Source organism: Gadus morhua, chromosome 13, assembly GCF_902167405.1.
Source record: "Gadus morhua chromosome 13, gadMor3.0, whole genome shotgun sequence".
In the NCBI taxonomy this organism is placed as follows: Eukaryota; Metazoa; Chordata; class Actinopteri; order Gadiformes; family Gadidae; genus Gadus; species Gadus morhua.
Window position 1 is genome coordinate 28,186,328 of NC_044060.1, and position 72,089 is coordinate 28,258,416.

The 72,089-nt window shown below is 46.5% G+C and overlaps 1 protein-coding gene and 1 long non-coding RNA gene across 2 annotated transcripts; both read right to left on the bottom strand.

The window, feature by feature from the left end:
• Positions 1–22,752: 22,752 nt before the first annotated feature.
• Positions 22,753–23,694, bottom strand: LOC115556676 (uncharacterized). The gene is made up of 2 exons (XR_003979115.1): positions 23,256–23,694; positions 22,753–23,016 (listed from the first exon to the last, which is right to left on the bottom strand). It is a non-coding gene; the product is annotated as an uncharacterized LOC115556676 (long non-coding RNA).
• Positions 23,695–32,712: 9,018 nt separating this feature from the next.
• Positions 32,713–51,068, bottom strand: LOC115557796 (NLR family CARD domain-containing protein 3-like). Its single transcript, XM_030375896.1, has 6 exons — positions 51,018–51,068; positions 47,300–48,376; positions 46,895–47,026; positions 45,857–45,879; positions 33,846–33,983; positions 32,713–32,805 (listed from the first exon to the last, which is right to left on the bottom strand). Exons 1-6 carry the CDS (start codon positions 51,058–51,060, stop codon positions 32,713–32,715), a joined length of 1,506 nt encoding a protein of 501 aa, XP_030231756.1. The 5' UTR covers positions 51,061–51,068.
• Between the last annotated feature and the right edge of the window lie 21,021 nt (positions 51,069–72,089).

The following is a 72,089-nucleotide window of genomic DNA, read 5'->3' on the forward strand; positions in this document are numbered from 1 at the left end:
ACGGTGAGTCTAGGACAGGACAGAGGAGTACAGAAGATATGAGCTCTAAAACAGAACGACATCGTCTCTAAACATCACAGGACCCACAGCCAACCAAACACAAAGTCCATAATATTAATACTAATTAAAATAGCAATAACTACAGTTATCAATATCATTATCGTTGCTATTGTTACAATTATTCATATTAGTAGGCCTAACACAAATTCTAACAAATACAATAACGATCATTATCATTGCTATTATTACAGGTTGAGCGCGCGCATTGCACGCTCAACCTCGAGTTGTAATTAAACCCATAGCTATAATGTGGAAACCCCAGTCGATAATGTAACACATTTCTGATCACATAATATAATAACACTTTGCCTATAATGTTACAACGTATAACATTTAGGTTCAGCTATAACGTAATGAAGCAAGCATAATCATTTCCTCTCTACGTTATGAAGCAAGCATTTTTTGCCCGCCAACGGAGCTTCACGCCAATTCATTGTCAACCACGGCCGAGATAACCACCGTAGCATGTCTTTACCTGTTGTGGAAGAGGGAGGGACGGCGGAGAACCAGACGCAGTCGATTCATAATATCGTAATGACCACGGAAGAGGCAGTGAATGAAGTATTGATTAGACCGCGATTTATTAGATACCACCGCAGATAAACCGTTGGAAAACACTAGACCGGTAACCCTGGCAACGCCAGTAAACAAACCCCTCGAAGCCCAATCCCGACGCGCTACGGCCGTCCGGAGGCTCACACAGCTTCTGGCCGTAATATTATATATTACATTTATATCATATTATAAACTATTATAGATAGAGCTCCGGGAGTGAAAACGGCAACAATCCCTTCTCCTCCATGCTGCGGTTCACCCGGACGGCACTGCAGGGAACGGTTGGCCGGTTGAAAGCTGATTGGCTGTTACGTTACGTCACTCAGTGGCCACGCTGTAGAACGCTGATTTGCTGTTACGTTACGTCCCTCAGTAGCCACGCTGTTGAAAGCTGTTTGGCTGTTACGTTATGTCACTCAGTAGCCGTTGAATGCTGATTGGCTGTCATCACACGAATGTCGCGGTGAAGTTCAAATATTTCAATATCATCCCACTGCAGACACAAATGGGCGTTCTCGTGTGGTGGGGGTTCCCGTTCACGCAGACTGGAACGCCCCATTCTTATTCTTCGTCGCCTTTCTCGCTGAACTGTATTCAAATGTCAAAGTGTACTACTCCGAAACCATGTAAATACTGTTGTAAATAAACTTCCAAAGTTTTTCAAATCTTATTTGGAAAATAACTTCACATGGTGTGTCTTTTCACAATTTATTCGTTACCAGCATTCGTAGTGTTGATCAGCAGTGAAATAGTCTGCCGCTGGGGTTGACAAGTTACCGGACTACTACCCATGCAAGTGAACGGAGCGTTCCACGGCATTGAGAAGACCCGTGTAATAAAGGCCTATAATATTTCTGTTTATGGCATAGATTTCTCCTCAGATTAGCCCAATAAAGCAATGAGACAAAAATAACACAAACGCTCGATCAAAGGCCCGGCCTTTGATCGAGTCTCTACGTTGAATTTGTATGGAGTCATGTCGCCCCTTCGCGTTTGGTGTGGACGCACCTTCACCTGTGCGACAGGCCTGCTATTCTATAGCAGTAAGATGTTTAAAAACATAACGTCTAACCTGTGCGAGTCGCGGTTTGTGCGTGTGTGGTCTTACCTGGGCGCGTGTGTCGATGACGGAGCCGTTATGTTTGAAAACATAACGTGTTACCTGGGCGAGTGTCGCTGCGGTGTGTGCGCGTGCGTGTGTGTTCTTACCTGCGCGTGTGTCGATGGCGGAGCCGTTACGGTTAAAACATAACCTCTTACCTGGGCGACTGTGTTGCTGCCTTTGTATTGGCTAGTGGTGTGTGTGCGTGCGTGTGTGTGTGATTCCGTGTATGTTTGTGCACAGCTGCGTATGTGTGTGGTGTGTTTGTTCGGTGTGTGTGGATGCGGTGTGTATGTGCGTGCTTGCGGTGTATGTATGCGTTTGCGTGTGCTGTGTGTGTGTGAGAGCTGCAGGCTGCTTGGCACGTGCACACTGACCAACTTGAGTAACTGGCGCGACAGGCCTGCTATTATATAGAAGTAAGACTAGAGTGTCCGTGTGTGCGTTGCCTGCGCTCAACCTCTAGTAATTTTTAAACCCATAGCTATAATATGGAAACCCCGGTCGATATTGTATTTAATTTCTGAGCGCATAATGTAATATAATTAAATATAAAAAAAAATAATTGCCTATAATGTTACAACGTATAATATATTGGTTCACCTATAACGTAACGAAGCAAGCATAATAATTTTCTCCTAACTCCATGAAGCAAGCATAATATTTTTAAGTTTGCCGTATTTGTATATCAGAAGATTCGACCCTGAGGGTTTTTCACACTTGATGCTTTATATGCGGACATCGATGTCGTTCAGACATCAGCAGAATCTAGGGGGGTGGGCTTGCAAAGGGCGGGATTGGACGCATGGTCGAAGTTCGCAAGAGGCGGGATAAGTGCGGCCGCTGACACTGTAGTTTGTTTTTGTTTGACCGCAGACAGCACGGAGGCAGAACGGGCAGAACTCATCGCCATCATCTTAAATGTTACTGCAACGATGCATCATATATTCCCCTCTCCAGGGGAATATAGGGTCACACCGAACTTGCGTTCGGTGTGAAACGAGCACTAGGTATCCTGCTCGCCTATAAAAAAAATGGAAGCTAAGGGGCGCTGATTTGTAATGTGGCCCCATATGGCGTCATAAGGGGCCAAGTTACCTCCCCTTTCTCTGACTGGCCCGCCCAGAAAATTCGGCCTGCCAATCAGACAATGAGCTACGACCATGCGTGCGCCACATGTGTGGTGCTTTGTAGTTTGGATAACTGTTCTGCTTTGATGCTATGGCGCATAAAACGTCGGTTCTTTGACGTCCCTAGTAATTCCACAACCAGACTGTAGTTGGGGTTATCTCCGCCATGGTTGAGAAGGAATTGGGGGAAAGGAACTTTGGCTTTGACTCCCTGAAGTACATGAACCATGACATTGAGGAGAAAGGGATTGATTGTTGTATGCCTCGCCATTGTGATACATCCACTGTAAGCAGAGCGCATGGTACCGTGGCCTCAAGCTGCTCAGGGCCACACCCCCACCCTCCTTCTTGTCCCGCATCTCTCCTCCTCATTTGCATTAAAGCTACTGACACAGAAACGGCACATTTGGGGAAGCTCAATGTGCGACTGCCCGTAGTGGCTGTAATTCTGCACCACGGCTGAATTTCAGGAACATCTTCAAATACTGTGTTTGGGGCCCACCAGGGCTGTAGTGGAGGGTAAACGCACGTAAACGCCGTTTACGCACCTCTGGAATTTAGGAAATAGCGTTTACGCACGTCTAAATAGCGATTACGCACCTCAAAGTTCCCTGTGCCTTGTATTCTTCCGTTGGAATAATCGGAAATAAATTCAGCATAATTTTAAAACACCTAAGACAAGGTTTCATATTGTTGAACAACTAAACGCTGTAATCTGAATCATTTATCTGCGCTGTAGGCCTATGCTATTATGGTCTGTGACCCTCCAATCAGTGCCTTGCGGCTGCGGCAGCGACACCAATCAGGATCCCGGAAAATATGTAAACAGGAAGTATGTAAACACATGGCCCTGCGCGTTGTGGATTATCATGCCTGCCTACCTGTCATTAATTAGCCATGGATATCAGGCGATTTTTGAAGAGAGTGCTCCCACTCCAACAGATGCCCGAAAAAGGCCTCAAGTACAAAGTAAGACTGAAGATGATCAATTCCAGAGGTGGGGGTAAGTCATCCATGTGCAAGTCACAAGCAAGTCTCAAGTCATAACCTTCAAGTCTCAAGCAAGTCCCAAGTCACTGTGGTGAGAATCAAGCAAGTCACAAGTCAAGTCATTGCTCAGGTCAAGCAAGTCACAATTCAAGTCATACAAAAATCTGATGATCTAACCCAGTTTCCACATTTAAAAATCGGTTAAGAGAGTGGTTCATAAGTTGAGTTTTATTTCAACATTAACAATAACAATGTCTTAACAATAACAATAACTCAAACTATTCAAAACATTCCAAAACCATTATGTACATAGTTTGAAAATGTTTTTATGATCATTACCTCCAACCTGTGAACAGAATCAAATAGAACCTCTAGGTAGCTGTATACGAGAACATTTCAAGTCAATCATCAATCTCCCTACATGTTGTAGAATATTATTTGCAACACATTTTAAAAGTAATATCACACATACTGTAGGAAGGGGAAATAGTAATACACAAGCCTGAAAGCTGATAGCAATCTTGCTGCCTCGCAACATACATCGACTTACAATGCATTGCATTTGCAAAAAAAATAATTTGACTACTTTGTCACTGAGTTCTGAATGATGCGGTCACATTATCACCCCACCATGGCTGAACACACGTTCAACAGGTGTTCTTGATGCAGGGACTGCCATAACTCTTACCTCCACCTTGAACAAAAAGACACTTACAACCACTGAGTTAGAAGTAGCCTACTGACATGAAAATTAAACAAGTTAATCATCTGTGGAACGGGCAGGGCTCGAAAAACTCCAGCCAATGATTTTCAGAACCACCGAGTGGCATTGGACAGTACGTCAATCAAACGGTCGTACTGCACTCCCCTACCCCCGCTCCCCGCGCGTGACCTCTTCGTGCACGTGCACGTACTCAAAGCTCGTGACCCAGAGCAAGCTTCTGTTTGTTGTTATCCTGCGGTAGCTACTGGAGCTAGTTTACTAGCTAATCCACATTTGGACCTAGCACTAGAATACAACCCTAAACTCCAACTTAGCTAGCCTGGCTCACTCTCGCGCATCTGCATTCGCGCTCGTGTGTGATTGCGCGTCCATGTACTTGGAATGGGTGGAGTCAGAGTCAGCGTTGAAGGAGAGGGGGGTAGGACCATTTGAGTCGCGTATTTTCATCTGGCGTATCGCAAATCCCATATCCAACCTTTAATCTAACTTTAAAAAAGTCATTTCGAGTCATCTGTGTCAAGTCTAAGTCAAGTCTCAAGCCATGAAGACCAAGTCAAAGTCAAGTCGAGTCTTTTATCAGTGTTAGTCAAGCAAGTCTCAAGTCCTCAAATTTGCGACTCGAGTCTGACTCGAGTCAAGTCATGTGACTCGAGTCCCCCATGTCTGATCAATTCACATGAGTTGTTTTTGTGATTTATAAATCAATTTTACTTGACGAACTATTAAGTGACTACGAGCATTCAGATTGGCCAATGCGTAGTCATGCTATCCGTGTACTGCCCACGTCAAAATTAGTGAACGTCAGTCAGAGTTTTACTGTCCATATTAAACTCCGGTTTCGGCGTATCAACTTCGCTATAGCTTGGTCGCTATGTTAAAGCCTCATTTTGGAGATGCGAGGTTGGCGGTTGCAGCCGTGGACTCCGCGGCTGAACCGTGGATCAGGCGGATGACGCGACAAAAAAATATATTTTAATTAAATTCGGGCGGTTGGCGGTTAACCAATAAAAATAAAAATATTTATAAATATTTGTATTTTATATATTATAAATATTTGTATTTTATTATTTATTTTCTTTAAAGTTATTTTCCCAGCAAACTGGCCTGTTCCCTAGAGGAGCAGTATGGGGAATCCAAGTTGAAACAACTTGCCCAAAGGTTCAGACTTGATGACAGAAAAATTCTTGAAGGCTATAGGGATTTTAAGGATAACTCAAGCATCATTCCAGAAATCCTTGCACCACTCCTGAATATCGACCATCTCATTCCAGTTATTACTGCTGAGTGTGAGAGGGGGTTCAGCTTAATGAACATCATAGTGTGCCCCCTGAGATGCAGTCTGCACTTGGTCACAGTGTCGTCCTTGATGTTTATTCAACTGTGGCCCACCACTCAGCCACCACAAAGTTCAATCCAACACGTATGTGAAGTCCTGGCTTGTGAAGCACAGGGGAGCCATGAACTCCAGAACACGCCCCTGCAAGGCAGGACCTGACGTGGAGGACAAGGAGGCCCTCTGGGCACTACTGTGAAAAGCATGCATACTAATGCACAAACATACACACATGCCATTAGATAGATAGTTCTTAATCTACACATACTTTTCTTTACTGTTGAAATTTGAATAACTTGAATAATCTACAAACACATTCATTGACTGTCATTGATTGATTTAATATGACTTTAATTGATAACATAATGGAATATAGCCAGGCTAGCCTTATAGAGTCGCAACACTTTGCGTTGCGTTGCGTTGTGTCGAGGTCGGTCTGATCAAAAAATTCATAGTTTACCCACCTCTAATTTGACCACTACAGCCCTGGGGCCCACTAATACCTATATTAAAGCATCCATGAAGTAGCATGCCATGGGACCTTTAATTTCCCATAGCACAAACACTGGGACAAATGCAGTTGATTTCCTGTTTAAACAGGGTGAGAAAACAGGGAGTGGAAGGATGCGGCCATATAATGTTCAGCTAACTGTTGGGTTACAGGGGCATTTGTTTAATGGAAAGTGTTGTAGACTATGAATGCAAATCAATCATTCAATAGCTTTTACTGTTATTCAGGGCTCAAAGTGCATTGATACTAAAAAAAAAAGCATGGCAACTACTATTGGTTAGTTGGAAATAATAATAACAAACAGCTGAAAAATTTTCATGTTACAACAGCTAAGGCAGCAACCTACTTAACTATAGTGAACTAAAGCACAGGCTTGTGGGGGAGGGGGAGGGTGAGGGGGGGGGGGGGGTTGTGAAGGCAAGATTACAGATTGGCTACCTGACGTGAGAGATGGGTTTTTTTTGTTAACAGAAGAATGCGTCATTGAGATTAAACATCTCTTCAAGTGATCTAGCCAAGACAAGCAGCAGTAGCCTACAGTCACACATAGCCTACACATAAAACATAAGAAAAATAAAACAACTAAAACAGTCGGAAGGGGGGAGGGGGGAGGGGGGATTTCAATATCTCAAGACATTTCTGGAGGCTCAAGGAGGTGGATAATGTTTAAAGAAAAATAACGTTTTGCAAAAAAGTGTCTTTGATGGACATAAGGCTCAGGTGGGAGAGTGTGTCGACGGCGGGGCTGTTATCTCAATCTTGCCGTTGTCTTGAAACATCTGCATCCGCGTGTGTGCAGTGTGTGTATGCACGTGCATGTGTGTGCGTGTGTGTGTGCATGTGTGTGTGGTGTGTGTGTAGGCGGTGTCCTGCGCTGCCCTTGTCTTGAAACGCCTGCATCAGCACGCCCGTGTGTGCAGTGTGTATGCATGTGCGTGTGTGTTTGTGCACGTGTGTGTGGATTGTTTGTGTGTGTGTATGCAGTGTTTATGGGTGTGCGTGTGGTGTATGTGTGGTAACCCTATTATTATCACTAAATCTAAAAAAAAAAATATTTAACATTATCATTGCTTTTAATACAATCAATTATATGATTACTGTATTGTAATTCTATTCAGGAGGATAGGATTTAGACTCACTGAAGCGCAGGTAGATGAGGAGAATACTCAGCAGTCCGATGCTCACAATGACAGTAATGTGAAACCATAGAGCTGTTCAGGAGTAGGACACACACACACACACACACACGCACACACACACACACACACACACAGACACACACACACACACACACACACACACACACACACACACACACACACACACACACACACACACACACACACACACACACACACACACACACACACGGTCACTTCGGCTAAAAAACCCTTAAATGTATTTGGAGGAAATCATACTTTTTTGGATCATTGTTTTGGACTGGATTATTTCTTTTAAATTCTCTATAAAGGGGCACCTACCAAATCTTCTCTTCCTGGTCTCCTCCCGGTCCAAAGACGTGTCCACAGGTTCCTCAGAGAGTCCAGGCTCCGGTTCAGAGATGGTGACCTTTGTTACTCTCTGACGGCTTCCACGGCGTCTGGATTTAGCCTTCTTCTTTGCTCTACCAGCTGAAAAAAAAACGTCACTTGTTTTCATTCTGACCAATTATCAGCTTGCACTCTGATATCATCAGTGTAAGGAAATGTTTTTCTTCTACTGCCCACAGACTCACGAACGCACTCAAGCACACGCACACGGACACACAGAGTAATGTACACACTGATATATTCATACTGCGTGGCTGTCATTCACAGTCCAGACTCCCTACGGTCTGCAGAATCCCTCCCCGTCTTGAAGAAACACCTGAAGACCTCTACTGAGAACACCTCAGTAAGTGATGACTGGTACTGTGGCTCTCGTGTTTAGAACACACTTAAGCAGAGCAAGTACTGGTCTCTAGCATACATGTTATTATTCCCTCATTATTGACATATACGTGCACATAGTTATACAGTAATGCACACAGAATTACATACGTATACACACAGTAATGGAGGGGGGACAACATGTGGCCTGCGTGTTGCCAGGGTCTTTCACATCGGCCCACGCAGAAAACACAAGGACATGTATTGTGGGATAATTTAAGATATGTTCATATTAATGACAAATTTTATAGAATTATGTTAAATTCATAAGTACACCTGATATCACTTCAGTTAAATGAAAAGCCATTATTAAAACACATAATTCTTGATTAAATTAACCATTGTCACTCTAATGTCACGTGGTACTACCATTAATAATAAGTCTTGAGAAAACTAAACTTGTGTTCTGCTCCCTAAAGTTACTCTGCACTCTGTTCCCCGTATACTTGAGATGCCTATCAATAGTCCGTTACTCATGGGCATAATCACAAGTCAAGTTAGGTTAACGTGGGCTTTTTGTCTCAAACGCACACATCTTTATTTAGAATAAATATATACGGTCACTGGTTCATCAGGTCGGACCCTTTGGCTAAAAACGTTTTCTAAAAGTACATTTTAAATGTATGCAGTTGAAAACACTTTTCTTTTACTGAATTATTTATTTTAAATCCTCTCAAAAGGGCACCTACCAAATCTTCTCTTCCCGGTCTCCTCCCGGTCCAAAGGCATGTCCTCAGGTTCCTCAGAGAGTCCAGGGTCCGGTTCAGAGATGGTTACCAGGGTTCCTCCCTGACAGCTTCCAATATGTCTGCTCTCAGGAGTCAGCTCTGCTATATCAGCTGAAAAAACACATCACATGTTTTAATTCTGACCAATCCTCAAGTGACAGTGTTTTTCTTCTACTTTTATCAGATGCCTTCATTTGACTCACGGACGCATGCAAACACAAACACACACAAACCACAAGATATTTTTTTGAATTTAATATAAAGATAAAACATATAGCAGACAGCTTTTCAACTTTTCTATCACAACTTTGTCATTGAGTGAGTGAGTGTGAGAGAGAGAGACATTGTGTGTATGGTCTAAAAGCAGTACGGGTTGTTCCAGTACTTGATGTTAACTCTGATTCGTATCATTTCTGTGAAGCCTATCTCTTCTGCTCACAGGGAATTAACATCCACGCAAACCATGTGTATGTTGAACTTCACTCATTGACTCCTGTGTGTGTGTGTGTGTGTGTGTGTGTGTGTGTGTGTGTGTGTGTGTGTGTGTGTGTGTGTGTGTGTGTGTGTGTGTGTGTGTGTGTGTGTGTGTGTGTGTGTGTGTGTCTGCGTGTGTGCGTGTGTGTGTGTGGGTAACACTTTAAAACAAGGTACGCAAAAAATTGGGTAGTTACTGTGGAACGAATAAGTAAAGAATGATTCATAACTCCTCAGTAGTTACTGAATAACTGTCACTTAGGGGCCTAGTTAGGGCCCCATTTGTTCATCATTCGTTACTCAGTAACGAATACAGTATCCCCTAGTCTGTTTACCAGTAACTCCTCAGTAGTTACTGAGTAACCGCCACTTAGGGCGCCGTTAGGGCCCCAGTTAGGGCCCTGGTCGTTCCTCATTCGTTCCTCAGTCGTTCCTCATTAACTACCCACGTTTTTACGTACCTTATTGTAAAGTCTTACCAAAACGTTTCTATGTTTGTGACACTGTTAGGATGTATATCATGACTTCATGGTACCAGAGTACCCTAGGCCGAAGATCGATGATCGATTTCGTGATCGTGTCATCTGATCTGAGGCCGCATGTTTTGGACACTCGGGTAAAGAGAGGGGCGGAACTGTCAACCGACCACCATCTGGTTGTGAGTTGGATCAGGGAATGGGGGAAATTTCCGGATAGACCTGGTAAGCCCAAACGAGTAGTGCGGGTGAACTGGGAACGTCTGGAGGAGGCCCCCGTCCTAGGTATCTTCAACTCACACCTCCGGCGGAGCTTTTCTGGCATTCCTGTGGAGGTTGGGGGCATTGAGCCGGAGTGGGCGGTGTTCAAAGCCTCCATTGCTGAAGCTGCGGTGGCTAGCTGTGGCCTCAGGGTCTTAGGCTCCTCAAGGGGCGGTAACCCTCGGACACCGTGGTGGACACCGGTGGTCAGGGAAGCCGTCCGACTGAAGAAGGAGGCCTTCCGGGATATGATATCCTGGAGGACTCCTGACTCGGTTGCAGGGTACCGACAGGCTCGAAGGGCTGCAGCGGCTGCCGTGTCGGAGGCTAAGCAGCGGGTGTGGGAGAAGTTCGGAGAGGCCATGGAGAAGGACTTTCGGTCGGCACCAAAGTGTTTCTGGAAGACTATCCGGCACCTCAGGAGGGGGAAACGGGGAACCATCCAAGCTGTGTACAGTAAGGATGGGACTCTGTTGACCTCAACTGAGGAGGTCGTCGGACGTTGGAAGGAACACTTTGAGGAACTCCTGAATCCGAATAACACGCCCTCTATGTTGGAGGCAGAGCTCGAGGTTGATGGTGTTTCGTCGTCAATTTCCCTGGTGGAGGTCACTGAGGTAGTCAAACATCTCCGCAGTGGCAAAGCCCCAGGGATTGATGAGATCCAGCCAGAAATGCTAAAGGCTCTGGGTGTTGAGGGGCTGTCATGGTTGACACGCCTATTCAACATCGCGTGGGAGTCGGGTACAGTGCCAAAGGAGTGGCAAGCCGGGGTGGTGGTTCCCCTGTTCAAAAAGGGGGACCAGAGAGTGTGTGCCAATTACCGGGGTATCACACTTCTCAGCCTCCCTGGTAAAGTCTACTCCAAGGTGCTGGAAAGGAGGGTTCGGCCGATCGTCGAACCTCAGATTGAAGAGGAACAATGCGGTTTTCGCCCCGGACGTGGAACTACGGACCAGCTCTTCACTCTCGCAAGGATCCTGGAGGGGGCCTGGGAGTATGCCCATCCGGTCTACATGTGTTTTGTGGATCTGGAGAAGGCGTATGACCGGGTCCCCCGGGAGAAACTGTGGGAGGTGCTGCGGGAGTATGGGGTAAGGGGGTCTATCCTCAGAGCCATCCAATCTTTGTACTCCCAAAGCGAGAGCTGTGTTCGTGTTCTCGGCAGCCAGTCAGTTTCGTTCTCAGTGGGTGCTGGTCTCCGCCAGGGCTGCGCCTTGTCACCAATCCTGTTTGTGATATACATGGACAGGATATCGAGGCGTAGTCGTGGTGGGGAGGGGTTGCAGTTCGGTGGTCTGAGGATCTCGTCACTGCTTTTTGCAGATGATGTGGTCCTCATTGGATCATCGGCCTGTGACCTTCAGCACTCACTGGATCGGCTGGCGGCCGAGTGTGAAGCGGCTGGGATGAGGATCAGCACCGCTAAATCTGAGGCCATGACTCTTAGCAGGAAACCGGTGGATTGCTTACTCCGGGTAGGAAATGAGTCCTTAGCCCAGGTGAAGGAGTTCAAGTACCTCGGGGTCTTGTTCGCGAGTGAGGGTACTATGGAGCGTGAGATTGGCCGGAGAATCGGAGCAGCGGGGGCGGTATTGCGTTCGCTTTACCGCACCGTTGTAACGAAAAGAGAGCTGAGCCGCAAGGCAAAGCTCTCGATCTACCGGTCGATCTTCGTTCCTATCCTCACCTATGGTCATGAGGGCTGGGTGATGACCGAAAGGACGAGATCGCGGGTACAAGCGGCCGAGATGAGTTTTCTCAGAAGGGTGGCTGGCGTCTCCCTTAGGGATAGGGTGAGAAGCTCAGCCATCCGTGAGGAACTCGGATTAGAGCCGCTGCTCCTTTACTTAGAAAGGAGTCAGCTGAGGTGGTTCGGGCATCTGGTAAGGATGCCCACTGGGCGCCTTCCTTGGGAGGTGTTTCAGGCACGTCCAGTGGGGAGGAGACCTCGGGGAAGACCCAGGACTAGGTGGAGAGATTATATCTCAACACTGGCCTGGGAACGCCTCGGGATCCCCCCGTCAGAGCTGGTCAATGTGGCCCGGGAAAGGGAAGTCTGGGGCCCCCTGCTTGAGCTGCTCCCCCCGCGACCCGACCCCGGATAAGCGGATGACGATGAGGATGAGGATGAGGATCATGACTTCATCATTAGTCTGAGTAACAGCTGTGTTGTGGTGACGCCCAGAGCAGCAGGAGAGAGCAGACTCCCCTGGACCCAGCTGTGTCTCCATGAAGGGTGACTGGTCTATGGGACTTCCTGAACAGTTTAAAGATGGAAAGTCTATTGAGAAGAAGTGAGGATTTAAACATTGCTCAGAGGTGGTGTGATTGAGAGGAGGGATATGGCTGTTTTAGTGATGCGGTTGACATGGTGTGAATGATTGCAACTGTTGGTTCATCTGAATTCTGCATTCTCCGTTCGCAAACATGAACAATTATTGAATTGTAAGATGACAAATTTTTCCTCGTAAAAGTGATTTTTGTGCCTTGACAAGTAAAAGGTAATTGTACTTATGCGAGGGAAATGGCCTCCTAAAAAACTAAATGTTGACACACACACATGCACACAAACACACACACACACACACACACACACACACACACACACACACACACACACAGACACACACACACACACACACACACACACACACACACACACACACACACACACACACACACACACACACACACACACACACACACACCTTTGCTGTTTTGCAAGCTGTTATGTACACTTGCAGACTTGCAGGCTTCTATGGTAATAGTAATGAAGAAACTTATTTATCTTCAGATCTTCATTTCCTCCTTTGCACCGCTGCATCTCCAGATACGTAGAGCTACAGGACGCTAAACCCTTTGATAACCCCTTGTTATCTGTGGTCTATGTGTGGGTGTGTGGGTGTATCTGTTTGGCTACTTGGTGGGAACTTGAACCTGATTGCACACCAAACCCGTGGGAAACTCGTGTGCGGTGAGGACCTGAGTCCAGGTCCCCAGAGGCACAAGCATTGCAAATGAAAGAAAACACAATTCTAACATGCTTGGCATTGTACCCCTCAAAATCCATATAGGTCCTCGTCGGGTAGGTTCCACCGGATTTAAAGTGTGTGTGTGTGTGTGTGTGTGTATCTATGAGTGTACATATTTCTCGGAGTACACCCCTAGTGGTCAGTTCTAGAAAAACTGTGTGTGAACTGTGTGTTCACCTGACATATCAGGTCGCCACCACACACACTGCGCCCCACCCACGCCCACCCCTAACCCGGCTCAAAAATGAATAACTGTTACTTTGGGCCCCGTTAGGGCTCCAGTTAGGGCCCTGGTCGTTCATCATTCGTTACTCATTCGTCCCTCAGTAACTACCCATGTTTTTGCGTACCTTATTGTAAAGTCTTGCCAAAATATTTCCATGTTGACACTGTTTGGATGTATATCATGACTCCATCATTAGTCTGAGTAACAGCTGTGTTGTGGTGAAGCCCAGAGCAGCAGGAGAGAGCAGACTCCCCTGGACCCAGCTGTGTCTCCATGAAGGGTGACTGGTCTATGGGACTTCCTGAACAGTTTAAAGATGCTAAGTCTATTGAGAAGAAGTGAGGATTTAAACATTGCTCAGAGGTGGTGTGATTGAGAGGAGTGATGTGGTTGACATGGTGTAAAGGATTGCAACTGTTGGTTCTTTTGAATTCCGCATTCTGCGTTCGCGAACAACATGAACTTTTTTTGAATTGTAAGATGACACATTTTTACTCCTAAAAGTGACTTTTGTGCTTTGACAAGTAAAAGGTTAATGTACTTATCCGAGGGAAAAGGCCTCATAAAAAGTTAATGTTGACACACACACGCACACAAACACACACACACACACACACACAAACATCTTTGCTGTTGTGCAAGCTGTGATGGATACTTGCAGGCTTGCAGGCTTATGTGGTAATAGTAATGAAGAAACTTTTTTACCTTGAGATCTTCATTTCCTCCTTTGAACCGTTGCGTCTCGAGATACGTAGAGCCCCAGGACGCTAAACTCTTTGATAACCCCTTGTTATCGGTGGTCTGTGTGTGTGTGTGTGTGTGTGTGTGTGTGTGTGTGTGTGTGTGTGTGTGTGTGTGTGTGTGTGTGTGTGTGTGTGTGTGTGTGTGTGTGTAGTCTTGTGTTTTTTTTCCATGTCGTCAGAATAATTATTGAGTGTATTTCACAATATATTCTCCATGGCAACATGTCTGTATTTGGTGGGATGGCTCTGAGGTGGAAACTCCCCGGCCGTCCGAGCAGCCTTGAAACACCACATCCCCATCAGGTCAAACAGTTTAGAATGCCCTTGACCAGAGATCTGAAGGGCTTCACAGGCCCCTTCTTGACCCTAGCCCCCCAAAGGGCAGGGAACCCCCCCCCAATATCAGGGAAGCTGGAGAAGGAACCCAGAAGAGGGATCCCTCTCCAGGGATGGTAGGAGTGCAATAGGAGCCATAATAATGTGCAGACGTAATGGTAGCATAACAAGTGCTATCTGAGAGATATCCTCTATCCATCACTATCTCTTGTCTTTATACACAGATTACGAACACAGCTCATAGGAAGTATGTGCAAGATGGCGGCACACAGAGACACGCGGCTTGGAGCTCCTCCGGATGGTGCCTTGTCTGGTTTATTTATGTACGGTTTTATGTTTGTCTCAGTTTTAGTTTTAGTACCAGTAGACATTTGCTGTGCACACACAGCCTACAGCAGACACGACTTGCTAGGGATCGGTACACACAGCGAGAGTAACATCTCAGCTGAATACCTAGGTGAACACGGAGTACCCGAAGACATCGCCCGGACACCGGGAGACAGACGGTTCACGGTCCCGGATCTGAAGCGCAAGCGACAGCGAGGGGATCGTAAGCAACGACGGGGGCCGCATGGGAGGACTGTTAGCGAGGATGAAGACATGCCCGGACAAACCGGCTTTGCCAAGTATTTTCCTCTCAAGCGTTAGCTCAATCGCTAACAAGACGGACAAACTGAGACTGTGGGTTGTAACTAACAACATCGTGAAGGCAAGCTTTGTGCTCATTTTCACGGAAACCTGGCTCCTGGCGTCCATTGCCGACTCTGCGTTAGCATTGGATGGACGTGCAGCTCACAGAGCTGATAGAATCAAGGCTAGTGGGAAACAAGGTGGTGGCGGCCTACTCATTTTCACTAAAGACAGCTGGAGCTCCAACACTAGAACTTTGAGTACCCACTGTTCCCCAGAGTTGGAATATATCACAGTTAAATGTCGGCCTACATACCTCCCGAGGGAATTCAATGCCATGCTGATCACAGCTGTTTACAAACCTCCCGACGCTGATGCTAACATAGCACTGGCTCAGCTACATGACGTCATCAGAGCACGGACCCTGAGGCAGTCCGCATCATCGCCGGGGACTTCATTCACGCCAATCTAAAGGTAGTACTTCAGAAATTCTACCAGCACGTTAAATGTGCCACGAGGGGAGTGAAGACACTGGACAAGGTTTATACCAACATTAAACTAGCCAACATAGCTAGACCGCTGGCTCACCTAGGCCAGTCAGACCATGTGTCCATCCTTCTGATTCCAGTGTACAGCCCCATCAGGAAAAGTACTCCCATCACCACTTGGAATGCCAAAACCTGGCCAGCAGACCCCACGCCACTGCAGATCAGTCTCCATGACACCGGATGGGAGGAATACGAGCATGAGGGGCTGGAACGGTTCACATCAATAGTCCTCCAACACGTCAGGAGCTGTGCAGACTCGTTCACCGTGGACAAGCGTGTCAGGGTTTACCCCGACACAAAGCCATGGATGAACAGACACACCCACAAGCAAACCCACACACAGACATGAACACACATACACACACACACACACACACACAGCGGGAAAGTCAGCTTAAAAGCATTTAGAAACCACCACTCGACTCAGAGATGAGGTGACACGTGTCGGGTCCCACTGACCACCCTTAGCGACTGACCCTAACCCTGACCCGGACCCTGACCCTGACCCTAACCCTAACCCTCTTCTGGTCCCCCTCACCACCGTTCTCAGGTCCCCCCCGTTTGGCCTGACCCAGCACCGCTCGTGCGTGTGTGTGTGTGTGTGTGTGTCTGCCTCTCGGTTGTTTCCATTAGTTTCTATTGATTAATCTATTCATTTATCCGTTTATTATTTTTCATTTATCCCCTTATTGTATTGTGTCTATTGTTTTTATTCATCTGCCCCGCTTAATGCATTCGTTTATGTCCTCTTGGTACGTTTGTTTGCATTATTTCATCTGTCCCGTTCACTCTGTTTGTAGTTCCCCATGTATTCCGACTGCTACCTGGTACCGGTTTGTTTGGCGTCCTCTGCTGTCCACTGGGTTTGATTGCAGCCGTTCTGGCTTGTCTTTCTGCTCTGGCGTTTGATTGGCTCCCCCACTTCCGGGCCGCCATTTTAGAATCGTGACGCGTTACACATTCGTATTGTGACGCTTTCGCGTTATTCTATTCTTTTTCTTTGTTTATTTGCCCCTTTGTCCCCTCATTTTAATGCGTTTTATTTTGTTTATTGTTATTTATTCACCTGCCCCGTCCAATGTATTCGTTTATGTCCTGTTGGTACGTTCGTTTACATTTGGTTCGCTTTTTGTGTGTTTCCCCTTGTGTCCCGACTGCCACTAGGTATCGGCTTTTTTGGCGTCCTCTGCTGGCAGGGATCACCCATTGTCACGGCTCAGTGTTGTTTACCCGTCCTGGCTTGTGATTGGTCCCCCCGTCTCCGGGAGACCGTCACTAGCTATGACGCTTGACACATTTTTCAAATTCGAACGGTGTTTACCTGACCTGACACCTGATTGCCCCCCCCCTCATCTGGGAGACGGCCTCTCTATTTTGATACATTCGTGACCTTTGATACAATCTTCGCAAATTTGAAATTGTTTACTCAGCCTTGCACCTGATTGGCCCCTCTGCCTCCCGGGTTGCCTTCGGCGCTTCTGCGCATGTTACACGCAGAGTCCCGCCTCCCCTGCATGACTCTGATTGGCTCAGGGTCGTGCGGAGTCCACGGCTACTCTCCCTCACCCGACACGTTTCTCAGTGGAACGTGTGTGTGTACGCGTCTACTACTGTCACTGTTACCGCGGCTCGTTTTTTGTAATTGTATGGACATTTTTCACGGTTAGCTTTTGCTCTGTTGTACCTGATGAAGTCACTATTGTGACGAAACGTCGTACCTACATAAACGGTAATTAAACCCAAATAAAACCAGACTTTTTACCGGACCACTCGTGTTTTTATTAGTTTTTAACCTTTCGCCATTCGCCTTTCACGCAACCTACGGTTGATGATGCCTGCTCCGAGCCAGCGCGACGACTGGACCCTGGTCCAGCACGGAAGACGCCACCATAGACCCCGGGACCCATCGGATATCCCCCCTCTGGTTAGTCTACCCTTTAGACCCCCGCATACCATGAGACGCACTTACGCGTCATTCGCGGACCCTTACGGGCACGACTGGGTTCCCCGCGACCCCCCTCCACGTGACTGGGAAGCCCGCTCACGACCCGCCCGGGACCCGTCTCCCTTCGAGTCGGCCTCGTATCCCCCAGCTTTCCTGCCTCAGGCCTACCGGTCCGCGTTTTCGCCACGACGAGATGAGCGCAGCTACCACGAAGCTAACGCGTGCCAGAACTTCCGCCCCGACGCCCGTGACCGAGGCCTACCTACCGGCCCTCCACGACCACGCCCCCAGGTGCCCTCCAGACCGGGTCCTAGGCCCCGTGCCCGACCCCGCCCTCCACCACATCCCAGACCTCCGGAGACGTCTGCCGCGCGCTCCAGACCCCTAGCTCCGGACGCCCCGCGTTCCGATGACCCGGACTTCGCGCTGAAGAACCGCCTTATCTTCGCGGCCATCAAGGCGGCCCACCACCTGGACAACGCCTCCGGCCCGGACCCTCTCCCCATCATCGCCAGGCTTAACGCCTCCTTGACGGCCTCCATCCGCCCTGCTGTCCCCAACGCCGCGACCCTTGCCTTTCTTGATGGCAACGCTCGCGACTGGGGACACACCACCACCATCCTCCTGCGGGACCACTACAGGGCTACGGTGGCCCAGAAGGTGAGCGACCTCTCCTGCCTTGCGGACCCTGCCTGGCGCCGCAACTTTGATGTGGCTGCCTCCTGGGCCGCTCGCCAGTACGGCCACCGCCTCCGCCAGGACACGCTGGACGCCCTCCGCTCCGAGCTCAGGCGTGAGCTTGATGCCCCGGACCCCGCGGACGCCCTGCGGGACGGCTCCCTGCCCTCCTCCGACCTGCCGCCTCCCTCCCCGGACCCCGGGGCCCCGGACAGCGATGACCGCAAGGACCGCTCTCCGTCCCAGAACAGCTGCTATTCCCTCTTCTCCTCTCTGTTCCTCCCCACTTCCTCCCCCCCTCTCCCTCTTCTCCCCCCTCTCCCTGCAGTCTTGAGACCCCCTCCGGCCGCGCCCCTGCCGCAGAGAACGACACCTACCTCCGTCCTGCCTTGGCTCCGGACCCTCGCCACGCCCCCTCCGCCAGCTCCTGCGTCTCCCGGTACGACACCTCCCCATGTGTTTGCCCAGACCAGCGCTTCCGCCCTGCCACGGCGCCGGACCCTCGCCACGCCCCTTCAGCCAGCTCCTGCGTCTCCCGGCATGACATCCCCCAGTGGGTCTGCCCAGACCAACGCTCGTCGGGACGCTGTCCCTGTCGGCAGCCCCATTGGCTCCGACCGCGCCCGGCAGACCTTCAACCCTCCGGCTGACAGCGCCATCCTGGACACGCCCATACCGCCAGAAGGTCCCGTGTGACCCTTGACCCGCCCGCGGACGGCGTCACGCCGATGGCACACGCACGCATGTTTTCTAGACGTGCCAGCACCGCCAGGAGGCTTGCCGGGAAGCCTCGTTCGGCTGCTCCACCACTGAGGGGCTCAGATACGGAGGCCTCTCCGTAGCATACCTCCAGGACATCATCTCATAGTGTGGGGTTGGGTTGGAGATAAAGGTTAGTTGTGTGATGATGGCCCGTGCACCCAGCGGCGCCGCATGTGGCGCGCCGACCTTTGCTTTTGAACCTAACCCTAACCCTTTTTTTAGCAACTTTGGAGTTTCTAATTTGGATGTATTTTACTTCTTTTACTTTGTTTTTTTCAACTTACTTTTAAACAAAGTTTGTCTTAACTTAGTTGACCTGCATTTTGGAGCGAATAAACTTTATTCTTTTTTACCACCTGTGGAAATTACCTTATTCCCTTTGGTTTTAATCGAATCTCCTTCAAATGGCCCCCCCTTTTTTGGCTGGTGAGTACAGAGACATCTACGTGTTCATCTTTTTTTAACTTTGGACTGTAACAGTTTTGGGATATTCTACAACCCCATCGGGCGGATCAACGACACCCTGTCTCCTAACCCAAGCACAGCCTACCTCCCAGCTAAAAACCACTCGACTGAACCGATTGGGGGAATCAACGTTATCCTGCTTCCTTGCTAAGCTAACCATGCCTCCTAGCTAAAAGACATTGCACCAGCTGACCGGATCAACAGTCTTCTATTTTGCCGTTATTATTTTACATTCTTTGTTTATCATATGGTTATAACTACATCTATTGTTTTAATCTCCATTTTTTGCAAGCTATGGTTTTAACCTTATTTAGTTTAGTTGATTTTACATCTCTCTATTATCTTTTCCTTATTTTTTCTACGTTGGTTATTTTTAAACTCCAACTCCCAAACCCCCTCCTGTTTTTGTAAATAGGCCTGGGCCTTTTTTATTTTCATTACATTTTCTCCCAACGAAATGGCTAATGATTTTAGAAATAGGTTTAGCCTATTGGGTAGGCCTACTCACCCCACAGACCCACAGAAACATTCTCTTTTGAAATTGACTCCGGTCGGGACGAGTCTTTCAACCGATCTAGACCCGAAATTAATTAAACATTATTTTCAAATACTACAATCAATTCATCACACAGAAATGTTAGAAGAATCCATTAGAACAGGCATCCCACCATTAGGGATGGCTAGGAAGGTAGCTCAACTTACAGCATTCATCAAACCGGCGGCACCTGACGATCTGGTCTTAAACCAAATCAAAGAGAACACAATGGAGTATATGATTAAAAATGTAAAGACTTTAATCCAACACTGTTTTCCTCCCACATCTGTACTGGTTGAGCGGCTAGGCCCCTCAACCACCGCGGCCTAGCCGCCCCCCGCTGCCACAGCGCTTACCAGTGACCAGGCCGCGTCCGCCTCCGGTCGTCCCACCGGTGCGGACCACCTCGGCAGTCATTGACCCTCCTGGCGTCTTGGAGACGAGCCTTGGATCTCCCACGCCGGACCCCGAGCCCCCAGTCACCATTCTCGCTTCCTCAACCCCTAGACCCAGCCGTCTCTCCCCTACAGGTGACGCGACCCGGAGGCGGCTCTGCCCGTCGTCCTCCTCGCCGGCGCCGACCTCTCCACCACCTGGCCAGGCGGAGGAACCTTCCCTGACAATGAAAAAGATAAACATCATTAATAATGGTTCAGTTAAGAAATCGGACCCACTCACAGTTTGCGTTGAGATTCACCCTTGCCCTCTCACGCCTCCTCTGACCACTCCTGCTGATGTTGCCCTTGCCCCAGTGGGGGAAGATCCGAGTCGCCAAGCCCCGACTTCTCCTTCCCTTTTCTCTTCCTCTATGCTCAGTACTTCTTACCACCAGCCCTGCATACACCCCCCTACGAACCGCAAAGCCACTATATGGTCCCTCCCTATCAGAAAACCCATAATTATCACGGGCGATTCAAACTTGGCCCGGATTCCAAAAAGAAAAATGGACGACATCCAAATAGACAGCTTTCCAGGAGCTACATTAAGACACCTAACAGCCGCTATCTGAGACACACATCTCCCAGACCGGACACTAAACTCATTTTGTTATCCATCGGCAAAATCAACTGTCTTAGAGAACAAACAGCCATCACAATAATCAAGGACACCCGACGTTTAATTAGGACAGCCAGAGAAAAATTCCCCCAGGCTCGCATTGCTATTCCCCTCTTAACGGTATCTATTAAACTATCCGCCACCCAACTCCGTTGTGTCAAGGCTTTTAACTACTTTATTAGAGATAATATCGAGGACGTTGACTCACGTGCTGGCTACCTTAACACACTGTCGACACTTAAATTCCAGACCGCCCATGACAACATTCACTGGACTCCGGAGACAGCGAAGTCAATGCTGGATGACTGGCTGACTCAGCTGGATTTATAGCCAGACCACCAGGCGCAGCGCCGTCCCCTCCGTCCTCAGTATCTAATGTTACTAACCTTTCTGCTCTTCATCTGTCCCCGTCAGAACAGGAGATCCTCAAACGAGGCCTCATCTTCATCCCGACACCGTCACTCCCAGACCGTGACCTGTTGAGACTACACCGTCTATCTGGGAACCAGCAATGAAATCCATCTCGAAGCCTATACGCCAGCTCATCGATCAGGACCTCCGTTCCTTCCGTGACCTCCGACCTCGACGTCCTGTAGGGGAGGACAATATTACTGTCCATCAACAACAGGCCCTCAACAAATTAAAATCTCGCCATGAGATAATTATTAAACCGGCGGATAAGGGAGGGCAAATTGTAATTCAGGATAGAACGAATTACATTCTGGAGGCGACACGTCAACTTAATGACCCCATCTACTATCGCCCTCTCACGCAGCCCATGTACCTGGAGACTCAGACGATGGTTAGAGTCTTAATTATTCTACCTTCTCCCCAAAATACACAAACCCCCAGAGAATTGGACTGTTCCATTCGTGGTCCCTCCGGGACGCCCCATAGTAAGTGACTGTGGCTCTGAATCGTACCATTTGGCGGAGTTTATAGATTTTTATATAAACCCCCTATCCCATACTCACCCGAGCTACCTCAAGGACACGTATACATTTGTTAACAAGTTAAAAAATCTCAACGTCCCCGATAACACGTTTATCTTTTCAATCGATGTAGATTCCTTATACACGAACATCGACACTGTCCTGGGCCTTGAGACGGTGAAAAAAGCATTGGCTTCGTCACCTGATCCATCTCGTCCTGATACATTTATTTTAAAGTTTTTAGAAATCACTCTTACCCTTAACGACTTTTTATTCGACAAATCGTTCTTTCTACAAATATGCGGCTGCGCCATGGGGAGGAAATATTCACCGGCCTACGCGGACATTTATCTGGCCGACTGGGAGGAATCTGCATTTCTTAAATGCGCGTCACGCCCCTTAATTTATTTCCGCTATCTAGATGATATCTTTGGACTCTTGGACAAATCCGAAACGGAATTCAACCACTTTAGGCGTATCCTCAACTCACACCACCCCCGTATCAACCTCAAACACACTCTCCATCTTCAGCAGGTCCCCTTCCTTGACACGATAGTTTTTTTCACAGAGACGAAGGATGGACACAAAACATTAGCAACCAAGGTTTATTTTAAAGACACTGACAGGCATTCCTTATTATTTAACACCAGCTACCATCCCCGGCATACTTTCAGCTCCATCATCAAGTCACAACTAATCAGTTTCCACCGCATCTGCTCTCTACCTCATCACGTAGAGGAGGCCACCAGGACCCTTTTCAAGGCCCTTAGACCCCGCGGCTATTCCAAACGTTTTCTTCTGACTATTAAAGGGGAAGTGACCGCCCTCTTCCAGCCAGGCCGGCCCGTTCTCCCTGGAAAAAAGAACACGGAACATAGGTTAATTCCATTCATTACAACATTCTCGCGACAACTAGGCCCCCTCAAGCAAGCTATAAAACAACATTTTAATTCTGCCAAACCTCAAACCGCCCCACTCGCTTCTTTTAAAATTTTAATGTCATACCGCCGTAATAAAAATCTGCAGGACATGCTAGTCCATACGGCACTCAACAAGGCAATACGCACAACCTTCGACCCCTATTTTACTAACCTGAAGTACATCTTCAACTGTCGAGCCGGTGCCCCCATCTCGCAGACCTTCACACTACTCTCCTGCAATGTCGTCTACGCCATCCAGTGCAAACTATGCAGGATCATCTATGTGGGCGAAACGGGAGCTACTATTAAACAGAGGTTATACCAACACATTTACCATATTCAGAAAGGAACAAACGATAAACGGCTGTATACTCACTTCATCTCACATCATATCAACGACTTTTCATTGTCCGGTCTAGAGACCAATGTCGGTTGGTCCCTGGTCCAGTGGAGAGCTGCTGAGAGAAGGTGGATCTTTAGGCTTTCCTCCACAGCCCCGTTTGGCCTAAATGATGATCATCATGTGTGTGTGTTTTTACTCTTGCCCCCCCCCCACCCTAGCCCCAGGGCCCCCCCTCCGTCCCCCCATTTTTTATTTTTCATAACATGTATGTGTGTTCATTCTGCCCCCCCACCCCAGCCCCAGGCCCCCCCCTACGTCCCCCTATTTTTTATTTTTCATATATATATATATGTATATTATTATTAATAACAATATTATATTAATATGATCTTCCACTGCACCCACTGTTATTATTTGGTATTTTTTGTTATATGTCCCGTGCCCCCCTTCCCTGTCATCCTTTTATTTACTTATTCCTCATCCCCCACTCACCTGCTGCCCGTCTTCCTTTAATATATCTTTAATGCATTAACCCTGTTTAAACGAACACAATCTTTACCTTTATTGTTCGGCGTCACTTTGCACCCCCTGTTGGTGACCCAGATTAACGCCAGCGCCACGGCTTTCCATGCTCCATCTCCTGGATGTTTGGTGGTATTGCAAAGTTCAAGTACAATAACATCAAAACGTTTTTAAACGATCTAATTCGACCTTATTATCGGCCCCAATTGTAATTATATTTTCATTAACCCTCCCAGCTCCCCATTGCCCTTTCCCTCTGCTCCTCCCTTCATCCAGGCCCTTGCTTTTATTTAATTTCATTAGTTTTCATCCTTTATCCATGTCCCGTGTCCCCCCATTCCATTATTGTTTTGCGTCACTTTGCACCCCCTGTCGGTGACGCAGACTAACACCAACGCCACGGCTTTCCATGCTCCATCTCCTGTTTGTTTGATGGTATTGCAACGGAAAAATACAACATTATCAAAACGGTTTTATAACGGTCTAATTTGACCTTATTACCGTCCCCACTTGTAATTACAATTTGATTCACCCTCCCGACTCCCCTTTGACCTTTCCCTCGGCTCCTTCTTCCTTCCAGGCCCATATTTTTATTTATTTTTATCCTTTATCAGTGTCCCGTGCCCCCCATTCCATGCCTCCTTCTCACTTATCCCCTTTCCCCCACTTACCTGCTGCTCCCTCTTCTTTTATGTTTATATACATTTTTTCAAATGCATATATACATGTAAAAATCGATGCTTTTAATGTATGAACCCGCATCACGGTCGCATTAATGTACATTTTGCCTTTTATGTTTTTGTATATTTTTTTACCCTTGGATTGTATCACCTTGACCCCCATACTGCAATAATTCAATACAACGGTATTATTTTATTGTGTTTTTAATTATTTCTATTACGGCCGTCATCTCTGCTTCCTTAACACCACCCGGTTTAAGGCGACTTAGCAGCCCCTGCTGGCGGCTCCGGTTGGTGCAGACACCACGATCCTCCGGGCTCCACCTGCTGGTGACCTGGAGAAACACAGCAAAAGTGATATAATGTTGCATTCCTTCAGCATTACTTTTGAAATTCGACCCCCTGATTGGCCCAAATTCAAACTTTAAAGTTGTTTACCCTCCTGACCTCTCATTTGCTCTTCACCTGACCCCCCCATTGGCTTTTCATGTTTAAATTTGAAATTGTTTTGATGCCCTGGCCCCCTATTGGATGTCTCTGCCCCAGACCTCAAGTCCCCCCTTCCCTCCTACATGTCTGTATACAAATATTTGTTTTCGTTGTCTCTCATTTGTGCTCTGTAACCACGGCTTGTCTGGATTCTCCATTATACGGTCTGTTTCTATGCTATCTATTTGTACCTGATGAAGTCATTGTATTGACGAAACGTAGTACTATGCCCACAGCAGCCTAATTTCCAAATAAATCGGTTATTGGCTGGATCGCACTTGTCTCAGTACCTTACAGTTCAGTTTAGTTTATTTCAGTATAGCTTAGATACTTTCCGTTTTAATTCGAATTCGAACTATTCGAAAAGAAACATGCAACCGAACCCCCTTCAAGATGACGGTGAGTGGACCCTGGTCCAACGGGGACGTCGCAGGCGGACTCCTCGGGACCCCCACTACCCCCCACCGCTGATGGATTTCTCCGCGTGGGCTGCACCTGCTCCGGAGGCCCGTTTCCATCACTTCGACCACGGACACGAACGTCTCTGGGCCCCACGCCACCCGTCTTCCAGACGTTGGGAGCAACACGCGAGGCCCGTCAGGGACTGGTCTCCCTACGGGCCTACCCGTCACCACCACGAGGGTTGGTCCGAGGCCCACGGACCGGCCTACTCGCCTCCACGCCGACCGGCCTACCCACCTCCTCGCAGACCGGCCTACTCGCCTCCTCACCGTGAGGCGCAGGAGCCTCTCCATCGCCGCGCTCCTGAGACGCGTCGGGCTCCTCGCCATCCCGCACGAGCTCCGAGCCCCCCCGCTGGACCCCGCAGGTGAGACCTCCACCTTCGCGTCCCGACCCACGACCCCGCGACCGGCCCCGACCTCCGGTCACCACCGCGGCGCGCACTGGGTCTGCGCGTCCGCCTCCACCCAGGCGGGCGCCGCGTGCCCCGGCTGCTCAGCTCTCTGACGACCCGGACTCCTGGCGGCCCTGAAGGCCTCTCACCACCTCGCCAACGCCGAGGGCCCGGAGCCCCTTCCCGTCGTCGCCAGGCTAGCTGAGTCCCTGAGGGTCTCCATTCGCCCTGCTGTCCCCAACGCCGCCACCGCGCAGCTGATTGACGGTGACGCGCGCAACTGGCGGTACACCAGCATGCTGCTGCTCCGGGACCACTACAAGGCTGCGGTGGACGAGAAGGTGGGGGCTCTCCTCCTCCTTCCAGACCCCATCTGGCGCCCGAACTTCACCGTGGCCCTGGCCTGGGCTCAGCGCCACTTCGGCCAACGCCTGCGCCCGGAGACGGTGAGCACGCTGCGCTCTCGCCTCAGAGAGGTTCTGGACGTTCCGGTCCCTCTGGTCCAGCTGTTCCCGCAACGCGCCCCTGGAGCCGTGCTGCCACGCTTCACCCTACCTGCTGGACCACCGCCTCCTGCCCCCGGCCTCCGGTCCCCTGGACCCGGTCCGGAGGCCCTTGACGTGGGGGTAGGACCTGCTGAACGGCGCTCCCCGGCCAGGCTGCCGTCGCCTACCTTTTCGCTGGCCTTCTCCTCCTCTCCTTCTTCTCCGCCCCTGTGCCCCCCCATCCCCCCCGCCTCCTCTTCCTCTCCCGTTCCCCTTACCCCCTCTCCTCCACGGCCTGCAGCCCCGGGACCTCTCCAGAGCACCACACCGTTGGCTCAAAGGACCAGGCTCGTGTCCAGCCGCCTCCGCCGACGAGTCGCAGCCATGCCCGCTCCCGGACCTTTCTCTTCTCCTCTTCCTCCCCCTCCTCCTCCTCCACCGCCCTCCGGCTCGACACCCCCGCATGGGTTAGCCCGGGCCGACGCGGAGAGAAACGACGTGCTAGAAGCCAACCCCTTCTGGTCTGCCGCCCAACGGCGCAGGTCGGAGAGGATTTGCTAACCTCTCCCACCCCTGACCCTAACCCCAACCTCTCCCTTCCCTACCCCCCAAAGGCCCCCTTACATGACCTCCACCCCAGCCCCCGGCCCCCCACAAAGGATCCCCCTTTCTTATTTTTCTTACCATGTGTTTGTGTTTATTCTGCCCCCCTGCCCCAGCCCCCCTTCGTCCCCCTATTTTTTATTTTTCATACATTCCTATTTACAAACAATATTACTTTTAATATGGTTTCCAAATGCACCCTGTGTAATTATTCTATTGATGTCCTGTGCCCCCCCCCTTCCCTGCCATTCTTATTTATTCAAGCGATCACGTTACCACATCATTCCTTAAAAGTGCTTTAATGTACTCTTCAAACCTCGACAGTACATTGATTTGACCCACTGATTTAATAGGAACGCATGGTTTTGGTCTATTTACGCAATAGCCATCGCTCTCCACTCAGCGCTGAGTCACCTGGAGAAAGAGGGAAGCTACGTCAGGATGCTCTTCATTGATTTCAGCTCAGCTTTTAACACAATAATACCAGACATTCTGATCCCCAAGTTATTCAACCTGGGGCTCCCACCATCCACCTGCTCCTGGATTAAAGACTTTCTGGTCAACCGACCCCAGCAGGTGAAACTGGGTCCTCACCTCTCCTCCTCCCGGACTCTCAGCACTGGCTCTCCCCAGGGCTGTGTGCTGAGCCCACTACTCTACTCCCTCTACACATCAGACTGCAGTCCCACCCACCCAGAGAACATCTTTGTTAAATTTGCTGATGACACAACGGTGGTGGGCCTTATAACAGGGGGAGACGAGGCGGCCTACAGAGATGAGGTCCTGAAACTTGGTGAGTGGTGTGTTTCTAACAACCTGGCACTGAACATCACCAAGACCAAGGAACTCATCCTGGACTTCCGATGGAACAGAGGGGGGGCCCATGCCCCCCTGTACATCAACGGTGAAGGTGTGGAGCGAGTGCAGTCCTTCAAATTCCTCGGAGTCCACATCTCTGCTGATCTCTCCTGGTCGGTCAACACCTCAGCGCTGGTCAAGAAGGCCCAGCAGCGGCTACACTTACTGAGGGTGCTCAGGAGAGAGCATCTAAACGCACAGCTGCTGGTGACCTTCTACCGTTCCACCATCGAGAGCCTGCTGACCTACGCTGTGTCAGTGTGGCACTCCAGCTGCACGGAGGCCGACAGGAAGAGACTGCAGAGGGTGGCAAACGTTGCGCAAAAAATCATTGGCTGCCCTCTGCCTTCCTTAAGCACCATCTACGGCTCCCGCTGTCTCAGCAGGGCCAGAGGCATCCTGAAGGACACCACCCACCCCGGCTACCATCTCTTCAACCTGTTGCCCTCTGGCAGGCGCTTCAGGTCCATATAGGCCAGAACCAATAGACTCAGGAACAGCTTCTCTCCCAAAGCTGTCACCATACTGAACTCAGATCTGCACTGATGTTTGTTGTCTGTTGGTAGTCTTAACTGTGTATTTAAGTTTTACTGTGTATTTTAATTTTTTATTTATTTATTTATATTATATATTGCTTTTGTAATTATTATATTTTTATATTCGATTACATGTGTGCATGTATGGAGCTGCTCATTGCATTTCGTTGTACTTGTACAATGACAATAAAGCTTTCTATTCTATTCTATTCTATATAAACGTGTGATGGGGTTATTCATTCCATGCTGCTGGCTGCTCAGAGGTATCGCGGTCCACGGCTCTCATGCCAACAGCGTCGGGGTCTCTCCCTCTCCTCGCGCCGTCCAGGCAGTCAGTGGGCGTGACTTATGGGGAGGAGGACTCCGCACGAGCGGGAGCGTCACCGTCACCATAGTGATTCACTACAGCGGAACTCCCCCAGTGGGGGTTCAGCTGTACTACATCTATTTTAGATTCACACATCTAAATGGGGTGACCTTTGACATGTGGACCCACGTAGTGTTTCATGTATGACAATAATGAACACAATCCTAGATGGGCTAGAGAGGAGAACAGAGATAAGAGAGAGGAGGAGGAGAAGAAGGGAGGGGAGGAGAAGAGCGAGGAGAGGAGAGGGGAGGAGAAGAGCGAGGAGAGGAGAGGAGAGGATGGAGAGGAGAGAAGAGCTGACCAGACAAAGTCACAGTACTCACACACATGGGGGGAATCTTTAAATGCAGCCACTGTGAGCTTTGTTGAAGCAACACAGTCTCACTCCGTCAAATACCCACTGTTGGCAAGGGCACTTTGGTGTCGGTCGCTGGCGGGAAAAGGACCCTTTGGCGTTGTCTGCAGACGGAGAGGGGGTTCAACCCACTACAATGTAACGCCATCCCCGGTGATGTTTGACGTTCAGAGCGGGTGCTCCAGCAGCCCATTCACTCCTGTATTAACCCGACTACGGCTCCATCGCTGGTCCACCGGCGGGTACGCTCCGGACCCAGCACGCCCCAGCCCAGTGGTGAGGGCGCCGTATAGCCCAGCTCAGTTACGGCTCGTGTTTCCACCGCCAACAGTACCCTTATAGTAGGGCGGGGTTTAAGCCGGATGGCGATGGCCGTGGCAGCTACGTGAGCATCGTGAACTTATGGCATTATTATGGCGGATTTATCAACAGTGGCACATGGAACAAAATGTTACCCAAAACTTGTCGGAATCTGTTTGTAATACTGGAATCAGATTTATGAGAAGGAAAAATAAGAAGAAAGGATTTGATAATCGACATGTGACCCCGTTTATTTTGTATGTGTGGGAGAGAGAGGGAGAGAGACTACAGATGTTACGTCAATCGACGAAATGAAAACACTCTTGTGCAAAAAAAATGTCAGTTGGTTTGGTGGCAAACCTAAAAATGTGCATATCCGGTCGTTTAAACCTTATTTGACAAATCAAATAAATCCATAACCATTATATGGAATATTCTTTATTATTATGAACTAATAGCTGTATGACTATGATGTTCAGCTCTGTCTCATCGAAAGAGGGGCCCTTATTTTAACACCGGCTGTGATAAACCGCTCATCCATCACAGGCCATTTCATCACCAACCCTTTTGCGACATCAGACGTCGATACGTGCCCCCCGTTTTTGTCGGTTCCTCAGGATGTAGTCCACACAGATGTAGGGTTGTGTGTATGTGTAAAACGTATGATTTCTAAGAGCTAGTCTGATGTTAATCTAAATGTAGTTTTAATGACACATGAAAGTTCAAAGAATGACTTGTATGCTTCCTTACTGCCCCCTAGGGTCACGTGTCGTCCACTACAGCTCGTAAAAACGAATATAAGGATTATTCCTTGATGACGAAGTTCCAAACAAAATTAAACAAAAGACAGAAAAATTGTTCGCCTTAAAGAAGAAAACAGAAAGAAAGGTTACCATCGGGAAAATTCCAGCAATATATTGTCAGGGATCTTAATTGAGCTGCAGTATGACCACCGACCAGCAGGGGTAGTAGATGGACTCGGAGTCCTCCGTGGCGGTGGAGGGGGGATAACAGGACAGACCTGTGAAGGAGGAAGGAAGCCGTCTGTTGACCGCCATGAAGGGGGCTTATCAATTCTGGATCTAATACATCATGGCTCTCACACACACACACACACAGAAATACGCGTGTGTGTGTGTGTGTGTGTGTGTGTGTGTGTGTGTATGTGTCTGTGTGTGTGTGTGTGTGTGTGTGTGTGTGCACGTGTTCGTGTGTGCTTTAATCTACAATTTCAAGTAAAAAAACAACACCACTCAGTGTCATCCACCGCCGTCATTCCCTCGCTACACGAATGACTCAACTGTCGTTCAGCTTCTCACCTGAACCCGCGGAACGGGGCGTCTCGCTTTAACAGAGCCTCGGGTAAAATGACACGGGGTGACGCCCTGAAACAAAGCATAGCAACTTTACACCGTCCTGGCGCACTTCACTGGGACCGCGCACCGGGTCTGTCCCATAAAACACACACAGGCGGACGACAATAAGTAACCGATACCGGAGAAGTGATGCCCTCACAACAGGGGGAGACGACCAGCCGTTGTGGACCGACACCGGAAGGATCCGGCATGGGGGACGAGGGTTGCTTCAAGTCCGTTCTCCCCCCTCAGGTCCTGGACGACAGCAGGCTGGCCCTGCCGGCCGAGCACAGCCTCCTGAGCCCGGCCAGGTTCCACTCCGTCGACCGGAGCGTCCGGGTCCAGCAGCAGGTCCAGCTCACCCTGGCCCGCAAGGGGAAGAGGTCCGCCTCCAACGGTAGGCCATTTAGTCAGCGCTCTTCATAACACCTGCAGATCAAGGTATGGTTCAGGTTGGGAGACCTGCAATGGGTACCTCATAGAGAATGGAATAACACATGTATGTATTGAACTGTGCTGTAGACGAGCTGCCATGGCGTTTAACGTTGTTATGCCATTATCGGTTACACGCTGCCATTCCGACATGCCGCCATTCCGACATGCTGCCATTCCGAAACCTCGTGGAGCGATTTTTTTTTTAATTTTTTTTTGGCTCTAGGGGGCCCCCCCCGTGGCCCCCAAACAATTGCGGGGCCCCAGGCAGTTGCCTGGTATGCCTAATGGGATGCGGCGCCTCTGCGTGTGAACCTTTATGTTTACTGTGTTACAGAGTGTTGAAGTTACAATTAAAGCAGCACATTCTTTATTCTCCCCTCCCTCCCTCCCTCCCGGTTAGCGTAATGCTCATCCCTAACCATGCTAGCCTGGCTCTGTGTCTCCACGAGGCTCAGTACGAAGCTCGTCATTCTAGCGCTGATGCTGCGTGTGAACCTTTATGTTTACTGTTGTACAGAGTGTTGAAGTTACAATTAAAGCAGCACATTCTTTATTCTCCCCTCCCTCCCTCCCACACCTCCCTCCCATTAGGAGCCTTTCCCCAATACTTTTATGGCCTCTGAAGTGATACTTCCCAGGCAGGGGCCGCCTGACGCCTCCAAACACACACACACACACACACACACACACACACACACACACACACACACACACACACACACACACACACACACACACACACACACACACACACACCTGTCTCTGGACGTGGAGGAGCTGACGGGCGAGGTCACGACAGAGCGGGGACAGAGGGACCGTCCGTGAAGAAGCGTAACTTCTTCAGGTCCACCTTTTCTGAGAGGGACAGCCTGTGTGGGGGGTTGGGCACACACACACACACACACACACAGACACACACACACACACACACACACACACACACACACACACACACACACACACACACACACACACACACACACACACACAGTGTTCCTGTTGAGAAGTGCTAGCACTGCGTTGTACTTCCATTGAACCATTGCACAATATACAAACCACCACGAGGCTGTTTGTTGTGGTGGTCTGCATTATGAGTATTAGCTGAGCTCATAGACACATTGACATTGTACACATTCAGCATTGATTATGTCATAACGATGTTATCCTTTCAAAGTCCAGTCAGAGAAGCTGCAGTGTAAATAACCCAACAAATGTGTGTGCTTCTTTGTGTGTGCGTGCATGCATGTACGTTAGAGCATGTGTTTATGACTGTGTGTGTGCAAGACATTTAAAGAGAGTGCCTTTTAGTTTCCGGCTCCGTTTAAAGGCCACTTTAACATCCCATAAGGGGGGGGGGATGTATGAAATCAGCTTCTACACACACACACACAGCGTGTGTGTGTGTGTGTGTGTGTGTGTGTGCGCCCTTACCTTTAGTCGTTTCACGGCCGTTGAAGAAACAGGCCATACGAATACTGCCTCCGAGGTCCGAGGCCGCCCCGATCACCCGGCCCACAGCGGGCGGCCTTCTGCCCCTGACGGGGGACACTCACCGCAGGGGAGGGCTGCTTCTTACTGGAGACTTCATCTCTGCTGCATGTAACAGTGGTCGAGGAGCGCCCAGGCTGCCTCCATCCCCGGGTCACGCATGTGCAGGATCCCTTTAGGGGGGTACGCTTTAGTGTGTGTGTGTGTGTCAAGAGTAGGCTTTAGTGTCTGTGTGTGTGTGTGTGTGTGTGTGTGTGTGTGTGTGTGTGTGTGTGTGTGTGTGTGTGTGTGTGTGTGTGTGTGTGTGTGTGTGCATTCGTGTGCGTGCATTCGTGTGCGTGTGTGTGTGTGTGTGTGTGCATTCATGTGCGTGCATGCGAACATGTTGTAATGCAACCCGGTATCACGCGATTTCGTGCTCATGCGCACCAACGTTAATCTGTGCGCATCGTGTCCAAGATTACGATTGTCCGACTTTTTAAGTGATACACAGAACGAAATGTAAACCAATGCATTCTGAATGGGAGCGTTCTCCGACAATTAACGTGCTCCACAAAACGAAACGAAAGAGAGAAAGAGAGAAAGGCAGGGACAGAGAGGGAGAGAGAGAGCGAGAGAAGCTTCAGAAGGGGTGAGCGCAGATAGTACAGTGCACGCTCTAGTTGTATATAACTAGATATAATTAAATGATTTATGATGACTATATGCTCTGTAAGGTGACCTTGGGTGTCTTGAAAGGCGCCTCTAAATTAAATGTTTTATTATTATTATTATTATTATATGTGTATATATTATTATCTAGTTATATGTATGTCAACATTTCTGATTTGTAAGCAGACCTCCTCAAAAACGACGTTAATTGTCGGAGAACGCTCCCATTCAGACTGCATTGGTTTACATTTCGTTCTGTGTATCACTAAAAAAGTCGGACAATCGTAATCTGGGACACGATGCGCACAGATTAACGTTTGTGCGCATGAGCACGAAATCTCGTGATACCGGGTTGTGTATTGTGTGTGTTGGCTTGTGTGTGTGCAAACATGTTGCAGTGTGTGTGTGTGCACAGACCTGAGCTGCCCCCCGGGACCCTCTCCAGGTGGTGGGGGTTCCGGGGGATGCCGTCCAGGTGGCGGTGGGACTCGGACCACATGCAGAGCTCGGTGTTGGGGCCCCCCTGGGGGACGGCCGCCGCCACCCCCCCGCGCCGGGACCCCAGCCCCGTGGTCTGGGGGGGGGGACCAACCAAGGATCTGTTAGGGGCTGATCGTGGTCCCACGTCGACGCAGCCCAAGAGGGTCTACGGACCCCTCACGTCCTCGCGGACCCTCCTTGCGTCCACAGTAAGGACCTCCTCCCCTCCGGTCTCCTCCTCCATCATGTGACCACAGCCACATGACTTTGTGGCTGATGAGGCCTTTCCACTTCGGATAAACCTCATGAGGCCATCCCCTGGTCACATCCTGCCAAGAGAGCGCCGGGTGTTCAGCGACCGTCCGTCCCGAGCCGGGTCTGTTGTGGAGAACGCCTTCGGGAGGCTACCTGTGTTCCCCATAACTTCCCGCGGAGGATAACCCCCCCAGGTGCATTGAGGGGGAACATCCCAGTTGGTGAGGTGGACCCACTGCCGGGTCTGGGAAGAGTTGCTGCCAACAACTCAGTGAGGGAAGCAATCAGGATCCGGGAGGCCTTCACGTCCTACTTCTCTGCAGAGGGAACCGTCCCATGGCAGGACAACGTGTAGCGCACCAGCACACCCAAAACGGCTCTTTAAAGAGACACACACGCATTACTAGTGAGCATACTTCCTGCAATTACACATCTTGCTCAATTCACATGATACAATTAGACGACGATTTACTCCTTCAAAGTAAAAGTATTTAAGTCATTCTACAAAAGCTAATATTAAGCATTACTCATTGTGTGTTGCACCTCCCACTCCCAGCCAGAGGGGTCGCTCTCATGCAGACCCTGTCCACCATCACCGCTCTGGAAGTCTGCGCTCCCATGGGGCTAGCCACCGGAAGCTTCCTGAGCAGTGAGCAGACTGTACCTCAAAGTGTTACCGTTAATAGTAGCTTCAACACCTGGGTCGGTTGCTAACGAGAGCTGATATCTCACCTTGGTGGGCTCGTCCAATTAGATCATTGGAACTCTTTAAGCTCGGCCAATCGTGTCGCTGATACAGATACCCTCTCCCGCTTCCCTCAACAACTGTGCTTCCACAAGTCTGTGTGTTGTAGCCTGACATCGGAAATTATGTTAGGAAATTATAAGGAATTAACGGAGAGGTTCCCGACGAATTAGAGTTTGCAATTCGTAAACACACTCTGCAATTTGCAAACACACAAAAACACACAAACACCATAACACAAATTGCTCTTTGGGCACAGTATTGACCCTTTCGGACAGACTGCATACATTTTTTTTGTTTTCAAAATGTTGTTTTCCACATTGTGTATATTGTTGTTGTATTGCCGTGACTCACTCGGTCTCTGCAGGCCCCCCCCCCCACGTGTTGGTGACCCCTGGGGTAGATAGAGGCAGTCATCTCCCCCCTCCCTCCTTAGTCTAGAGTAGATGGACCTCCAGCAGCAGCCATCACCTCTGTGAGTGAGGAGGAGGAGGAGGAGGTGGGGCAGGAGGAGGAGGAGCTTGAGGAGGAGGAGGAGGAGGAGAAGGAGGAGGAGGAGCTTGAGGAGGAGGGGGAGGAGCGGGAGGAGGAGGAGCTTGAGGAGGAGGAGGAGGAGGAGGAGGGGTCGAGGAAGAAAGACCAACCAGGAGGAGGCCATTGACACACCACAGACTACGAGGCTCACGGAGACCCTAGCACAGTGTTGTATTTCTTGTTCAGTTATTTTATTTGTGAATAAACGCAGACTGCGGCTTAAACCAGGATCCAGGGCGTGGTGCTTAAACCAGGGTCCAGGGCGTGGTGCTTAAACCAGGGTCCAGGGCGTGGTACTTAAACCAGGATCCAGGGCGTGGTGCTTAAACCAGGGTCCAGGGCGTGGTACTTAAACCAGGGTCCAGGGCGTGGTGCTTAAACCAGGGTCCAGGGCGTGGTGCTTAAACCAGGGTCCAGGGCGTGGTGCTTAAACCAGGGTCCTGGGCGTGGTACTTAAACCAGGATCCAGGGCGTGGTGCTTAAACCAGGATCCAGGGCGTGGTAATCTGTGGGGCACGTGTGGGTGTAATGTATGCGCACATGTGTGTTAATATATGTGCGTGTGTGAATATATGTGGTGTGTTAATATATGCGTGCGTATCCTCCGACTCGGGGGGGGGGAGGAGAGAGAGAGAGAGAGAGAGAGAGAGAGAGAGAGAGAGAGAGAGAGAGAGAGAGAGAGAGAGAGACTATAACCGATACAGAGACACTGACGCGTCCCCCCATACCCAGAACCCAGGGAGGGGGTCCTCCTGGGTGAGCCGATGTTCCCCCGCAGAAAACCTGGGCCACTAAACTTGCGCCCTGAGAGGCGTGTCGGCGAAGAGCAGAGGCGTGTTCCGGCGCAAATGATACATGGTGCTATCTTACAGATGGATAAAGCAGTTGCGCAACTGACCGACAAATACCGTGTCTAAGTGCACTGGCGGATAGCGCAGTTGGTGTTGCTATTTTGACGTACCACGGCAGGACGGACCTGCAACATGTTTTACATAGGGGCTGCATGAATGAACACTGTAGTAGGCTATGCCATGCGTGGAAATAATAATAACAATGATAAACTCGAGCAAAGCAGGCTATATCCCAGGCTTCCAAAACATAATCTCGTTTTAGGGTAAATGATAACGTTGGTTAAATTATTTGGGAAAGAACAGCTGATACAGCGGTGATAAGTTAAACAGAGTAAAGACTCTGCGTTGTGTATTTCTCCGTCGTAGTAGTAATGCTTGAAGTGGAAATCAAAGCAACTTGCCAGGTTGGATCAGAGGGTTGAATAGAAGGTTTATTGGAGGATGTAATACAGCACAGGTACAGACTTAGGTGGGATAGTCTCAGTGTAGGAGGTGAGGAGCAGTCTCCAGCCGTGCTCCTTGGCTGTCCATCCCTCTTCTCACCGAACCAAGGGGTTGGGGCCAGTATTATAGGAAAGAAAGCGTTAATAACAAAATAACAGTCTCCCTTGATAAGGTATATGGCCCTGGCTATGTCCCAGACGACAGGGTTGGTTCGTCCTCGTTGGGACATCACAAATGACAGAATGTTGGAAATAACACCTCGTACAGTAGGAGAGGCACTGGCCTGTTCCTAGACTAAGAGATGTGAACACAGAGAGACACTAAAATACACCAACATTCTACATTCCTCCCTCATCATCATATTAAACATAGTTAAAGATCACCATTTAAAATGAGAATTATCTTTATCTACTGGTAAATTAACAATTATCTAAATCAACAAAATTAAGCATAAACGGCAACAGTAAAAAAAAAAAAAGTATACTCATCATCCACATGTAAACCAGGTGTAGGCTAATTAAAAAAACTCATTAGGTTACTCATGATTAAACCAAAACAGATAGAAAATTGTAAAATAAAGGAAATGGACTGTCCAGACCGCGCCCTCTGGTGGGCAGTGAAGCTCCACCTTCCTCTGACAGCTCTCACTGTCCCCAGCAGAAAAGAGGTTCTGTTGGTCTGAACAACATTAAAGGGCCCAGAGGAAGGCTTAGCCTTAGAAACGGGGGGAAATTTGGGGCACCAGACCTTACGACAGGGGGGGCTCTCTAACACAGCTACCCTGAGGGGGGGCAACAAGATCGGGGCAGTCCCCGGGGGGGTCGGTTGGGGGGCGGTCATCCGGTGAAACACACAGGGAGATAACTTGATGACCACATAGAGCATGATAAAAGAAAGGACCAATGGCAGTGCCATCGGGACTATCTGAGAAAACATAGACCCACCCAACCTGCTAAGCCATCCCACACATGTAAATCAGTCTGTGTCCTCCCTCCGATCCTGATCAGGCCAGAGCAGCTCCTCTACAACACAGCAGAGCTCACCTGAGGCCTCTCTATGCCCTCACACATGATTCAAGGGCTTTGCCCAAAATGCCAAAATGTCTTGGAACCCCTCTCACCCGAGCCCCCTCTGTTCCCATGCCTCATCCAAACAATCCCCGATCTCCGGCTTCCGGACTCTCTACGCGATGCGATCGCCACGCAATTGCGCTTCATTCGGGATGTCATTCAACCACAGCTCACCAACAGGGGCGCAGAACGTCAGCACCCAACACAGGTGGGAAGAAACAAACTCTCTTACCTATGGCAGCAAAGGAGATCCAAAGCAATTGACATAATTCTTAACAGTAGCACATACCCAAGCCCAACCCCAGCAGTATCTAATGTGGACCTTGTCCAAAAATATTATACTAACAAATGCAGCGAAGTAGATCACGCTCCACTACAGGACCCACTGTGGCAATCCCAGGTCACGACTGGCCCAGTAGGCGATGAGCTTCATTCGCAAGCCTTCACAGAAGCAGAGATAGAACAAGTCATAACCTCCCTTCCAAACAATAAAGCGAGCGGCTCTGATGGAGTAACCTACGAGACATTCAAAGCCAGGATGCAAGTCTCATGCCCGACCCTCACGCACAACTTCAATGTGTGCCTACTAAATGGTAAAATTCCCGAATCATGGAAAGGGGGCTTTAATACATAGAATCTAGAGCTGTCAAGCGATTAAAATATTTAATCGTGATTAATCGCATTAATGTCATAGTTAACTCACGATTAATCGCGATTAATCACAAATTATTTTTCTATGCTAAATATCCCTTGATTTTTTTGTCCCATAATTCTTCTCATTTTAATTCTCTTATCAACATGGTGAAGTGCATCGGCTTGCCTTGTGCAAATGATTTTTTATTGATAACAACATTGGCATATACTGATCAAAACAGGACGATACAAAAAAAGAGCCTATAGTGCAATTAAACGACTGCTTTGAACAAATGTAATTTGAACATAGCAGTCAGGCTACTGCTTCTTTGTTTTGAGCCAAAGAAAAAAAAAAAAAAAAAACTTTTTTAAAAATGCCGTTAAAATTGGTTTGCGTTAACGACGTTAATAACGCGTTTAACTGACAGCTCTAATAGAATCCCTAAAAAAGACAACATCCCCGATGAGCCGTCAACATGGAGAGACATTTCATTGTTGCCGACAATCTATAAAGTCTTTACAAAATGCCTACAGGCTTGAAGAAAACAAATGACTCTCCTCAGGTCAAAAGGCCTACATCGGCCGCCAGGGGATGAATGAACACGTGTTCTGCTTAAAGACCGGGATCGTTGATTTCAAGCATGACTCCAGTAGGTTTTATGCAGTTTTCTTGGACTTTCGGGATGCGTTCGGCACTCTACCACACGGTGTCATGATATACGCACTGAAGTAGATAAATCTTCCCCAAGCTTATACAGATATCATTGTCGATATATACAGAACCTCTTTTCTTCAAGTCATTTGCAATATCAATTTAACTGACCCAATCCAGCTACGAATTGGGATTAAAACCGGATGCCCATGGAGTGCGGTCAACTTTATCCTCGCCATAAATAGCTGGCTGAGATGGCTACAACAGTGCGCGCCGGCAGGGGTGCGCTCTCCTAACCTAGTCCAAGGGAATGCTGATGACGTACAGATTGCCTCAAGACAGGAGAGTGTCATCCAACAGATGCTTCGTCGTACGGAGATGTACTTGAGATGGTCTGGACTGGAGGTGAAACAAGCGAAATGCGCCGTCTTCTACGAGAGACGCAGCGGAAGAAACCGCTGCTATTCATCAAAGTTGGACAAACCACCGTCATTTACAATATTCCAAGAACCAATAAGGGTGTACTCACGCAACGAAACCTATCCATATCTAGGCCACAAATTCAATATCGCAGGCAAATGGGCAAAACAGCTCACAGAGTTCACCAGCGACTACTCGAACAGGCTAGACCTCATTGATATCAGCCCCTTACCAATCATATTTAAACTGCAGGCTATAAGAGAAATAGCCCTGGCCAAAACCCAACACCTGTTCGCTAATCTCCACATTCCACAAATCACATTGAAAGAACTAAATAACAAAACTGTACGGCTGGTAAGGAAGTTGGCCGGGATCAACTCCCACTCGACCAGGGACATCATCTTCCAGCCCCGGAGGGACGGCGGTCTGGGTGTCCCAAACATCGAGTGGATAAAAACTGCCATTAGAACAAGCCACCTACTCAATATGCTTAAAAACAGCGATCCGACCGTTAGAGAGATGGCCCGTGCATCACTAATTCAACATCTTGGAAAAATTCCATTTGCCAAAGACAACGACGAGCAGTTCCTGAGCTTTAAAGTCAAGAGCAACGGTATATATAATTGGACAACAGAGTAGCGGGATTTGGAGTTAGGTCGGACTGGCTTGACCTTAATGACCTATGCCATCGAAATGGACTACGACTTGAGTGGGCAAGGACGGAAAGCACAACAATCGCATTCAGAGAAATCATCGCGGACCCACTCATTTACCCCCCGCGCAACCTATAAGTTCAGCGACGAGCGTCGCGAGTTGCCATTAACAACGGCAAAAGAGCTGTCATCCTCTCCATGAAGCGCGCAACACTGGAAAGGCCTCAGACTTCAAGGAAAACTGGCATGCTTATCATTCGCAGATCAATCCCTCTCTCACACCATCTACTCAAACGTGTCGATCGGCGAGGATATTCTCATCTTTACCATCAGAGACCGCCTCCAAGTACTCCCGACAAAATCTAACTTGTCCACTTGGTATCCCTCCAGTCACGAACCACACTGCATTTTCCATTCTACCACCCATGACAACGAAACCATGGACCTAATATCACACAGCGTTAAAGAAGTACAATTGCAAACAACAAAGATATACAAACACTCAAACACATTTTAACACACGTTAAAATGGACTGGTTCAATTGTGCAGAAAATAACAATACCACTTTCAGTAATGTACAAAATACCCCTGACATCACCATTGTAGATGTCTCCAATAAGAATGTGACTATTGTGGAATTAGCATGTTGTTTTGATTTTTATATGGACTTTTATATGGACCTTTGCTTCAACACCAAGCTTTTAAAATATCAACCACTGGTTAACAGTATCACAAATCTAGGTTTTAATTGCACATTAATTATTCTTATTTTTGGAAGTCCACAAGCTTGTTTTACATGGGCTACAATGCTGTGGACTGACCAAACCAAATGCAAAAAGACTTGCAGAGTACTGCTCCATCTCTGCCACAATAGGCAGTTTAGCAACCTGGAGAAGAAGATGCAATGTCTATCCATGATGAAAATAGTTGTTTAGCATAAGGCATTCTCTGTTTGATCAAACCTGCTTAGTCCAGCAATGCTTCCATTAATGTTTGGATCATTTGTACTTCCCCACTTGTTACTATCCAAATAAAAGTATTAAACTGTGTGTGTGTGTCTACAACCGACACAGAGACGCTGAGTCACCCCCCTCCCACCCTACCCCCACCCCCGGGATGAGGTCCTCCTGGGTGAAGGAGGACCAGAAGGTGTGGATGTGTGTCAGTGTGTCTGAGGACCCTCCTCCACCTGAGGACACTCTGTAGAAGGACAGAGAGCCAGCAGGCCGGTCCAGATACACTCCTACTCTGGTAGAGCCAGCGGGGGGGAGAGGGAGGGCTGTCTCTCTACGGTTGTACCGGGCAGAGTAACGACCATCATAACAATGAAGAATCCAGGACTTGTTGTTCCCTCCAAGCTCGCTGTCACCACCCCCTCCTCTCCTTGTGATTCCTCTGTAGGTCACTCCTATACCAACACCTCCTTCCCACTCTACCTCCCAGTAACAGCGGCCAGTCAGAGCCTCTCTACCCAACACCTGGTCCCAGGAGTCAAATCTCTCTGGGTGATCCGGATACAACTGGTCCTCTCCAACCCCCATCACCTTCCTGTTGTCCTCAGACAGAGAGAGGAGTCTGTAGGCCGTGTTGGGGTCCAGGGTGAGTTCACAGGCATCTGAGGGAGAACCAGACATGATGAGCTGCTGAACCGCTCTTCGTCATCATCATCATCATCATCATCATCATCATCATCATCATCACTTGTACTGTTCTCCTGAACATTTGAGGGGGGGGGGGGGGGGGTCATGTGATGTTATAGTTACACTATTGTAATATTAGGTTTCATTATAGTCCGGGACCAGGACCAACCCAGCAGAGACGTGGGGAACTGAGAGAAGCCAAGCAGCTTCTGTTCAGTTCCTACGACAACTTCAAGGGGGAGGAACAGATGGAGAAGGTGCGAAGGGTGCAGGCTGCGCAAGGCGAAAAACAGTATGGGGAAGCCTGGAGGGTCATCAACAAAATGACTGGGCGGAAAAGGACAAAGGAGGGACAGGTTGAAGGTCACAGCCCTGAGGAGAGGATGGCAACCTGGTTCAACCACTTCCGAAGCCTTCTGGGTTCAACAGCAGATGGGGCCGAGGAAGAAATTCCACCAGTCCTCCGGAACCTAGACATCGATGATGGTCCATTCACTGTCACTGAGCTAGCCCGGGCGAAAGGCACAGTGAGAGCTGGAAAAAGTGCTGGGCCAGATGGCATACCCCCAGAGGTTTTAAAGAACTGTGACCTCGATGACATCATGCTGGAGTTTTCCATCCTAGCGCTAGTGCAAAACAAACTGCCTGAAGTATGGTCTCTCTCCAACATCATCCTAGTGCCAAAATCAGGAGACCTCTCAAAGCCAGACAACTACCGGGGCATCAGCCTGACATGTATCACGGCAAAGATATAAAACCGCATGATACTAAAGAGGATCAGGAGCGCCATCGACCCTCACCTGAGGGAGACCAAAATGGCTTTCACGAGAGGAGAACCACCACAGCCCAGATCCTGGCACTAAGGAGAATGATCGAGGAGGTGAAGAAGGATAACCTGAAAGCTGTACTGTGCTTTATCGACTTCAAAAAGGCATTTGATTCGATCCACAGAGGCACGATGGTGAAGATCCTTAAGGCCTATGGTGTTCCTCCCAACCAACTCCGGGCTATTGCGACCATGTACGCAGGAACAAGGTCCAAGGTGGTTACCCCAGATGGCAACACTGAGGAGTATATTGGAGGAGTATATTGGATATATTAGGAGGATATTGGCATCTTCGCCCCCTCCCCTTCCCCGCCACCCTCAGCATTCCCCCTCCCCCTCTCACCCCCCCCCCCCCACCCCTCCCCTCCCCCAGATGTTAGCTTCATGATGATTATCATGATTATGTCTGATAATAATCACTACACTACTCACTCTCCAATACATAAAATATCAATGTAATACCTGCTGGGTTTTATACAAGCAGGTTTAATGTGATGGTCGACAGTATTAATATACGTAAGATACATGATGTCAGCCATCATTTTCCCAGAAGGATCTGATCTCACTTCCTGCTGTGTGGATGGACTTTCCATCTCAATAGTGAGTGTGTGATGTGATGAATCAAACAGACACTTACACTTCATTAGAGCTGGTTTCAGCCTCCACACTCCACCGTGCTCCACGCTGGGGGGTAAAAAAAGTGAGAGCAGCATGTTGAAACATTCACCTTCATCATCTATCCTCTCTTAATGTTCTGCACAACATGAGTTGTGCAGAACGTTCACCACTTCATCTAGCAGCGGCATGAATCCTTGTAGGAGACTTTGTCCCCGAATGGTGAACTGTCCTCTCCATACCTGAGAGTGTCCAGTCTCCAGCGTGGATCCTCCAGTCCAGCAGAGAGCAGCGCAGCTCCAGAGTCTCCTGGGTGATTGTAGCTCAGGTCCAGCTTTCTCAGATGGGAGGGGTTGGAGCTCAGAGCTGAGGCCAGAGAAGTACAGCCTTCCTGTGTGACCAGGCAGCCAGACAAGCTACACATGCACACACACACACACACACACACACACACACACACACACACACACACACACACACACACACACACACACACACACACACACACACACACACACACGAGAACTATTACTGGAGGTAAATCAGTTCAATGTCCTCTGATATGAAATTATTGGTGTAACAGTTCGACCATTGAGTAAGAATGACCTGAGAGTTTCCAGTGTACAGTGTGGACTCCCCAGTCCAGCAGAGAGCAGCTTCACTCCTGAATCATGCAGATCATTGGTACTCAGGTCCAGCTCTTTCAAACTAGAGGAGTTGGAGCTGAGAACTGAGGCCAGAGCTTCACAGCCTGTCTCTGACAGATGACAGCCATTCAGCCTTCACAATAAACACATTACGTTAGGAACTTTGATTAATGTTTTAAATTAAATTTGTCATAAGACAAATGTTTTATCAGTTTAACTAAATGTCAAAACAGTTGATCTTTAAAATATGACTTACTTAGAGGTCAGATAGATAAAGATTTAAAATAAATCCTGAAAACGTCCCTAAAAAGAGCCAGTTCTTAGAATAATCCGTTATTTAACTTTACTAAACAACTCTAAAGTCCACCCTACTGTCTGACTACATGGTTCTGAGTAGAATAGGAATCTAATAAAACATACACCTTATACCATCATTAACTAACTGAATCCAACATACACCTTTTACTCTCATGGCAACACAAATAGAGTGAGATGGAGGTCTTGTGTTTGAAAAGATGAGGGGTAATGGCGCTGCGATGCACGCAGACTGCCAAGGTTTAGTTCAGTGCCGAGTCAAAGCGCGGCTGTATTGCGGCGCCGGTGTGATCGCTCTATTAGGAAACACGACCCACTTAAGTTCCCATGAAGACACGCTGCTTTGATAAGAAAACTAAAACACTGGTTTGTAAATGTCACAGCAGCACTAGCGCTATTCAAGACCATGTGAAGAAAGGCACTATCCAGGATGACCCAGAGAAGAAGATAAATCCTTATTGGAGTATATTGTCCAATCAGCAGCCGGTTATTATTAGTAGGGTTTTGATTGAGGAGGAGGAGGAGGAGGATGAAGAGTTGGTTGCGGAGGAAAGAGATGTCAAGGCGCTGACAGTAAAAACAGAAAAAGACCCCCCATGCAATCACAACATTAACAACTAATTTAAAGTGAGTGAATCTGTTCACATGAATGGACACAGATGGATGGTACGTGAGCAAGAACATTCTCACGTCTAATAAAGGGCTGCGACCACATTTGTTTGGGTGCCACAAAATTAAAAAGTAATTGGCACGAGTAGAAAATGTGTCTTGAGCCCTGAGAGGAAATATTCTACTCATTTATTTCGACCTGTTAACTTTCTGGAGGTAAATCTGTTCAATGTCCTCTCATGTAGAACTTGTGGTGTAACTTGTGGTGTATGATATTGAGTCACACTGACCTGAGAGTTTTCAGTGTACAGTGTGGACTCCCCAGTCCAGCAGAGAGCAGCTTCACTCCTGAATCCTGCAGATCATTGGTACTCAGGTCCAGCTCTCTCAGACTAGAGGAGTTGTTGCTGAGAACTGAGGCCAGAGCTTCACAGCATGTCTCTGACAGATGACAGCAATTCAGCCTTCACAATAAACACAACATGTTAGTAACTGTGATTAAAATGACCTACATCTTTTACTTTAAACTTAATGAAAGATGTGGGCATCAACAAATAACGTTATGGCGGCCATTAACGTAATAACTGGCTGTAAGGTCATTTAAATGAAATAAAGCCAATAACATAATAACTTGCCAACAATGTAATAAAGTTGTTGAGCCTATAACGCAATATCTTTTTGCAAAAAGTGTAAAAATAAATTACATTATTAGCTGCTTATATTAAAAAAATGCTTTGAAAATGTAATACCTGAGCCAATAACGTAATAAATGAGGCATCACTTTATTTTATTTTCAATTTCTGGAGAGAAGCTGTCACACTTAGCCTTATTATTGCATCTTGCGTCACATGTTTTAATATCTGACCTAACAGTTACCTTCCACCCTCATACCCCCTCCAGAGGATGCCTTTAAGGACCAAAGAGTGAATTTGGATTAATATGTAACCCTTAGCGTTCTGTTATAGTACTCGGTGTACCCAACTCCGTGACCACGCAGACGCTTCAACGGAGTTCTACTATAGCGGAACCTTCGATTTACATATTAATCCAGATTCACTCTCTGGTCCTTTAAGGCATCCTCTGGAGGGGGTATGAGGGTGGAGGGGTCACTGTAAGGTCATATATTTAAACATGGTACGAGATGAAAATACAATAAAGTGATACCTCATATATTACAGTATTGGCTAAGTTATTGCATTTTCAAAGTTTTTTTTTATACAAGGCCAATAACGTAATAACCAGCCAATAATGTAATGTAGTAAGTTATCACATTATTGGCAAAAAGTTATTAAATTATTGGCTCAACAACTTTATTACATTATTTGCAAGTTATTACATTATTGGCTTGATTGCATTTAAATTATTACGTTATGGGCAGTTATTATGTATTGGCCGTTAATACGTTATTGGTTGCTTCAACGTGTTAAAAGCTTGAACAAGATATGTTTTATTAATTTAACTACATTAGATCCTTAAACGCTACTTGAATAATCGGTGTAACTTTTAACATAATTAAGTTATTTGTCTTTATCTTTATTAGAAAAGTGGGTTAGGGGGTTTATTGTAATACATGTTATCAGTGAACCTACGGATATGCTTTGTTAGTTGTAACTTATATATTCTACTATCAGGTGTATTGTGTTGTGTATTGTCATACATTATTATGAGTGAACCTACAGAGATCTTTTGGAGGCTTTGACCACTGGCAGCAGCCTCAGAAGACCCTCCTCTGAAGCTGAGTATTTCTTCAGGTCAAACACGTCCAGCTCCTCATCTGATGACAGTAAGATGAAGACCAAAGCTGACCACTGAGCAGGAGAGACATGTGTTTTGAAGAGATTTCCTGATGTCAGGGACTGTTGGATCTCCTCCACTAGAGAACGGTCATTCAGCTCATTCAGACAGTGGAACAGATTGATGCTTCTCTCTGGAGAGAGATTATCACCTAACTTCGTCTTGATGTAAGACACTGCTTTCTTCTTGGTTTGTGAGCTACTTCTTGTCTGTCCCAGCAGACCTCGTAGGACAATCTGATTTGTCTTGAGAGAGAGGCCCAGGAGGAAGCGGAGGAACAAGTCCAGGTGTCCGTTCATACTCTGCAAGGCCTTGTCCACAGCACTCTGGTAGAAGAGGATGAGTCCATCTTCATCGGAGATGAGTTCATCTTCATCGGAGCGGAGTTCATCGTCATCAAAGCTGAATTCATCATCGGAGAAGAAGAGTTCATCTTGAACACATTCAGCAGGGATGTGATCTTCACCATAGGTGAAGATGAGCTGTTCTTCTTTGAGCAGATTGACCCCAGTGTTGATAAAGGACCAGAAGACATAAAGGGCAGCCAGAAACTCCTGGACGCTCAGATGGACAAAGCAGAACACTTTCTCCTGGTACAGCCCACACTCCTCTTTAAAGATCTGGGTGAACACTCCGGAGTACACTGAGGCTGCTCTGATATCGATGCCACATTCTGCCAGGTCTGCCTCGTAGAAGATCAGGTTGCCGTTCTCCAGCTGGTTAAAAGACAGTTTTCCCAGCGAAACAATGATCTCCCTGCTCTCTGAGCTCCAGTCTGGATCTGTTTCAGCCCTCCCATGGTACTTCCTGTCCCCCTGTATGGACTGAACCCTCAGGAAGTGGCTGTACATCTGAGTCACGGTCTTGGGCATCTCTTCGATCTGGGATTTTTTGAGGATGTCCTCCAGAACTGTAGCAGTGATCCAACAGAAGACTGGGATGTGACACATGATGTGGAGGCTTCGTGATTTCTTGACGTGGGAGATGATTGTGCTGGCCAGCGACTCCTCTCTGAATCTCTTCCTGAAGTAGTCCTCCTTCTGTTGGTCGGTGAACCCCCTCACCTCTGTCACCATGTCAACACACTCAGCAGGGATCTGATTGGCTGCCGCAGGGCGTGTGGTTATCCAGATGCGAGCGGAGGGAAGCAGGACGCCCCTGATGAGGTTTGTCAGCAGCACGTCCACCGAGGTGGACTTTTTGACATCAGTCCAGATCGGGTTGTTCTGGAAGTCCAGAGGAAGTCGACACTCATCCAGACCATCCAAGACAAAGACAACTTGGAACCGGTGGAATCTGCAGATTCCTGCTTCTTTGGTCTCAATAAAAAAGTGATGAAGCAGCTCCATCAAGCTAAACTCTTTCCCTTTCAGTAAATTCAGCTCTCTGAAAGTGAGGAGAAATGTGAAGTGTATGTCCTGGTTGGTTTTGCTTTCAGCCCAGCCCAGAGTGAACTTGTGTGTTAAGACGGTTTTACCAATGCCGGCCACTCCAGTTGTCATTATTGTCCTGATTGCTTGATCTTTTCCATGGAAGGGTTTAAAGATGTCCTCACATCTGATTGGTGTTTCCTCCTTAGCTTGTTTCCTGGAAGATGTTTCAATCAGTCTGACCTCATGGTCCTTGTTGACCTCTCCACTGCCTCTCTCTGTGATGAAGAGCTCTGTGTAGAAGTCATTCAGATCGGTTCGCTGTCCTGCTTTGGCGATTCCCTCAAACACACAACTAAACTTCTGCCTCAAATGAGACTTGATTTTTTGTTGGCAATCGACAGCATCAGATCCTAAAAGAGAAAACAACAGAAGACATCAGTTAGTGGAAGGTGACATCAGTTGAACCAGGTCAACATTTCCCATTAAATTATCAGCTTTATGATATTTAGTGGCTTCATTACTTGTGGTTGGAGAAGCTGGTAGTGACAAGGAATACATGTTACTGATTCAAAATGTTCAGGACTATTTCGATATTTTCACAGCAGCATGATTGGTCTAATGGTAGTAATTATGATAGTGAATCAATGTCAAGTGACTTGTTATGCTGATATAACAAGATAGTGTTGCATCTCTTCAACTGCATTATTCTGCTGTTGATCTGCAGTCTACTGCTTAACATTCTTTAACCTGATACCCCAACAATAACCCTAGATATCTGGATCAAACCATTTAACCTCGTACCCCCACAATAACCCTAGATATCTGGATCAAATCACTTCACCTGATACCACCACCATAACCCTGCATATCTGGATCAAAGCATTTAACCTGATGCCCCCACAATAACCCTACATGTCTGGATCAAACAATTTAAGGCTAGGCAAGGCAAGGCAAGGCAACTCTATTTATGTATCACTTTTCATACACAAGGCAAAATAAAATAATAGATAAGTAAAAGAAAACATAGGCAAAGAAATGAGTAAAATAGAAAGTAAAAAATGTATTTTTGCATTAAAATAGAAAATAAAGGCAAAGTTAAGATTTAAGATTTAGCAGAAAGCTAAAGCAAACATAAGAGTTTTCAATCATGTTTTAAAGGTGCTCAAAGTTGGGGCAAGTCTTAAATCCTCAGGGAGTTCATTCCAGCAATTTGTTGCATCGTAACTAAATCATGCTTTCCCATTTTTCGGGTTTACTCTGTGTATAATTAAAAGATTGGTCTCAGAGGATCTTAGTGGTCTAGAAGGCTTATGTAGTCGAAGCATATCAGTTAAATATTTTGGGCCTGACCTATAGGAAGCCAATGTAACAATTTAAGAATTGGTGTAATATGTTCAAATTTTTTGGTCTTTGTTAGAACTCTAGCAGCAGCATTCTAAAAAAGCTGAAGCTTCCTCAGAGTTTGTTTTGGGAGACCTGTAAGGAGACCATTGCAGTAATCAAGCTTACTAGTGATAAAGGCATGTACAAGTTTTTGTATGTCTTCGGTGGACATGAGCCCTCTAAGTTTTGCTACATTTTGATGGCGGTAATATGCAGATTTTGTAACTGATTTGATGTGACTGTCTAAATGTAAATCTGAATCCATGATAACCCCTAGATTTCTGGCTTTGATTGAGGTTTTCAGGGACACAGAGTGAAGGTGTTGGGTTACTTTAAGCCTTTCCGTTTTAGAACCAAATACAATTATCTCTGCTTTGTCCTCTTTTAGTTGAAGGAAATTTCGGCAAATCTATTCTTTCACTTGCTCAATGCACTGGCACAGCAGATCTATGACCCGGTAGTCATTTGGTGATAGCAACACATAGATTTGCTTGTCATCAGCATAGCAATGATGGTCAATATTTTTATTTTGCATGATTTGCCTTAGTGGGAGCATGTAGATTGTGGGACTCCACATGTCACGTTGGTTGATTCTGATACAAAGTCGCTAATGGAAACAAAGTAGTTTCTATTTTGTAGGTAGGACCTGAACCAATTTAAGGTAGGACCCTAGGTAGGACCTGAACCCAGTTTTCTAACCTGTCCAGAAGTATTGTATGATCTACAGTGTCGAATGCAGCACTGAGGTCAAGCAGCATTAGTATTGAGGTTTTGCCAGAGTCTGTCTTAAGACGGATGTCGTTTACAACTTTAATAAGGGCGGTCTCAGTGCTGTGCAGCGGTCAAACTCCTGATTGGAAGGTATCATAGCAACCAGTTGATGCCAGGAAGTGATTAAGTTGCTGGAGGACAACTTTCTCAATGATTTTACTTATGAAGGGTAGATTTGATATTGGTCTGTAGTTGTTAATGATAGAGGCATCTAGGCTCCGCTTTTTTAAAAGAGGTTTAATAACTGCAGTTTTCAAAGCTTTTGGGAAATTGCCTGACTGGAGAGAGTTGTTAACTATCTGCAATATGTCTACTGCTAGGCAGTCGACAACTTTCTTAAAGAGGTTGGTAGGTAAAGTATCAAGGCAACAGGTGGTTGGCTTTAGTTGTGTCACAGTTTCCACAAGAGTTTGAGAGTCTATAACATTAAAGCATGCCTTCCTTGCCACGTCACTTTAGCCTGAACAGGGTGGTAGTCCAACATTTTGGTGGAGATAAAGTGGAGATATTGATGGCGCGTCTGATGCCTTCAATTTTATCAGTATAAAAAGCTGCTAGTGCCAACTCATTGCATTTCTGCGTGGAATGGAGATCGTGGAATTTGTGTTGGGGGGTTGGTCAGTCTGTCAACAGTTGCAAATAGGGTTTTTGCATTATTAGTGTTGGTTTTAATGATATTGGAGGAAAATGTTTCTCCAATATCTGATATTAACCCTACATATCTGGATCAAACCATTATACCAGAAAGTCTATTTCTATTTATTTTTTCTATCTCTGTTTTCCGCATGAGCCTCCTCTTTTTCAAAATAACAGCATATTCAGTTTCCAATAAAAGTTTCTTACTGCTCTGTTTTCAAAATAAGAATATTTTCTGTCTTCAAAATAAGAGTCTCTTACCGCCCCACAGTGTGTCGGCCAGTTCATCCTGGTTCATCTCCATCAGGCAGAGCTTTGTGATGTCCACCACTCCCTCTATGGCGCGCCTCCTCTGCTCCTCCTTCTTACCATCCACCTCTTCCCTCTGACTCTCTGAGCATTGTGGGTAATCTGGTAAGAGAACCCTCCAGAGCTTCTTCAGCTCCTTGTCTAGAAAAGCATGTGCGTTCTCCTCAGCCCTCTGGAACAGAACAAACATCAAGGAGAACTTTACTCTGAACTAACTGAGGACATCAGAAGCATCTTTCTTGCATTCACGTCCCGCTGGACAAGAGATGCTTTCTAATGATCATGGAGAGCTGAAGTCAAACGTCTTGGTGGACATTTACACACCTTGATCAGCTCTGTTCTATGCTGCCGTAGAGACTGAGCACTGGTAACCTTTGACCTCTCCTGGTGTCTGTGGGAAAAACACACACACACACACACACACACAATTATATTTCCCTCGACTTGTAGACATCAGCATCAGTAGAGTCTGATTTCATCATCTGTTTGGAAACCCCTACCTCTCCTCTCTGGAGGGCCGTCCATCTTTAAACTGCCATGGTATATCCATAGATTGGTCACTCTTCATGGAGACACAACTGGGTCCAGGGGAGTCACACACACACACACACACACACACACACACACACACACACACACACACACACACACACACACACACACACACACACACACACACACACACAAACACCTTTTATTCAGACTAATGATGGGGTCATGATGTAACACTGCTGAACTCTGAGATGGACAACAGTCACAGACAGAGAGATCCTCTTCTTACCTCTTAGCTTTGCTCCGGCGGCCTTGTTCCCCAGACAGAGCGGTCTTAGAGGTAGGACCCCCCTCCTCTCTCTCCTCATCCATAGTAGACTGGAGACCTGGACACAAACACAACTCATCTATCACTTCATTTACCTTTTGAACTTTAGCTGTTGAGAGAGAAGATCATCGTGATTGCATCACACTAAAGCCAAAAATAAAAAAAAATAATAGATTTGATTTCCTGTATTCTGGTGCATTTTGGGGATGGCCACTACCTATCACCTATTACCTACTATTCATTCAGATGCATAGCCTACATCCAGACTTGAAGGGCCTGGAAAAGCTTACACTGCATATACAGACCTACTTCATGGCTTTTCAACCAGCCATTGCTATATGACCCATTGTTGTTAGTGTCCATTTTTTGTGAGTCTGAATGTCTTCTTCAAATGCAGTTAGAAATATGGGACAGTTGCTACATTTTGTTTATATGCTACAGGCCGAAATACTTAATTAATATGTAACTTACTTGCTCCTTTTAAGTATGACATTGCTTGGGGAGTCCAATTCCTCCACTGAAATGGGTGGAAAGTGCTTAAAACTCTCTGCTAGTTAGCATCTATCTCTACATGTTTTTGTGTTGAGCGAATGCTGCTGAGGGACGTAGCCTATTTGAATGATTCTCTGAATTGGCCAATCATGTGGTGATAAGAAAAAATAAATGTGATATCATTGGCCTGGGCGCACACTGGTGCCACCCAAGGGCAAATTTCTTGCGCCAATGAAAAGCTATCTCTGCTTGATAGACAGCAAAAAGGTTGCGGGCTTACAATGACTTCAACGTGGCCGGCGCCCCTGACTTGGAGGAGGTCTTTATTTCGAATGACCAATAACTAGCCTAGCCCAAATCATTGACGTTCAGACGCATTTAAATGGTTGCTGGCAGTGGCAAGTATATCACACAATTAAACGAGGATAAAGGCTATGTATTTTTGTTGATTTATTTCGTATTTATAATAGTTGATTAATAGTTGGCAGATATATTTAAGTGAATATTTCACGGAGGGGCGGCGCCCTAGCGCCCTCTATTGACCAACCGCCACTGGTTGATATAACGACAGTGAATCAGTGTAAAGTGATTTGCTATGCTGATACAACGAGACAGGGTTGCATCACTTCCAATGAGTTATTCTGCTGTTGGTCTGCATTATAATGATGAATATTATTTAACCTGATAGACCCACAATGACCCTACATATGTTGGTCACACCATCTAACCAGTTACCCCACAATAACCCTAAATATCTTGATCAAACCAATTAACCTGATGGACCCAGAATAACCCTACATATCTGGATCAAACCATTTGACCTGATAACCCTACATATTTGGATCAAACCATTTAACCTGATACCCCCACCATAACAATAATACCCCCACCATACCCCCACCATAACCTACATATATGGATGAAACCATTTACCCGATACCCATTAACCCTACACCAATTAACCCCAAAGAGGAGAGATACTGCTCCTTAAAAATATAATTTTTTCTCTTTTTTCAAGATAAGATCTCTTTTGCCCTTTAAAATTATATTCCCCTCTGTCTTCAAAGTAATAGTCCCTTACCGCCCCCCAGTGTGTCAGCCAGTTCCTCCTGGTTCATCTCCAGCTCTGTTTGATGCTGCTGTACAGACTGAGCACTGGTGACCTTTGACCTCTCCTGGTGTCTGTGGAGAACACACACACACAAACACACACACACACACACACACACACACACACACACACACACACACACACACACACACACACACACACACACACACACACATCTTTTAATCACACTGCAGTTTTCACACTGACTAATTATTCTTACAAGGCTGTTTTTAGGGGAGATCATTTCACTTGTTTCCAGCTTTTAAGTCCTTAATTATCTTAATAAATTAATATATATATATATGTACACTTCCTGAAATAATAGTGAAATATTATAACTTTTTACTGCTATGTTTTTACTCTGAGTAACCTAATGCTTTGAACTAGAATCAAAATTTGTCAAAGTCATAGTTGGTCGCAGAGAATATTATAATGGCAACACACACATCGTAGAGCTAGCCTGGCACCGCCGGCCTAAGTACTTCCGCTCAATTTGAATTTCCCTTCAGTACTAGGTCTGGACCTGCTGTATGTAATTTGGTTTTCTATGCTACCACAGTGTTCGCCCAATCAGCGAACAGAGGGCGTATCTGAGAACAATGACGATAAAGTCGTCTCCGGCCTTACTATAAAATATTGATTTACAATGTGCAATTTTTCCCCTGATAAATTAAATTCGACGATCAAAACCTGCAGCTGTCGTTGACGGACATTTTCGTGCAGACGCGCAAGGTGTTTGGTTTGTGTACAACCTGCGCGTGATTCCCGGCGCATGACATACATCACAACCAAACGTTAGCGATTGGTTATGGCAGATCCAGAGTGGCACTGGGCAGATCCAATCATTTTACACTTCAACAGACACCCGCCTTCAAGTGAGTTAACGTTTGTCAATTGATTAGGTCCAGACTCTCTGTACAAATGAAATGAAATGAAGTGAAGTACAAGAGTTTGGTAGAACCAGGCTATCGTAGAGCATGATCAAGTTTACTTTGGCCCTGAACACCTGACATAGATGTTTAAGAATATATTTCACGTGATTAAAAGGTTGATGACGTTATGATAGGATATTTTATATAGAGTATAAGAAAAGTGTTTATATAATATGTTATAATAGCTATATGATTAGCCTGCCAGTTAAGCAGACCTATCAACCATTGTAGTTCAGGCAGTGGTTTAATGTAAATTCTCTAAGTGTTGTCTATTGTCGTAAATGGGAGAACAGTCTTTTAAACGACATGTGTTATTGTGGTGTAAAGCCAAAGTATATTTAGGTTTGACATTTTATTTATTAGATAGGAAAAAAACTGTTCTATTTCATTCCTACTGACCGCCAGTGGCGGTGCTTTAGCACTGGATGTTCCATCTCGCACATGCGCAGGTCGAGTAATTATACCAAAAAAGTCACCTGACACCTTGGTGACCCGAGAAAGTCTATATATTCCGGAGTCACCCGAGGATCTGTTCCTTCTATCTTCTTGCGGTAGCGTACTAGCAGGACACACAAACATTGTTTGTTGTAAGAGATACCATATTAGCTTGTCGCATTTAGCCTTGTAACCCAAGGGTTGGTGCCTCGATTCGATTTCGTCCACCAAGGGCTGCGACTTGCAATTTGTTTGATTTCGGCAGGGGTGAGTAAAGTGTGTAGGCTACGCGTAGCTGACTAGCCGTCGGCTAGCGCGGCAGCTGATTTCACCTTCCTACCCTTTGCTTTAATTTGCTTAGAGCAATAATTGGCAGCAAGTTTTCTCGGGTGCTCTCGCCTGTAGCTTGCCGTCACTGTTATTGTCGGGGTGTCGGGTCGTTGCTCGGGTGCTCTTGCTTAAAGCTCGATTGCCTAGCCTGTGTTAATTTACTCTCCAGTGGGCTGCTTGGGTTTCCAAGGCTCACCGTCACTGTTATTGTTGGGGTGTCGCGTCGCTCGGGTGCTCTCGACTGTAGCTTGCCGTCACTGTTATTGTCGGGGTGTCGCGTCGTTGCTCGGGTGCTCTCGCCTAAAGCTCGATTGCCTAGGCTACTGATTAATTTGCTTGCAATTAATTTGCCGACATACTAAGCGCCCATAATTGTGTCGCCTGCATGGCCTCCCTGCAGGCGGAGGATGGCCATGACCAATGCCCTGCGTGTCTCGGGGTTGAACACATGAGGGAGGCAGTGTCAGATAACCCGTGCATGAACTGTAGTTTCATGCCTCATGCACTGAGGCTAGCTAGGTTTGCTGAGGTGGAGGGCAGACCAGGGTTGCCCCCTTCGGGTCTTGGTCCTAGTGGCACCAGGCGCCGTGCCTCGGCAGCTGGGGGACCCCCGGGAAGTCCCGTAAGGTCAAAAACTTGGCGAACCAAGTGGATACGCTTTCGGATGAGGTTGCTCAGATTAAAGCCCTCCTACAGAACCTCCAACCAGCTCAGGGTGTACCAGCCGCGGCCCCTGCGGCTGCGCAACCCACTTATACATAGGATGACATGCTGTCTACAGCTGCGTCCTGTAGCCTCTTTACAGAGGAGGAAGAGCAAGCGTCCCTTGCCTCTCAGGCGTTCTCTCAAGGGTCTCTGGGCGGCTCGGCTAGAGGGTCAGTGTCCGGCCGCGACACTGTTAGACCAGCCGTGCGAATGGCCCTGGCAAGACTGGGGTTGGATGAAGCTCCTGTTTCATCTGCACCGGTGAATGCCTTTTTTCCACAGGCCGCTCAACCTTCGGTTTTCTCTCTGCCCCCCTCGGAGCCGTACATCGCAGAGCTTCATAGATGCTGGGCAGATTCAAGGGCTCTCTCCCAGAACACTAGTGATAGCAGAGTTCTGGCAACTATGGCCAATGCTGATTCTTTTGGCTTGGAACGGTTAGCTCCGATTGAGCCTGCTATAGCGTCCCTGGTTGTCTCCCCGGACGAGGCTCTGAGAACCGATGCGTGGGATGTCTTGGGAATTCGCTTTCTCACATCGTTCTGGCGCTGTCTCAGACTATACGGGGGTCAGGTGCTGATCCTTCAGCACAGACCCTCAGTGATGCTTCACTGCAAACTTTTGCGTACATGACTAGGGAGCTAGGCAGGTTAATATCAAGGCAAGGCAAGGCAAGGCAAGGCAACTTTATTTATATAGCACTTTTCATACACAAGGCAGACTCAAAGTGCTTCACATATAAACATTGTTATACAATAAAATAAAATAATCTATAAGTAAAAGAAAACATATGCAAAGAAATGAGTAAAATAGAAAGTTAAAAAGGCTTTTTAGTAAGTAAAATTGAAAGTGCAATGTATTTACGAAAGTGAGAAAATTAAATTGAAAGTTATTTAAGATCAGATCAACAGACTCTCTGGAACCCAAGTCGGGACCACAACCCGACCTTAAGGACAATCTATTACAATATTCTAGGACTCTAGCGCAGAACCAAAGGCAAACAACAAACAACCTCAGCAAATGTCATGTATTTTTCTGGTAAAAATAGAAAATAAAGGGAAAGTTAAAAAGGCATTTTAGTAAAATAAAGGTAAAGTATTTAAGATTTAGCAGAAAGCTAAAGCAAACATAAAAGTCTTCAATCTTGTTTTGAAGGTGCTCAGAGTTGGGGCAAGTCTTAAATCCTCAGGGAATTTATTCCAGCTATTTGTTGCATAGTAACTAAATCCTGCTTTCCCATGTTTCGTGTTTACTCTGGGGATAATTAACAGATTGGTCTCAGAAGATCTTAGTGTTCTAGAAGGCTTATGTAGTGGAAGCATATCAGTTAAATATTTTGGGCCTAAACCATGTAGGGATTTATAGGTTAGCAACATGATTTTAAAATCAATTCTCTGACCTACAGGAAGCCAATGTAACGATTTAAGAATTGGTGTAATATGTTCAAATTTGTTGGTCTTTGTTAAAACTCTAGCAGCAGCATTCTGAACAAGCTGAAGCTTCCTTAGAGTTTGTTTTGGGAGACCTGTAAGGAGACCATTGCAGTAATCAAGCTTACTAGTGATAAAGGCATGTACAAGTTTTTGTAAGTCTTCGGTGGACATGAGCCCTCTAAGTCTTGCTACATTTTTAAGGTGATAATATGCAGATTTTGTAACTGATTTGATGTGACTTTCGAAATGTAAATCAGAATCCATGATAACCCCTAGGTTTCTGGCTTTGGTTGAGGTTTTCAGGGACAGAGAGTGAAGGTGTTGGGTTACTTTAAGCCTTTCCTTTTTAGCACCAAATACAATTATCTCTGTTTTATCCTCATTTAGCTGAAGGAAATTTCGGCACATCCAGTCTTTCACTTGCTCAATGCACTGGCACAGCAGATCTATGGGCCGATAGTCATTTGGTGATAGCGATACATAGATTTGCGTGTCATCAGCATAGCAATGATGGTCAATATTGTTATTATGCATGATTTGCCCTAGTGGGAGCATGTAGATGTTGAATAAAGAGGGTCCTAAGATCGAACCTTGTGGGACTCCACACATCACGTTGGTTGATTCTGATACAAAGTCGCAGATGGAAACAAAGTAGTTCCTAATTTGTAGGTAGGATCTGAACCAATTTAAGACTGTGCCTGAAAGCCCCACCCAGTTTTCTAACCTGTCCAAAAGTATTGTATGGTCTACAGTGTCGAATGCAGCACTGAGGTTTAGTAGCATTAGTATTGAGGTTTTGCCAGAGTCTGTGTTAAGACGGATGTCGTTTACAACTTTAATGAGGGCGGTCTCAGTGCTGTGCAGGGGTCGAAATCCTGATTGGAAGGTGTCATAACAACCAGTTGATGCCAGGAAGTGATTAAGTTGCTGGAGGACAACTTTCTCAATGATTTTACTTATGAAGGGCAGATTTGATATTGGTCTGTAGTTGTTAATAATAGAGGTATCTAGGCTCCGCTTTTTTAAAAGGGGTTTAATAACTGCAGTTTTCAGGGCTTTTGGGAAGTTGCCTGACTGGAGAGAGTTGTTAACTATCTGCAATATGTCTATTGCTAGGCAGTCAAAAACATTCTTAAAGAGGTTGGTAGGTAAAGAATCAAGGCAACAGGTGGATGGCTTTAGTTGTGTAACAGTTTCCACAAGAGTTTTAGAGTCAATAACATTAAAGCATGCCATCCCTGCCACGTTACTTTTGCCTGAACAGGGTGGTAGTCCAACATTTTTGTTTGAAGTGGAGATATTGATGGCGCGTCTGATGCCTTCAATTTTATCAGTATAAAAAGCTGCAAACTCATTGCATTTCTGCGTGGAATGGAGATCAGGTGGAATTTGTGTTGGGGGGTTGGTCAGTCTGTCAACAGTTGCAAATAGGGTTTTTGCATTATTATTATTGGATTTCATGATATTGGAGAAAAATGTTTCTCTAGCACTTTTTAAGTCTGAATTGTAGGCACAATTCTGAAAAGGAGGCTCTCTTTGTAGATATCATGGTGAATATGAAGTTTTGTTTTACGCCAGATGCGTTCAACCTTCCTGCATTCTTTTTTCTGTGCTGTTACAGAAGCAGCTTTTCTCCAGGGTGCCTTTTGCTTTCCAGAAATCGTTTTAACCTTGTAAGGTGCAATGACATCCATGACTTTCAAAATTTTCAAATTAAAGTTTTCTACAAGATCATCAGCAGAACATGGGTTGAGAGGTGGTAGTAAGGAGATGGCCTTTCTAAAAAGTACATACGATTCTTCATTGATATACCGTTTTTTGACAGTATTTGATTTTGTCTGTATGTTGGGAATAAAAGATATATTAAAGAAAACACAAAAGTGGTCAGACAAGGAAGGATCAGTCACAGAGAGATCAGAAACATTGAGGCCCTTTGTGATAACCAGGTCTAGAGTGTGGTCCTTACAATGAGTAGTCTCCTTCACATGTTGGGACAGTTCAAATGTGTCCAAAATGGTAAAAAGTTTTTTTGCACACTTGTCATTCAAATCATCAGTATGAAAATTGAAGTCACCAGTTATAACTAGACAGTCAAAGTCTGTGGAGATGCTAGACAATAATTCTGGGAATTCATCGAAAAAATTTGCAGAGTATGTGGGTGGCCTGTAAATAATTAATAGGAGAACTCTGGGGGAGCATTTCAATACAGCACAAAGGTATTCGAATGATAGAAAATCACCAAATAACATCTGTTTCCCCTGAAAATCATTTTTAAATATAACAGCAACCCCTCCACCTCTTTTTCCAGATCTACATGCATCAAAAAAGTTATAGTTGGGAGGAGCTGTCTCTATCAGAACGGTTGCACTGTTAATTTGTTCCAGCCATGTTTCAGTTAAAAACATAAAATCCAGTTTAGAGGTGGTAATAAAATCATTAACTAAAAATGATTTGTTATTAAGAGACCTAACATTAAGTAGACCCATCCTGATGGTGTTGTTGATCGGCTTTAAGGTTGTTTTTGGTTTGGAGGAAATATGTATGAGATTTGTGAGGTTAGCAGTGTGTCTAAGTTTCCCTTTGTTTACTCTCTTAGTGGTTACAGCAGGAATGCAAAAGTTGCCATGTTTTGACATAGGCAACCTTGGGTTCAGCAGATTATGCGAAACGTCCTTTATACTTTGTCTACGGCTGAACCCTTTTTTGTCTCAGTAATACTCAGGACTACTATCAGTACAGGGGGCGGGGGGCTGGGGCGCCATCCTCTTGGGTGTTATCAGCCTGTGGCCATGACGTGGCGATGCTATCATTGACACAGATGCAAGTTTGATGCCTACATATTCCTGTTTCTTAAATTCAGCTGGAAAATCGCAAAGGGAGGAGACAGTGGAGCTGGAGTTGTTGTGGCTATGGGAGAGATGAGGAGGGGGGTGGCCGTTCCTGGCCAAGCCAGCATCGGCGATGGGGGAGGGCACGGTGTCCATGGTGTCGGGCAGGCTGTTGTCTCTCTTCAAGGTCTTTGGTCTGTAATGCAGAGGAGGGGGGTGGCCGTTCCTCGTCAAGCCAGCATCAGCGATGGGGGAGGGCACAGTGTTGATGGCGTCGGGCCACTGTTACGTTGGCGCGCCGCCAGGTTTGGCTGGCGCAGTCACCCCTGTCGGAGGTGTGTCGACGGACCCTCCGTTCTCTTCCAGTGGTCCCAGGCCAGACGTTTGGGCCCGCTGCTCTTCAGGCCCTGGAGCGAAGTGTACAGGTTGGTCAGGCTAGCCAGCAGTTTGCTAGCTTACGACGTGCACCTCTGCTTCAGTCTAGGCCGGGGCCCTCTGCGGTACCCCGTGCCAATAGCTCTCAACCACGTTCAGGTGGACAATCGAGGGGCCAGCACTTCTCAGCACGGGCTAACCAGCGCCGTAGCTCTGCGCCACGGGTGGTATTTCAGGCGCCAAGAGGTTCGGCGCCCAGCCGCCGCCGCCCCCCCCAGGGCCCCTAGGGGCAGGTGGGGTAGGTACTGAAGTCCAAGGGCCGGTCGTCGGATGCTTTTCTCAGCAGCACCTGAGCTACTGGCAAGAGCAGACCACAGACCCTTGGATAGTGTCCACGCTATCCAAGGGTGCTATCGAAGTAGTAGAACCACAAGAACAGCCCGATGGGTTCTACTCAACCTACTTTCTGGTACCGAAGAAGGATGGCGGGTTTCGCCCCATTCTGGACTTGAGAGGGCTGAATCAGTTCCTCGAGGTTCTTCCCTTCCACATGCTGCGTGTTGCGGACGTCCTCCAGGCTATCGCTCAGGGGGACTGGTTCGTATCAATAGACCTGAAAGACGCTTACTTTCACGTCCCTATTACCCAACGTCACAGGCGGTTCCTCCGCTTTGCTTTTCTGGGCAAGGTGTACCAGTTCAGGGTTCTTCCGTTTGGGCTGTCTCTGGCCCCGCGTATATTTACACGGTGTGTAGCAGCAGCCCTGTCACCATTACAGGCCTGGACGACTGGTTGGTCATTTCCCCAACTCGGGAGCAGGTGGTCAGGGACACAGCCATGCTCCTCAGCCATGTGGACCGGCTTGGCCTCATGGTCAACTTTGCCAAGAGCAACCTTACACCATGTCGGGTTGTGAGCTATCTGGGGCTGGTGCTCGACTCGGTGGCCATGCGAGCCTGCCTCTCTCCAAAGCGCGTAGCTACCATTCTGCAGCTGCTACAGCGCTTCAGGCGGGGGAAGTTGCTGGAATACAGCCTCTTCCTTCGACTTGTAGGTATGCTGACCTCAGCATCCATGGTGGTCCCACTAGGCATTCTGGAGTTGCGTCCCCTTCAGATCTGGGTGAATGGTCTCCACTTGGACCCCAAGTGGCAGAGACACAAGATGGTCAGGGTGTCTGGGCGGTGCCTTCGGGCCCTCAGACCCTGGAGAGAGAGGGCATACCTGATTGCGGGGTCGCCCTTAGGGAGGATAGCTTCCCGGCGGGAGGTTGTGGAGACGGACACCTCCCTTTCCGGCTGGGGTGCAGTATGGCAGTGCAGGACTGTCAGAGGCCAGTGGGATGCCCAGCAGAGACTGGAGCATATAAATGTGCTGGAACTCCTTGTGGTGTTCTTAGCTCTCAGGCACTTCCTTCCAGTTCTGAGGGACCGACATGTTCTTGCCCGGATAGACAACACCCCCACAGTCTACCACGTCAACCATCAGGGGGGCACCAGATCGAGGCAGAGCCTGCGGGTCACGCAAAGGCTCCTTCCGTGGGCGTTCCCCCATTTTCTAAGCCTGAGGGCTGTCCATGTTCCAGGTGTCCGGAACACAGCGGCAGACCTTCTCTGTCGCCAAGGGCCACCCCCCGGAGAGTGAAGACTCCATCCGGAGGTGGTGGGGATGATTTGGGACAGGTATGGCAGGGCAGTGGCGGATCTCTTTGCTTCCGAAGAGAAGCAAAGAGGAGCCACGCTGTGGAGCCACGCTGGACCCTGTCCAGCGTGGCTCCACATTGGCCAGGAAGGCCATGGTTCCCACCATTACTGAAACTCCTCAACGGAGAGCCTTGGTGCCTCCCAGAGAGACAGGACCTTCTGTCTCAGGTAGGCGGACGCATATGGCACACAAATCCGGGGCGCCTGCGGCTGTGCATGTGGCCCCTGAGAGCCAGGACCCACTGCTGACGTCTTGCGACCAGTCAGTGGTCCGTACCATAGTACGAGGGCCACTTAGTTCAAGGGCACCCTCCACTAGGTTGCTCTATGCAAACAGGTGGAAGTTGTTTTCACAGAGGTGCATGGCGCGGGGCGAAGTCTCGGACACTTGCTCAGTGGTAGTGATACTACACTTTCCGCAGTCTGTGTTGGACAACAGAAGAGCTGCGTCTATCCTGCGCGTTTATATGGCCGCGATCTCGGCCACACACGCAAGGGTGGATAACCAGACGGTAGGGTCCCACTACCTAATCAGACAGTTTCTGAAGGGGCCCAGAGGCTGCAACCGCCGCGATCCCTGAGGGCACCATCATGGGACCTTGCAAGTAGCTCTGAGGTCCTTATGTCTACCCCCATTTGAGCCACTAAGTCAGGCAGACCTGACGCGGCAGTCCATGAAGACGGCATTTCTCCTTGCCATTGCGAATGCAAAACGGGTCGGTGAACTCCATGCCTGGTCAGTGAGCCAGGCGTGTTTGCGCTGGCACGCAGATGGGTCAGGAGTGGTGCTCTGGCCGAACCCATCCTTCTTACCCAAACGATTGTCTCCCCATCATGTAAACAAATCAATTGAGTTGGCTGCTTTCAATCCCCCAGGCTTCCAGGGGGTGCAGAAAGAGTGTCAGACCTGTTGTGCCCGGTGCGGGCGCTTAGGGCATATGTTGAAGCGACAACCAGCTTCCGTAAGACAGATAACCTCTTCGTCTGTTACGGGGGCTGCAGGAAGGGGGCTGCCCTGTCGAAACAGAGACTCTCCCACTGGGTTGTGGATATGGTCTTGAATGCCTATAGGGCACAGGGGCCTCTGGCGGTCAGTAGGAATGAAATAGAACGATAGTTACGTATGTAACTACGGTTCTATGAATTCCGGATGACTGCCAGAGTTCTCTGTCACTCAGACTTCTCAGATTCCGCGAGAAGTTCCAGTTGGAACAGATCCTCGGGTGACTCCGGAATATATAGACTTTCTCAGGTCACCAAGGTGTCACAGGTGACTTTTTTTTGGTATAATTACTCGACATGTGCATGCGTGAGATGGAACATCCAGTGCTAAAGCCCCGCCTCTGGAGTGTGTATTTTGATATGAATTGTAATAAGAGTTGTGTATTTATTGTAATGTGAATTAAGAGTAGAGAGGAACGAGATATGTGAGCCTCACTTTTTATTGCACTTTTGATGTTTTATTTCTAACAAGGAACCTACTAAGGGACAATTGACATTTGAACATGCACTTTAACTAGGGAAGGTTTATATTTATATGTGATATATGTGATATTTGGGATAATTGTTAATTAAAGAGACGGATTTCGGAAAATGAGAACAAAGCTTCGTTGCTTCATTCCTGTACTGACATCTACCTGCTTTTCAGGGAGTGAAGGAAAATCAGCTCTCAACAATCTATTTGTTACTTCCGTCCTGGCCACTTGGGACCGGTAACATTTACATAAAGCACTCAAAATATGTATATCATTTTTAAAATGTCTCCAAAATAGTGTTAAAGGACAGTTTTTGTCGTTTTTGGTAGTTATGGGTGTTTTCTAACGCCATTCGGCGATGACGTCACATTGGGGAGAATTGGTGGAAGGTAGCCTGAGTCTAGTACTAGAACTATGGCGTCTAAGAGGTCTCTCTGTTTTGGTTTGACCGCAGACAGCACAGAGGCGGAACGGGCAAAACTCATCGTGATCATCTTAAATGTTGCTGCAGCGATGCATCATATACATATGCATATACAACATCTGCATGGATCGATGGAAGAATGGAGCATGAGTTAGAGACAAAAAGAAGAAACGACGAGGAAGAAAGGTGACGCGAACGACTGCGTTACCGGAGAAAGAAAGCGTATTTATTTATTTTTCACATGTAAAAAACACTGGAACGAATGTAGTTGATTGTCTGTGCAAACGTGTACTGTAAAGTTAGTGAAACTAAGAATAAAGTACCCAGCCTGTGAAGAATCGGTTGCCGCTTCATTCCGATTACATTCCGACCTCTACGCAGACCCACTGCCGGTCAAAGTGAAGGGTGTTCCCCCCGAGAGAACATCGGCCCTGGAGGGAACGTCTCCCCTGTGCTCCTCGACTACGGTCTGGTAGACCACAGCAGGAAAGGTGTAACATAATAATGAAAAAAACATTTTCTAGATACGCGTGCAGCTGTGAACTCATGTATTGTAATTTATTGTATGATGTGTACTTGGTAACCCTTCCTTTTACAGTCCCCTAATTACTAGGTATTTACCCGGTACATGCATGGTAAATCATAGTGTATTACTGGGTAATTACCACTGGTAATAAGAAGGTAAATACAGAGGTAGTTACCCAGCAAATACATGATAAATCATAGTGTATTACTGGGTAATTACCACTGGTAATAAGAAGGTAAATACAGAGGAATTATCTGGTAAATTATAGTGTATTACTGTGTAATTACCACTGGTAATAAGAAGGTAAATACAGAGGAATTACAGCTGATGTACTAAGTAAAACCTCCACTATTACCCATCAAGTCAACTAAGTAGCGTGTAGTTGTAACTGTTTTAGGTTGGTAATAACACCGATATTGTGTACTTCCTAGGAAATTAGGCAACCAATTCTTATAAACACCTATTATCCAAGGTTTATGTTGGTAACAGCCCACATTTAATGATGTACTATCTAGAAATTAGCATAGTGCTTTCCAATAAAATACTTTTTCTTAGTTATTATTCATAGCTACACCCATTTAGAAAGAGTTTATTCGATTTACCACTATGGAATTACTTACCTGGTAACAACCTCTGCAGGAACAGTTTTCCTCTAGTGTCATGGTACATCTTCTTAAATACTGGGTACGAAGCCGTTTGTTTCCATGGTATTACCAGGTTCTTACCATATAATTTATAATAGATTCCATTATCCATGCAGTCAACACAAACATGTACCATGGACGTTCTGCGACGTTACCAAGTAAAACACGACAATTTACCCAGTAATTAAGCTGAAACTGTACTGTAAAAGGAAGCCTCGTTTGTTTCCATGGTATTACCAGGTTCTTACCATATAATTTGTAATACATTATTCCCTTTTCCATGCAGTCAACACAAACTTGTACCATGTACGTTCTGCGACGTTACCAAGGAGAACACGACAATTTACCCAGTAATTAAGCTGAAACTGTACTGTAAAAGGAAGCCTCGTTTATTGCCATGGTATTACCAGGTTCTTACCATATAATTTGTAATACATTATTCCCTTTTCCATGCAGTCAACACAAACTTTTACCATGTACGTTCTGCGACGTTACCAAGTAAAACACGACAATTTACCCAGTAATTAAGCTGAAACTGTACTGTAAAAGGAAGCCTCGTTTGTTTCCATGGTATTACCAGGTTCTTACCATATAATTTGTGATACATTATTCCCTTTTCCATGCAGTCAACACAAACTTTTACCATGTACGTTCTGCGACGTTACCAAGTAAAACACGACAATTTACCCAGTAATTAAGCTGAAACTGTACTGTAAAAGGAAGCCTCGTTTGTTTCCATGGTATTACCAGGTTCTTACCATATAATTTGTGATACATTATTCCCTTTTCCATGCAGTCAACACAAACTTGTACCATGTACGTTCTGCGACGTTACCAAGTAAAACACGACAATTTACCCAGTAATTAAGCTGAAACTGTACTGTAAAAGGAAGCCTCGTTTGTTTCCATGGTATTACCAGGTTCTTACCATATAATTTGTAATACATTATTCCCTTTTCCATGCAGTCAACACAAACTTGTACCATGTACGTTCTGCGACATTACCAAGGAGAACACGACAATTTACCCAGTAATTAAGCTGAAACTGTACTGTAAAAGGAAGCCTCGTTTATTGCCATGGTATTACCAGGTTCTTACCATATAATTTGTAATACATTATTCCCTTTTCCATGCAGTCAACACAAACTTTTACCATGTACGTTCTGCGACGTTACCAAGTAAAACACGACAATTTACCCAGTAATTAAGCTGAAACTGTACTGTAAAAGGAAGCCTCGTTTGTTTCCATGGTATTACCAGGTTCTTACCATATAATTTGTGATACATTATTCCCTTTTCCATGCAGTCAACACAAACTTTTACCATGTACGTTCTGCGACGTTACCACGTAAAACACGACAATTTACCCAGTAATTAAGCTGAAACTGTACTGTAAAAGGAAGCCTCGTTTGTTTCCATGGTATTACCAGGTTCTTACCATATAATTTGTGATACATTATTCCCTTTTCCATGCAGTCAACACAAACTTGTACCATGTACGTTCTGCGACGTTAGCAAGTAAAACACGTCAATTTACCCAGTAATTAGGCTGAAACTGTACTGTAAAAGGAAGCCTCGTTTAATGCCATGGTATTACCAGGTTCTTACCATATAATTTGTAATACATTATTCCCTTTTCCATGCAGTCAACACAAACTTGTACCATGTACGTTCTGCGACGTTACCAAGTAAAACACGACAATTTACCCAGTAATTAAGCTGAAACTGTACTGTAAAAGGAAGCCTTGTTTATTTCCACGGTATTACCAGGTTCTTACCATATAATTTGTAATACATTATTCCCTTTTCCATGCAGTCAACACAAACTTTTACCATGTACGTTCTGCGACGTTACCAAGTAAAACACGACAATTTACTCAGTAAGTAAGCTGAAACTGTACTGTTAAAGGAAGCCTCGTTTGTTTCCATGGTATTACCAGGCTCTTACCATATAAGTTGTAAGTGGTTATTCCCTTTTCCATGCAATCAACACAAACCATATATGTTCTGCAACATCGTTCACCAGTAGTTAAGCACTTTAATTGTTGTTATAAAACCCCAAACCACTGTTGATGAAAGGCATATTAAAATTAAACAAAATCAAAGGCTTATCTTTCAAACAATGCATATCTCACAAACAGGCACTGAACACTGAAGAAATCGGACAAAAAAAAGAGCCGTCCACATCAACTCAATTTAAATGTTACTGATGGCGTTTTCTTAAAACACATGACAGTGTTATGGCAAGTGACCACAAGGAAGACTGCTTGGTGAATGCCATGCAGCAATCTGCCTATGGGAGAATCTTTGTGGTCATTCGCAAACCAAAGAGTCCACTCGATGAATGAGAGATGACTCTTTAGTGTCTTCTCTGTGAGGTATCCCTGCACTCTCCACATCTGGGATTTGAAGGCTGACCAAGACCTGACCAGGTACATCTAAATCTCCCCTTCCATACTGTAATAAAGAATCAGAAGACAAGAAAATAAACATTAGGACTTTCAATTAATGAACATTTCTAGAACATGTAAAACTGAAAGATTATTTTGTTTATCAGTTAAAAAAGGATGCTGGTCCTCTGGCCATTGTGTTTGGTCATATTGAAAAGAGAAAAAGGCATAGCCATAAATACAGTTAATAGGACGGGAGGGGACAGGCTGTTAGCTCCGGTTAGCCCTTTAGCATCGAGCTAGCGGAGATTCTGTCATTCAAATAACTCGGACATGTTGTTTAAAACCTATAACACCCAATTTATTAAAATAACCGGATTTAATCGGGCTCTCTCCCATAAGTACAGTTAATAGGACGGGAAGAGACAGGCTCTGTTAGCCCCGGTTAGCGCGATGCTAAAGAGCAGCTCTACCGGAGCATGCCACCTCAACAGGTGCAAGTTAGCCTCCGGTTTGATATTCGCCAGATATTCGGTTTACCACCCAATCGGATTCATCAACATAAGTGCAATACATTACGGGCTTAGTATGTTGAGGACGGTTTAGGACGGCGTATCGCGAAAATCACAAACACATGTTGTCGCCATCGATGACTGTGCAACAACGTCATTTACGTTCTGGCTGCTACCTGTTTTAGAGACCGTCAACAAGTTACACTCACCGACTGGTGGCAGAGACGTTACCATGGAATTGTTTCTGGAAATAAATCATATAAAATAACATAAAAATCACTAAAAAAATACATTTTGTCACCTGATTGTAGTAGTAGTTGCCAATGGTGGGCTGCTACATACTGCAGGTAACTTTGCTAATATATTGCATTATTGTTAAACGGGATGCAATTAATAATTTCAAATATAGTTTAGTCGATTTTTGTCGAATATTAAACTATTAACTGCATTATGATTAACTATATTGCAATATATTTGTGTAATTAATTTCCTGAAACAATTCCATGGTAACGTCTTTGCCACCAGTCGGTGAGTGTAATTTGCTGACGGTCCCTAAAACAGGTAGCAGCCAGAACGTAAATGACGTTGTTGCACAGACATCGATGGCGCCAACATGTGTTTGTGATTTTTCGCGATACGGGCTCCTAAACCGTCCTCAACATACTAAGCCCGTAATGTATTGCACTTATGTTGATGAATCCGATTGGGTGGTAAACCGAATATCCGGCGAATATCTAACCGGAGGCTAACTTGCACCTGTTGAGGTGGCATGCTCCGGTAGAGCTGCTCTTTAGAATTGCGCTAACCGGGGCTTACAGAGCCTGTCTCTTCCCGTCCTATTAACTGTACTTTTGGGAGAGAGCCCGATTAAATCCGGATATTTTAATAAATTGGGTGTTATAGGTTTTAAACAACATGATTTTTGAATGACAGAAGCTCCACTAGCTCGATGCTAAAGTGCTAACCGGAGCTAACAGCCTGTCCCCTCCCGTCTTATTAACTGTATTTATGGCTATGCCTTTTTCTCTTTTCAATATGACCAAACACAATGGACAGTGGACCAGCATCCATTTTAACTAATAAACAAAATAATCTTTGAGTTCTACATGTTCTAGAAATGTTCATTAATTGACAGTCCTAATGTTTATTTTCTTGTCTTCTGATTCTTTATTACAGTATGGAAGGGGAGATTTAGATGTACCTGGTCAGGTCTTGGTCAGCCTTCAAATCCCAGATGTGGAGACTGCAGGGATACCTCACAGAGAAGACACTAAAGAGTCATCTCTCATTCATCGAGTGGACTCATTGGTTTGCGAATGACCACAAAGATGCTCCCATAGGCAGATTGCTGCATGGCATTCACCGCTTATTCAAATTGAAGAGGTTGAAGCAGTCTTCCTTGTGGTCACTTGCCATAACAATGTCATGTGTTTTATGAAAACACCATCAGTAACATTTAAATTGAGTTGATGTGGATGGCTCTTTTTTTTGTCAGATTTCTTCAGTGTTCAGTGCCTGTTTGTGAGATATGCATTGTTTGAAAGATAAGCCTTTGATTTTGTTTAATTTTAATATGCCTTTCATCAACAGTGGTTTGGGGTTTTATAACAACAATTAAAGTGCTTAACTACTGGTGAACGATGTTGCAGAACATATATGGTTTGTGTTGATTGCATGGAAAAGGGAATAACCAGTTACAACTTATATGGTAAGAGCCTGGTAATACCATGGAAACAAACTAGGCTCCCTTTTACAGTACAGTTTCAGCTTACTTACTGGCTAAATTGTCGTGTTTTACTTGGTAACGTCGCAGAACGTACATGGTACAAGTTTGTGTTGAGTGCATGGAAAAGGGAATAATGTATTACAAATTATATGGTAAGAACCTGGTAATACCATGGAAATAAACGAGGCTTCCTTTTACAGTACAGTTTCAGCTTAATTACTGGGTAAATTGTCGTGTTTTACTTGGTAACGTCGCAGAACGTACATGGTACAAGTTTGGGTTGACTGCATGGAAAAGGGAATAATGTATTACAAATTATATGGTAAGAACCTGGTAATACCATGGAAACAAACGAGGCTTCCTTTTACAGTACAGTTTCAGCTTAATTACTGGGTAAATTGTCGTGTTTTACTTGGTAACGTCGCAGAACGTACATGGTACAAGTTTGTGTTGACTGCATGGAAAAGGGAATAATGTATCACAAATTATATGGTAAGAACCTGGTAATACCATGGAAACAAACGAGGCTTCCTTTTACAGTACAGTTTCAGCTTAATTACTGGGTAAATTGTCGTGTTTTACTTGGTAACGTCGCAGAACGTACATGGTACAAGTTTGTGTTGACTGCATGGAAAAGGGAATAATGTATTACAAATTATATGGTAAGAACCTGGTAATACCATGGAAACAAACGAGGCTTCCTTTTACAGTACAGTTTCAGCTTAATTACTGGGTAAATTGGTGTGTTTTACTTGGTAACGTCGCAGAACGTACATGGTACAAGTTTGTGTTGACTGCATGGATAATGGAATGTATCTATTATAAATTATATGGTAAGAACCTGGTAATGCCATGGAAACAAACGGCTTTGTACCCAGTATTTAAGAAGATGTATCATAACACTAGAGGAAAACTGTTCCTGCAGAGGTTGTTACCAGGTAAGTAATTCCATAGTGGTAAATCGAATAAACCCTTTCTAAATGGGTGTAGCTACGAATAATAACTAAGAAAGTATTTTATTGGAAAGTACTATGCAAATTTCTAGATAGTACATCATTAAATTTGGGCTGTTGCCAACATAAACCTTGGATAATAGGTGTTTCTAAGAATTGGTTGCCTAATTTCCTAGGAAGTACACAATATCGGAGTTATTACCAAGCTAAAACAGTTACAACTACACACTACTTAGTTGAGTTGATGCGTAATAGTGGACGTTTTACTTGGTACATCAGCTATAATTCCTCTGTATTTACCTTCTTATTACCAGTGGTAATTACACAGTAATACACTATAATTTACCGGATAATTCCTCTGTATTTACCTTCTTATTACCAGTGGTAATTACCCAGTAATACACTATGATTTACCATGTATTTACCGGGTAACTACCTCTGTATTTACCTTCTTATTACCAGTGGTAATTACCCAGTAATACACTATAATTTACCATGTATGTACCGGGTAAATACCTAGTAATTAGGGGACTGTTAAAGGAAGGGTTACCGTGTACTTTTAGGGTTACTATAAGACCTATCATTTACCGTTTACCGCAAATGACTCTGAAAAGCAGTGCTAACGTAAAAATATTTTTAAACCATTCAGCGAACAAAAAGCAACAGGCTGACTGAAACGCCCACGCAAATGGCGTGAAATGCCGACATTCTACTGCTCGTAATTAACATTTCCGCCGGCTAAAATACAACCTCAGGGGTAGTTTTTTTCAGGATGTCCAATGTCAGGATATGTCGTTTACATACACGGCCCGTCGGGAGAATAGCGGGCTGTACATCTATGAGTGAAAGCAGCTATAATGGCATTTAAACACTAACATGTTGATATAAAAACACACTTAGTACCCTTCATACTGTGAGTGTTGATTCACAATGCGTTTAGCTAATAAAGAAAACGAAGTGGTCCTGTGATCGGACGTTGTTTTGTTCTGATTAATGACAGGCGGGCCGTATCAAGATGATCCGCGGGCCGCCAGTTGAACAGCCCTGATGTATTGGCTGAATCCTCACCTTTCCTTAGAAGGTTGGTGATTTCCATCTTTAAACTGGTAAGGAAGATCCATAGACCAGTCACTCTTCATGGAGACACAGCTGGGTCCAGGGGAGTCTGCTCTCTGCTGCTGCTCTGGGCTTCAACGCAACACACACACCA

Excerpts from the sequence above, each read along its gene's own strand:
- LOC115557796 (XM_030375896.1), bottom strand. The coding sequence starts at position 51,060 with ATGGAGATGAACCAGGATGAACTGGCCGACACACTGTGGGGCG. Across the intron at positions 48,377-51,017 it reads GGCCGACACACTGTGGGGCG|GATCTGATGCTGTCGATTGC; the intron begins GTAAGAGACTCT and ends TTTCTCTTTTAG. Across the intron at positions 45,880-46,894 it reads TGTGGACAAGGCCTTGCAGA|AGGATGCCTTAAAGGACCAG; the intron begins GTATGAACGGAC and ends TACCCCCTCCAG.